Source organism: Pristiophorus japonicus, chromosome 32 (genome assembly GCF_044704955.1).
Source record: "Pristiophorus japonicus isolate sPriJap1 chromosome 32, sPriJap1.hap1, whole genome shotgun sequence".
Classification (NCBI taxonomy): Eukaryota; Metazoa; Chordata; class Chondrichthyes; family Pristiophoridae; genus Pristiophorus; species Pristiophorus japonicus.
In genome coordinates this window covers 2,366,504-2,436,505 of record NC_092008.1, presented here as the reverse complement: position 1 = coordinate 2,436,505, position 70,002 = coordinate 2,366,504, and the positions used below count along the sequence as shown (strand labels likewise).

At 57.2% G+C, this 70,002-nt stretch overlaps 2 protein-coding genes and 1 long non-coding RNA gene across 3 annotated transcripts in view; 2 read left to right on the top strand and 1 right to left on the bottom strand.

The window, feature by feature from the left end:
- The first annotated feature begins 18,448 nt into the window (after nucleotides 1-18,448).
- Nucleotides 18,449-30,376, top strand: LOC139240591 (RLA class II histocompatibility antigen, DP alpha-1 chain-like). Its single transcript, XM_070869137.1, has 6 exons — nucleotides 18,449-18,626; nucleotides 24,391-24,663; nucleotides 25,727-26,008; nucleotides 28,051-28,174; nucleotides 29,172-29,246; nucleotides 30,187-30,376. Exons 1-5 carry the CDS (start codon nucleotides 18,542-18,544, stop codon nucleotides 29,209-29,211), a joined length of 804 nt encoding a protein of 267 aa, XP_070725238.1. The 5' UTR covers nucleotides 18,449-18,541; the 3' UTR covers nucleotides 29,212-29,246; nucleotides 30,187-30,376.
- A 10,879-nt stretch (nucleotides 30,377-41,255) lies between these two features.
- LOC139240590 (uncharacterized) lies at nucleotides 41,256-47,273 on the bottom strand. The gene is made up of 5 exons (XR_011588727.1): nucleotides 47,187-47,273; nucleotides 44,508-44,537; nucleotides 44,309-44,407; nucleotides 42,273-42,302; nucleotides 41,256-41,379 (listed from the first exon to the last, which is right to left on the bottom strand). It is a non-coding gene; the product is annotated as an uncharacterized lncRNA (long non-coding RNA).
- A 10,031-nt stretch (nucleotides 47,274-57,304) lies between these two features.
- LOC139240589 (class II histocompatibility antigen, B-L beta chain-like) overlaps nucleotides 57,305-70,002 on the top strand; it is a 14,386-nt gene continuing 1,688 nt past the window's right edge. Inside the window, exons 1-4 of the mRNA XM_070869136.1 lie at nucleotides 57,305-57,427; nucleotides 58,474-58,743; nucleotides 61,141-61,422; nucleotides 64,651-64,762. Of these exons, the coding sequence (XP_070725237.1) occupies nucleotides 57,343-57,427; nucleotides 58,474-58,743; nucleotides 61,141-61,422; nucleotides 64,651-64,762 (749 nt within the window). The 5' untranslated portion in view covers nucleotides 57,305-57,342. The remainder of the gene's footprint in view (nucleotides 57,428-58,473; nucleotides 58,744-61,140; nucleotides 61,423-64,650; nucleotides 64,763-70,002) is intronic.

Genomic DNA, 70,002 nt, shown 5'->3' with positions numbered 1-70,002 from the left:
CCCCGCGCTGTCGGAGGGGCGGTACTGAGGGAGCGCCGCGCTGTCGGAGGGGCGGTACTGAGGGAGCGCCGCACTGTCGGAGGGGCGGTACTGAGGGAGCGCCGCACTGTCGGAGGGGCGGTACTGAGGGAGTGCTGCACTGTCGGAGGGGCGGTACTGAGGGAGCGCCGCACTGTCGGAGGGGCGGTACTGAGGGAGCGCCGCACTGTCGGAGGGGCGGTACTGAGGGAGCGCCACACTGTCGGAGGGGCGGTACTGAGGGAGCGCCGCACTGTCGGAGGGGCGGTACTGAGGGAGTGCCGCACTGTCGGAGAGGCAGTACTGAAGGAGCGCCGCACTGTCGGAGGGGCAGTACTGAGGGAGCGCCGCACTGTCGGAGGGGCGGTACTGAGGGAGCGCCACACTGCGCTGTCAGTTTTGGTCTCCTAATCTGAGGAAGGACGTTCTTGCTATTGAGGGAGTGCAGCGAAGGTTCACCAGACTGATTCCCGGGATGGCAGGACTGACATATGAAGAAAGACTGGATCGACTGGGCTTATATTCATTGGAGTTTAGAAGGATGAGAGGGGATCTCAATAAAACATATGAAATTCTGACGGGACTGGACAGGTTAGATGCAGGAAGAATGTTCCCGATGTTGGGGAAGTCCAGAACCAGGGGTCACAGTCTAAGGATAAGGGGTAAGCCATTTAGGACCGAGATGAGGAGAAACTTCTTTACCCAGAGAATTGTGAACCTGTGGAATTCTCTACCACAGAGAGTTGTTGGGGCCAGTTCGTTAGATATATTCAAAAGGGAGTTAGATGTGGCCCTTACGACTAAAGGGATCAAGGGGTATGGAGAGAAAGCAGGAATGGGGTACTGAGGGAATGATCAGCCATGATCATATTGAATGGTGGTGCAGGCTCGAAGGGCCGAATATCCTACTCCCGCACCTATTTTCTATGTCGGAGGGGCCGTACTGAGGGAGCCCCGCACTGTCGGAGGGGCGGTACTGAGGGAGCACCGCACTGTTGGAGGGGCGGTACTGAGGGAGCGCCGCACTGTCGGAGGGGCGGTACTGAGGGAGTGCCGCACTGTCGGAGGGGCTGTATTTCGGGATGAGACATTAAACCGAGGCCCCGTCTGCCCTCTCGGGTGGATGTAAAAGATCCCGGGGCCACTATTGGAAGAAGAGCGGGGGGAGTTCTCCCCGGTGTCCTGGGGCCAATACTTATCCCTCGACCAACAGACGATCCGGGTCATTTGTCACGTCTGTGTGTGTGGGATCTTGCTGTGCGCAGGTTGGCGTTCCCCACATTACAACAGTGAGCGCACTCCGATAGCACGCCATTGCCTGTGAGGCGCTTTGGGACGTCCGGTGGTCGTGCAAGGCGCTATCGTAATGCGGGTCTTTCTTTGACAAAGCCAGCTCCATCGCACGGGATATTCAGTTGTGCCCGTGTTCTCGCGCGTGGAAGGTTTCCCTTTGCATTGCACTCCAGTGTCAACGTGCGACAACTGAACTTTGCTGTTCCCGTCGCTGGAAATGTTCCGAGGCTAAAATTAACATCTTGGGAACTGTCCGAGTGGAATTTACTGCCCACGGTTGCGGTGTTTATAAACGACCTTACCCATTTTTGGCAGCGTGGTGTTGCTCGTGGTGGCGGCGTGTTTAATTTTATCGCAGAGCGCCTCGATACGGCGTGGTATCGACGCGAGGTAGCTTGGGTCCGAGTTACGCCTCGCCACTTCCCCCTGGGCGATCGGCCGGGTGGCGACAAACGTCTTGTTGGCGACGTCATAGTACAGGACAGTGGCGCCGTCGAAGGCGTCTTGCCAAGATATCTCGACCACCCGACGGTCGTGGTAAACGCACGCGCACTGCACGTGGAACAGGTGCATGTCTGCAAGAGAAAAATACCCAGAGGAATCATAGTAATATAGAAACATAGAAAGTAGGTGCAGGAGTAGGCCATTCGGCCCTTCGAGCCTGCACCACCATTCAATATGATCATGGCTGATCATTCCCTCAGTACCCCTTTCCTGCTTTCTCTCCATACCCCTTGATCCCTTCAGCCGTAAGGGCCACATCTAACTCCCTCTTGAATATATCCAACGAACTGGCCTCAACAACTCTCTGCGGTAGAGAATTCCACAGGTTCTCAATTCTCTGAGTGAAGAAGTTTCTCCTCATCTCGGTCCTAAATGACCTACCCCTTATCCTTAGACTGTGACCCCTGGTTCTGGACTTCCCCAACATCGGGAACATTCTTCCTGCATCTAACCTGTCCAATCCCGTCAGAATTTTATATGTTTCTATGAGGTCCCCTCTCATTCTTCTAAATCCCAGTGAATACAAGCCCAGTCGATCCAGTCTTTCTTCATATGTCAGTCCTGCCATCCCGGGAATCAGTCTGGTGAACCTTCGCTGCACTCCCTCAATAGCAAGAACGTCCTTCCTCAGATTAGGAGACCAAAACTGAACACAATATTCAAGGTGTGGTCTCACCAAGGCCCTGTACAACTGCAGTAAGACCTCCCTGCTCCTATACTCAAATCCTCCCGCTATGAAGGCCAACATGCCATTTGCCTTCTTCACCGCCTGCTGTACCTGCATGCCAACTTTCAATGACTGATGTACCCTGACACCCAAGTCTCGTTGCACCTCCCCTTTTCCTAATCTGTCACCGTTCAGATAATATTCTGCCTTCCTGTTTTTGCCACCAAACTGGATAACCTCACATTTATCTACATTATACTGCATGTGCCATGCATTTGCCCACTCACCTAACCTGTCCAAGTCACCCTGCAGCCTCTTAGCATCCTCCTCACAGCTCACACCGCCACCCAGCTTAGTGTCATCTGCAAACTTGGAGATATTACATTCAATTCCTTCATCTAAATCATTAATGTATATTGTAAATAGCTGGGGTCCCAGCACTGAGCCCTGCGGCACTCCACTAGTCACTGCCTGCCATTCTGAAAAGGACCCGTTTATCCCGACTCTCTGCTTCCTGTCTGCCAACCAGTTCTCTATCCACGTCAGTACATTACCCCCAATACCATGTGCTTTGATTTTGCACACCAATCTCTTGTGTGGGACCTTGTCAAAAGCCTTTTGAAAGTCCAAATACACCACATCCACTGGTTCTCCCTTGTCCACTCTACCAGTTACATCCTCAAAAAATTCCAGAAGATTTGTCAAGCATGATTTCCCTTTCACAAATCTATGCTGACTTGGACCGATCCTGTCACTGCTTTCCAAATGCGCTGCTATTGCATCTTTAATAATTGATTCCAACATTTTCCCCACTACTGATGTCAGGCTAACCGGTCTATAATTACCCGCTTTCTCTCTCCCTCCCTTTTTAAAAAGTGTTGTTACATTAGCTACCCTCCAGTCCATAGGGACTGATCCAGAGTCGATAGACTGTTGGAAAATGATCACCAATACATCCACTATTTCTAGGGCCACTTCCTTAAGTACTCTGGGATGCAGACTATCAGGCCCTGGGGATTTATCGGCCTTCAATTCCATCAATTTCCCGAACATCATTTCCTGATTAATAAGGATTTCCTTCAGTTCCTCCTTCTCACTAGACCCTCGGTCCCCTAGTATTTCCGGCAAGTTATTTGTGTCTTCCTTCGTGAAGACAGAACCAAAGTATTTGTTCAATTGTTCTGCCATTTCTTTGTTCCCCATTATAAATTCACCTGAATCTGACTGCAAGGGACCTACATTTGTCTTCACTAATCTTTTTCTCTTCACATTTCTGTAGAAGCTTTTGCAGTCACAGGAACGCAACTGCAAACAGACACACCAACGTTAGCGTCCTCGACCAGGCCCAACATCCCCAGCATCGAAGCACTGACCACACTCGACCAGCTCCGCTGGGCAGGGCCACATTGTCCTCATGCCCCCAGACACGAGACTCCCCAAAGGAAGCGCTCTACTCGGAACTCCTTCACGGGCAAGCGAGCCAAAGGTGGGCAGAGGAAACGTTACAAGGGACCACCCTCAAAACCTCCCTGATAAAGTGCAACATCCCCACCGACACCTGGGAGTCCCTGGGCCCAAAGACCAGTCCGCCCTAAGTGGAGGAAGTGCATCCGGGAGGGCGCTGAGCGCCTCGAGTCTCGTCGCCGAGAGCGTGCAGAAACCCAGCGCAGGCAGCGGAAGGAGCGTGCGGCAAACCAGTGCCACTAGAGTGGAAGCAAGTCCACTGCCTCTGATGGTGATGACGACGCCGATGACTACAAAAGAACACCCCAGTCCCAGCCGGCCGGATCACGGGGTTCAGGATCGCTGGAACTGAGCAGTCTGATTTCAACCCCTCGCGTGGACCTCCCGTGGCATTGCTCCGATCGAGTCAAGCTGACAGAACGGGAACGTGATGCGTCTTATTGATCGTACAATGTCGGGAAGACCGAAGCCAATCAATTGGGCTGTACTTTCGGCTCGTCGCCGCCTCTTGGTGCCGTAGAGTGCCGTAGAGCGCCATGCTGGGACCGCCCGTGAAAGCTGTAGCGGCTACAGTTGAGTTGAATAATATCGACTTCCCGGTAAGGGTGACTGTTTCTGTTACGTATGTAAACGGTGTAACTGTGTAAGATGTGCCACCAGAGGGCGCAACTGTTGGAGGACCAAGGGTCACTTGCACACCTCGCGCAAGGGAGTATAAAAAGTTGTCTGCCGTGTTACTTTGGTGCTCTGGAGTTTTATTCAAGAGACTACGGTCACATCAGTTTAACCTCACAGTACTCAGTCTTGTGGAGTTATTCGAAACACAACAGTTTTTTAATTACATTTTTTTTGCAGAGCATGTTGTGGTGGTGAGCGTTATTTATTGGGAACGTTTTTGCGGCTGGTCTTCAGGTTATTTTCTATCGCCCCTTCCACCCCAGGCCCCTCTCGGGGCGCTCCCAGGCCAACTGATTATCTTGGGATTGTCCCACACTCAAACCACCTAATGCCCGGAGAGAGGTGTACAACGTCACCACAAACTGCGTTGCCCCAGCCACCGAACCTCTCCCTGTCCCCCAACTCCTGTCCGAGGCTGAACCAGACAGTTCGCGAGCTCGCTGTCATATTTGACCCTGAAATGAGCTTCCGGCCACATCTCCCGCAGCAGAACTAAACCCGCCTGTTTCCCCCTCCGTAACATCGCCCGTCTCCGCCCCTGCCTCAGCTCATCCGCTGCTGAAGCCCTCATCCGTGCCCCCGTTACCTCCAGACTTGACTATTCCAATGTGCTGCGCTCCTGGCCGGCCTCCCACATTCTACCCGACGTAAACTAGAGGTGATCCAAAACTCGACTGCCCCCCGTGTCCTAACTCGCACCGAGTCCCGCTCACCCATCACCCCCTGTGCTCACTGACCCCGTGTCCTAACTCACACCGAGTCCCGCTCACCCATCACCCCCTGTGCTCACTGACCCTGTGTCCTAACTCGCACCCAGTCCCACTCACCCATCACCCCCTGTGCTTGCTGACCCGTGTCCTAACTCGCACCGAGTCCCGCTCACCCATCACCCCCTGTGCTCACTGCCCCGTGTCCTAACTCGCACCGAGTCCCACTCACCCATCACCCCCTGTGCTCACTGCCCCGTGTCCTAACTCGCACCGAGCCCCACTCACCCATCACCCGCTGTGCTCACTGCCCCGTGTCCTAACTCGCACCGAGTCCCGCTCACCCATCACCCACTGTGCTCACTGCCCCATGTCCTAACTCGCACCGAGTCCCGCTCACCCATCACCCCTTGTGCTCGCTGACCCGTGTCCTAACTCGCACCGAGTCCCGCTCACCCATCATCGCTGACCTACATTGGCTCCCGGTCCAGCAACGCCTCGATTTCAAAATTCTCATCCTTGTTTACAAATCCCTCCAGCCCCTACACCCCTCCCTATCTCTGTAACCTCCTCCAGCCTCTACACCCCTTCCTATCTCTGTAACCTCCTCCAGCCTCTACACCCCTCCCTATCTCTGTAACCTCCTCCAGCCCCTACACCCCTCCGTATCTCTGTAACCCCCTCCAGCCTCTACACCCCTCCCTATCTCTGTAACCCCCTCCAGCCTCTACACCCCTCCCTATCTCTGTAACCTCCTCCAGCCCCTACACCCCTCCCTATCTCTGTAACCTCCTCCAGCCCCTACACCCTCCCTATCTCTGTAATCTCCTTCATCCGCTACACCCTCCCTATCTCTGTAACCTCCTCCAGCCCCGACACCCCTCCCTATCTCTGTAACCTCCTCCAGCCCCTACACCCCTCCCTATCTCTGTAACCTCCTCCAGCCCTACACCCCTCCCTATCTCTGTAACCTCCTCCAGCCCCTACACCCCTCCCTATCTCTATAATCTCCTCCAGCCCCGACACCCCTCCCTATCTCTGTAACCTCCTCCAGCCCCTACACCCTCCCTATCTCTGTAACCTCCTCCAGCCCCTACACCCTCCCTATCTCTGTAATCTCCTCCATCCCCTACACCCTCCCTATCTCTGTAACCTCCTCCAGCCCCGACACCCCTCCCTATCTCTGTAACCTCCTCCAGCCCCTACTAATATGTCCTTACTATACAGTATAAATGCACACGAGGCCCATACTTGAGAGAAGGTCACTCTGTGACCAGTTATCTTTATTACCAAGACCTCAAGTGATGAAGGTGGGTGGAGCTTCCCCTTTTATACCGGAAAGTCCAGGTTAGGAGTGTCTCCCACAAGTTCGCCCCCTGTGGTCAGTGTTCTCAAGGTGTATAACTTAGGTCAGCTTCTTCATGGGTTACAATGATAGTTGAATACATGACATCACCTCCCCCCCAAAGTCTTATTGGGATCACAGGTTGAGTCTCTCTGGTGGTTTACGCTCTCTTGTAGAGCGCCTGAGTTGGGGCTCCGGTTGTTGGGCGCTGGCCTGAGTGTCTGCTGTTTGCGGTGCCTCAGGCCTGTCCGGACTGCCCACAGTGACTGGGCCCTCCTCCCTCTGGTTCCGGTGTTTGGTCACCTGTGGTGGAGTGAACTCTACACCGTGTTCTTCCTCTGCTTCTTCTGTGGGGTTGCTGAACCTCCTTTTAGTTTGATCCACATGTTTGCGGCAGATTTGTCCATTGATAAGTTTAACTACCAGAATCCTATTTCCCTCTTTGGCAACCACAGTGCCTGCAAGCCATTTGGGCCCTGCAGCGTAATTAAGGACAAAAACAGGGTCATTGACATCAATACATCGCGCCCTCGCATTCCTGTCATGATAGTCACATTGTGACTGATTCCTGCTCTCAACAATTTCTTTCATAGTAGGGTGTATAAGGGATAACCTGGTTTTGAGCGTCCTTTTCATTAGTAGCTCTGCGGGTGGAACCCCTGTGAGTGAGTGTGGTCGGGATCTATTGGCCAACAGGAGGCGTGATAAGCGACTTTGTAGAGAACCCCCTTGGATTCTGAGCATCCCCTGTTTGATTATCTGCACTGCTCGTGCTGCCTGGCCATTTGAGGCCGGCTTGAACGGTGCCGTTCTGACATGGTTAATTCCATTGCCTGCCATGAAGTCCTGGAATTCAGTGCTTGTGAAGCACGGGCCATTGTCGCTGACCAAGATGTCCGGTAGACCGTGGGCGGCGAACATTGCCCGTAGACTTTCTACCGTGGCAAAGGATGTACTTGAATTTAAAATGTCACACTCGATCCATTTGGAGTAGGCGTCTACTACAACCAAAAACATTTTTCCCATGAAAGGACCTGCGTAGTCCACATGGATGCGTGACCAAGGCTTGGTGGGCCATGGCCAGGGGCTAAGGGGGGCTTCCCTGGGCGCATTGCCCAGCTGGGCACACGTGTTGCACCTGCGAACACTAAGTTCCAGATCAGCGTCTATCCCTGGCCATCAAACGTGTGACCTGGCAATTGCCTTCATCATGACAATGCCCGGGTGCTCATTGTGGAGTTCTCTGATGAACACCTCTCTGCCCATCTGGGGCATGACTACTCGGTTTCCCCACAGTAGGCAATCGGCCTGAATCGCGAGTTCATCCTTGCGCCTATGAAACGGTTTAAACTCCTCAGGGCATGCCCCGTACGTGGCTGCCCAGTCCCCATTCAGGACACATTTCTTAACTAAAGACAATAGCGGGTCTCTATTTGTCCAGACGTTAATCTGACGGGCTGTCACAGGTGAGCCTTCGCTTTCGAAAGCTTCAACAGCTATGACCATCTCAGCAGCATGCTCGGTAGCCCCCTCAGTGGTGGCTAGTGGGAGCCTGCTGAGTGCATCGGCGCAGTTTTCAGTGCCCGGTCTGTGCCAAATTGTGTAAACATAGAAACATAGAAACATAGAAAATAGGTGCAGGAGCAGGCCATTCAGCCCTTCTAGCCTGCACCGCCATTCAATGAGTTCATGGCTGAACATGAAACTTCAGTACCCCCTTCCTGCTTTCTCGCCATAACCCTTGATCCCCCGAGTAGTAAGGACTTCATCTAACTCCCTTTTGAATATATTTAGTGAATTGGCCTCAACTACTTTCTGTGGTAGAGAATTCCACAGGTTCACCACTCTCTGGGTGAAGAAGTTTCTCCTCATCTCGGTCCTAAATGGCTTACCCCTTATCCTCAGACTGTGACCCCTGGTTCTGGACTTCCCCAACATTGGGAACATTCTTTCTGCATCTAACCTGTCTAAACCCGTCAGAATTTTATATGTTTCTATGAGGTCCCCTCTCATTCTTCTGAACTCCAGTGAATACAAGCCCAATTGATCCAATCTTTCTTGATAGGTCAGTCCCGCCATCCCGGGAATCAGTCTGGTGAACCTTCGCTGCACTCCCTCAATAGCAAGAATGTCCTTCCTCAAGTTAGGAGACCAAAACTGTACACAATACTCCAGGTGTGGCCTCACCAAGGCCCTGTACAACTGTAGCAACACCTCCCTGCCCCTGTATTCAAATCCCCTCGCTATGAAGGCCAACATGCCATTTGCTTTCTTAACCGCCTGCTGTACCTGCATGCCAACCTTCAATGACTGATGTACCATGACACCCAGGTCTCGTTGCACCTTCCCTTTTCCTAATCTGTCACCATTCAGATAATAGTCTGTCTCTCTGTTTTTACCACCAAAGTGGATAACCTCACATTTATCCACATTATACTTCATCTGCCATGCATTTGCCCACTCACCTAACCTATCCAAGTCACTCTGCAGCCTAATAGCATCCTCCTCGCAGCTCACACTGCCACCCAACTTAGTATCATCCGCAAATTTGGAGATACTGCATTTAATCCCCTCGTCTAAATCATTAATGTACAATGTAAACAGCTGGGGCCCCAGCACAGAACCTTGCGGCACTCCACTAGTCACTGCCTGCCATTCTGAAAAGTACCCGTTTACTCCTACTCTTTGCTTCCTGTCTGACAACCAGTTCTCAATCCACGTCAGCACACTACCCCCAATCCCATGTGCTTTAACTTTGCACATTAATCTCTTGTGTGGGACCTTGTCGAAAGCCTTCTGAAAGTCCAAATATACCACATCAACTGGTTCTCCTTTGTCCACTTTACTGGAAACATCCTCAAAAAATTCCAGAAGATTTGTCAAGCATGATTTCCCTTTCACAAATCCATGCTGACTTGGACCTATCATGTCACCATTTTCCAGATGCACTGCTATGACATCCTTAATAATTGATTCCATCATTTTACCCACTACTGAGGTCAGGCTGACCGGTCTATAATTCCCTGTTTTCTCTCTCCCTCCTTTTTTAAAAAGTGGGGTTACATTGGCTACCCTCCACTCCATAGGAACTGATCCAGAGTCAATGGAATGTTGGAAAATGACTGTCAATGCATCCGCTATTTCCAAGGCCACCTCCTTAAGTACTCTAGGATGCAGGCCATCAGGCCCTGGGGATTTATCTGCCTTCAATCCCATCAATTTCCCCAACACAATTTCCCGACTAATAAAGATTTCCCTCAGTTCCTCTTCCTTACTAGACCCTCTGACCCCTTTTATATCCGGAAGGTTGTTTGTATCCTCCTTAGTGAATACCGAACCAAAGTACTTGTTCAATTGATCCGCCATTTCTTTGTTCCCCGTTATGACTTCCCCTGATTCTGACTGCAGGGGACCTACGTTTGTCTTCACCAACCTTTTTCTCTTTACATACCTATAGAAACTTTTGCAATCCGCCTTAATGTTCCCTGCAAGCTTCTTCTCGTACTCCATTTTCCCTGTCCTAATCAAACCCTTTGTCCTCCTCTGCTGAGTTCTAAATTTCTCCCAGTCCCCAGGTTCGCTGCTATTTCTGGCCAATTTGTATGCCACTTCCTTGGCTTTAATACTATCCCTGATTTCCCTAGATAGCCACGGTTGAGCCACCTTCCCCTTTTTATTTTTACGCCAGACAGGAATGTACAATTGTTGTACTTCATCCATGCGGTCTCTAAATGTCTGCCATTGCCCATCCACAGTCAACCCCCTAAGTATCATTCGCCAATCTATCCTAGCCAATTCTCGCCTCATACCTTCAAAGTTACCCTTCTTTAAGTTCTGGACCATGGTCTCTGAATTTACTGTTTCATTCTCCATCCTAATGCAGAATTCCACCATATTATGGTCACTCTTCCCCAAGGGGCCTCGCACAATGAGATTGCTAATTAATCCTCTCTCATTACACAACACCCAGTCTAAGATGGCCTCCCCCCTAGTTGGTTCCTCAACATATTGGTCTAGAAAACCATCCCTTATGCACTCCAGGAAATCCTCCTCCACCGTATTGCTTCCAGTTTGGCTAGCCCAATCTATGTGCATATTAAAGTCACCCATTATAACTGCTACACCTTTATTGCATGCACCCCTAATTTCCTGTTTGATGCCCTCCCCAACATCCCTATTACTGTTTGGAGGTCTGTACACAACTCCTACTAACGTTTTTTGCCCTTTGGTGTTCTGCAGCTCTACCCATATAGATTCCACATCATCCAAGCTAATGTCTTTCCTAACTATTGCATTAATCTCCTCTTTAACCAGCAATGCTACCCCACCTCCTTTTCCTTTTATTCTATCCTTCCTGAATGTTGAATACCCCTGAATGTTGAGTTCCCAGCCCTGATCATCCTGGAGCCACGTCTCCGTAATCCCAATCACATCATATTTGTTAACATCTATTTGCACAATTAATTCATCCACCTTATTGTGGATACTCCTTGCATTAAGACACAAAGCCTTCAGGCTTGTTTTATTAACACCCTTTGTCCTTTTAGAATTTTGCTGTACAGTGGCCCTTTTTGTTCTTTGCCTTGGGTTTCTCTGCCCTACACTTTTCCTCATCTCCTTTCTGTCTTTTGCTTTTGGCTCCTTTTTGTTTCCCTCTGTCTCCCTGCATTGGTTCCCATCCCCCTGCCATATTAGTTTAAATCCTCCCCAACAGCACTAGCAAACACTCCCCCGAGGACATTGGTTCCAGTCCTGCCCAGGTGCAGACCGTCCGGTTTGTACTGGTCCCACCTCCCCCAGAACCGGTCCCAATGCCCCAGGAATTTGAAACCCTCCCTGCTGCACCACTGCTCAAGCCACGTATTCATCTGCGCTATCCTGCGATTCCTACTCTGACTATCACGTGGCACTGGTAGCAATCCCGAGATTACTACTTTTGAGGTCCTACTTTTTAATTTAGCTCCTAGCTCCTTAAATTCGTTTCGTAGGACCTCATCCCTTTTTTTGCCTATGTCGTTGGTACCAATGTGCACCACGACAACTGGCTGTTCTCCCTCCCATTTCAGAATGTCCTGCACCCGCTCCGAGACATCCTTGACCCTTGCACCAGGGAGGCAACATACCATCCTGGAGTCTCGGTTGCGGCCGCAGAAACGCCTATCTATTCCCCTCACAATTGAATCCCCTATCACTATCGCTCTCCCACTCTTTTTCTTGCCCTCCTGTGCAGCAGAGCCAGCCACAGTGCCATGAACTTGGCTGCTGCTGCCCTCCCCTGATGAGTCATTCCCCTCAACAGTACCCAAAGCGGTGTATCTGTTTTGCAGGGGGATGACCGCAGGGGACCCCTGCACTACCTTCCTTGCTCTACTCTTCCTGCTGGTCTTCCATTCCCTATCTGGCTGTGGACCCTTTCCCTGCGGTAAGACCAACTCACTACACGTGATACTCACGTCATTCTCAGCATCGTGGATGCTCCAGAGTGAATCCACCTTCAGCTCCAATTCCGTAACGCGGACCGTCAGGAGCTGGAGGCGGATACACTTCCCGCACACATAGTCGTCAGGGACACCGGAAGCGTCCCTGAGTTCCCACATGGTACAGGAGGAGCATAACACCCGACCGAGCTCTCCTGCCATGTCTTAACCCTTAGATACACTTAAACTGGTAATAACAATGTTAAAAGTTACTGACCAATATAAGAAGAAAAAGAAAAACTACTCACCAATCACCAGCCAATCACTTACCCCCTAGGCTGTGACGTCACCTTTGTTTTTTTGCCTTCTCCCTGTAGCTGCACCGGTACGCCTCTCACCGACCCCGGACTCGCGCTGCTCCGAGCTCCCGCCTCCTCGACTGACTGCTCGAACTGCTCGACTCCCGCTGGCCTTTATAGGCCTCTCGCCGACCCCGGACTCGCGCTGCTCCGAGCTCCCGCCTCCTCGACTGACTGCTCCGAGCTCCCACTGGCCTTTATAGGCCTCTCGCCGACCCCGGACTCGCGCTGCTCCGAGCTCCCGCCTCCTCGACTGACTGCTCCGAGCTCCCGCTGGCCTTTATAGGCCTCTCGCCGACCCCGGACTCGCGCTGCTCCGAGCTCCCGCCTCCTCGACTCATAGTCATAGGCGGCTAACGTAAGTGTCCACCTCTGTATGTGGGCCGATGCATTCGCATTTATGGTCTTGTTGTCGGCCAAAAGGGACGTTAGAGGTTTGTGATCTGTCTCCAACTCAAATTTCCTGCCAAACAGATACTGGTGCATTTTTTTTACTGCATATCCACATGCGAGCGCCTCCTTTTCTACCATCCCGTAGCCCCTTTCTGCCTGGGACAGACTTCTGGAGGCATAAGCTACCGGCTGTAACTGACCATTGGCATTCACATGCTGTAACACACACCCGACCCCATAGGACGACGTATCGCACGTTAACACAATTTTCTTACATGGGTCATATAACGTTAACAGATTGTTGGAACATAACAAATTACGTGCTCTATCAAAAGCCCTTTCCTGGCTGTCCCCCCAGACCCAATCGCGACCTTTGCGTAGGAGCACATGTAGCGGCTCTAGCAGCGTGCTCAATTTGGGAAGAAAGTTACCAAAATAGTTCAGGAGCCCCAGGAACGAACGCAGCTCCGTTGTGTTACGGGGTCTGGGTGGTCTCTGGATCGCTTCCGTTTTGGACGCAGTAGGTCTGATCCCGTCTGCTGCTACCCTCATCCCCAGGAATTCTACCTTGGGAGCTAGGAAGACGCACTTCGCCTTTTTCAGTCGCAGCCCAACCCGGTCCAGTCTGCGTAGCACCTCCTCCAGGTTGTGGAGGTGTTCTTCAGTATCGTAACCCGTAATGAGGATGTCGTCCTGAAAAACCACCGTCCTTGGAATCGACTTGAGGAGGCTTTCCATATTTCGCTGGAAGATCGCGGCGGCCGAGCGAATCCCGAACGGACATCTGTTGTACTCAAACAACCCCTTGTGTGTCGTGATGGTGGTCAGCTTCTTCGACTCACTCGCCAGCTCCTGGGTCATGTAAGCTGAGGTCAGGTCCAATTTTGAAAAAAGTTTGCCACCGGATAGCGTCGCAAAGAGGTCCTCCGCTCTCGGTAGCGGGTACTGGTCTTGGAGTGACACACTATTGATGGTGGCCTTGTAATCGCCACATATCCTGACCGACCCATCCGCCTTGAGCACCGGCACGATCGGGCTCGCCCAGTCACTGAATTCGACTGGCGAGATGATGCCTTCCCTCAGCAGGCGGTCCAATTCGCCTTCTATCTTTTCCCGCTTCACGTATGGCACCGCTCTGGCCTTGTGGCGTACTGGCCTGGCGTCCGGGTTTATGTGAATCACTACCTTGGTCCCCATGAAAGTGCCGATGCCGGGTTGAAATAATGAGTCAAATTTGTCCAGAACCTGTGAGCATGATACTCGCTCCACAGAAGAAATTGCATTGACATCGCCCCATTTCCAGTTCATGACAGCAAGCCAACTCCTCCCCAGTAGTGCGGGACCGTCCCCTGGGACAATCCAGAATGGCAACCTGTTCTCCGAATCTTTGTGGGTCAAGACTACCGTGGTGCTGCCTAGCACCGGAATGATCTCCTTTGTGCATGTCCGCAGCTGTGCGTCAATCGGCAATAATTTTGGCCTCCTGGCCTTGGACGGCCACAACTTGTCGAACTGTTTGATACTCATCAGGGACTTGCTGGCCCCCGTGTCTAGCTCCATTAATACTGGGATGCCATTGAGGAGCACTTTCATCATTATCGGTGGCGTCCTGGTGTATGAACTGTATACGTGCTCCACATGAACTCGCTGAACTTCAGCTTCCAGCGATTTCCCCCAGTGTCCATTTGGCCTCGTAGGGCTTACATTGGGCCCGTCCTCCTCGTACATCAACCTGGCTGCAGGCTTCCTGCACATATGCACCAAGTGACCGCTGACGTTGCAGTTTCTGCAGGTATATTGCTGATACCTGCAAGCTCTCGCTGGGTGTTTGCCTCCACACCTCCAGCATGAGCTAGAGGCCCCATTGTTGGAAACAAAGGTCCATTACCAGTCGATCGTCTCTGACTGTCTCTGTAACTGTCCTTAAGCGCACCATTGACAGGTGTTGATGGCCCCATTACAGGCCGCATTGTCCCTTGCAATGGCATGAATTGCCGTTCAGCTAGCCATTGTCTCTGTTGAATTCCCCCTTTGGGTTCGACTACATGCTGGGGCATGTCCGATTGCCCTTGTCTGCCTGGAGAGCTGTGTTCCGCGTTAACAATGTTGACTCCCTGGTCGTTTGCCGCATTTGAGCCAAGATTTTTGTCATACATCATTCTGGTCTCTTCCTCCCCCGAGATAAATGTCTGGGCTATCAGAGCCGCCGCTCCCAAGGTCAAATCTTTGGTCTCAATCAGTTTCCTGAAAACCCCAGCGTGCCCGATGCCCTCAATAAAAAAGTCTCGCAGCATCTCCGCTCTGCATGTATCTGGGAACTTACATAGGCTCGCCAGTCGCCGGAGGTCTGCCACGAAGTCTGGAACGCTTTGCCCTTCTCACTGCCGGTGAGTGTAAAACCGGTGTCTCACCATGTGCATGCTGCTCGCCGGTTTAAACTGTTCTCCGATCAACTTACTGAGCTCTTCGAACGTCTTGTCCGCCGGCTTCTCTGGCGCTAGAAGGTCCTTCATCAGGGAGTACGTCCTGGATCCACAAACCGTCAGGAGATGGGCCCTGCGTTTGTCGGCCGAATCCTGTCCCAACCATTCCTTAGTGACCAAACTTTGCTGTAGTTCTCAATAAAGTCGTCCCAATCATCACCAACACAGTACCTCTCTTCTGTGCTGCTAGTGGCCCTGCTCGCATGGTTTAAATCCCAGTTTCTCATCGCCAGTGATATGTCCTTACTATGCAGTATAAATGCACACGAGGCCCATACTTGAGAGAATCTCACTCTGTGACCAGTTACCTTTATTACCAAGACCTCAAGTGATGAAGGTGGGTGGAGCTTCCCCTTTTATACCTGAAAGTCCAGGTTAGGAGTGTCTCCCACAAGTTCACCACCTAGTGGTCAATGTTCTCAAGGTGTACAACTTAGGTCAGATTATACATGGGTTACACTGATCGTTCAATACATGACAACTACACCCCTCCCTATCTCTGTAACCTCCTGCAACACTTACACCCCTCCCGATCTCTGTAACCCCCTCCATCCCCTACACCCCTCCCTATCTCTGTAACCCCCTCCATCCCCTACACCCCTCCCTATCTCTGTAACCTCCTCCAGCCCCTACATGCCTCCCTATCTCTGTAACCCCATCCAGCCTCTACACCCCTCCCTATCTCTGTAACCTCCTCCAGCCCCTACACCCCTCCCTATCTCTGTAACCCCCTCCAGCCCCTACACCCCTCCCTATCTCTGTAACCCCCTCCAGCCCCCGGATCAGCAGTGGGACAGAAGGTTGATGCGAGCGAGGGTTAATGAAGCCACTTACCGCTCCAGCCCTCCACCGCGGCCACGACAGTCACCATCGCCACCAGGACGGTCCCTCGGGAGCAAGCCGGCATCTCGACGGGAGGCCGAAGGATTGGCGAGCCGTCTGGGCTGTCGGTGTGTCTCGTCCAAGCGAGGAATGGTTCTGAATCGCTCAGGTACAGACGCTCGGCTTACCAACCCGACTCCTCCCACACACAGCCGTCGGCTTGGAAACTCCCCCAGCACTCACATCGCCCAACCTCGCCAACACCAGACAAGGCTTCTTTCGTCAATTCATTCACTTCCTCTTCCTCGTGTCTTGCTCAAGACGTCCATTAAAGGGATGGTTTCCATTAAAGGGAGAGTATCGGCATCAAACGATGTGACTGGTGGGACACGCAGTGATCAGGTGTCGTTCTGGGGCCCGCTTGTTAGGGGGACATGGGCTACTCATCATCATAGGCAGGCCCTCAAACTGGCCACCAAGCTCATGGTCTACAGGGCTGTAGTGATACCCGCCCTCCTGTGTGGCTCAGAGACACGGACCATGTACAGTAGACACCTCAAGTCGCTGGAGAAATACCACCAACGCTGTCTCCGCAAGATCCTGCAAATCCCCCGGGAGGACAGACGCACCAACGTTAGTGTCCTCGACCAGGCCAACATCCCCGGCATCGAAGCACTGACCACACGCGACCAGCTCCGCTGGGCAGGGCCACATTGTCCGCATGTCCCCCCCGACACGAGACTCCCCAAAGCAAGCGCTCTACTCGGAACTCCTTCACGGGCAAACGAGCCAAAGGTGGGCAGAGGAAACGTTACAGGGGACCACCCTCAAAGCCTCCCTGATAAAGTGCAACATCCCCACCGACACCTGGGGGTCCCTGGGCCCAAAGACCAGTCCGCCCTAAGTGGAGGGAGTGCATCCGGGAGGGGCGCTGAGCACCTCGAGTCTCGTCGCCGAGAGCGTGCAGAAACCAAGCGCAGGCAGCGGAAGGAGCGTGCGGCAAACCAGTCCCACCCTCCCCTTCCCTCAACCACCGTCTGTCCCACCTGTGACAGGGACTGTGGTTCCCGTATTGGACTATTCAGCCACCTAAGGACTCATTGTTAGAGCGGAAGCAAGTCTTCCTCGATTCCGAGGGACTGCCTATAGAATCATAGAAACATGGAAATTAGGTGCAGGGCAGGCTATTCGGCCCTTTGAGCCTTCACCGCCATTCAATATGATCATGGCTGATCATGCAACTTCAGTACCCTACTCCTGCTTTCTCTCCATACCCCTTGATCCCTTTAGCTGTAAGGGCCACATCTAACTCCCTTTTGAGTATATCCAACGAACTGGCCTCAACAACTTTCTGTAGGAATTTGTTCTGGTAGAGAATTCCACAGGTTCACCACTCTCTGAGTGAGTGAAGCTATGATGATGCTGACAGTTAATTACTTCCAAATGTGGTCTAACCCAAGGTATATGGAGACAAGAACTGTGCACAGTGCTCCAAGTGTGGTCTAACCCAGGTATATGGAGACAAGAACTGTGCACAGTGCTCCAAGTGTGGTCTAACCCAGGTATATGGAGACAAGAACTGTGCACGGTGCTCCAAGTGTGGTCTAACCCAGGTATATGGAGACCAGACCTGTGCACGGTGCTCCAAGTGTGGTCTAACCCAGGTATATGGAGACCAGACCTGTGCACGGTGCTCCAAGTGTGGTCTAACCCAGGTATATGGAGACAAGAACTGTGCACGGTGCTCCAAGTGTGGTCTAACCCAGGTATATGGAGACAAGAACTGTGCACAGTGCTCCAAGTGTGGTCTAACCCAGGTATATGGAGACCAGACCTGTGCACGGTGCTCCAAGTGTGGTCTAACCCAGGTATATGGAGACAAGAACTGTGCATGGTGCTCCAAGTGTGGTCTAACCCAGGTATATGGAGACCAGACCTGTGCACGGTGCTCCAAGTGTGGTCTAACCCAGGTATATGGAGACCAGAACTGTGCACAGTGCTCCAAGTGTGGTCTGACCACACAGATGGACAGTGGTACAATTGTAGCAAGACTTGTTTACTGTTATACTTAAACCCTCTTGTACTAAAGAGTTAAATGTTGCATTTGACAGCCGACAGGCCAGGGGAAAATCACCTTCAACCCACCTCCCCGGGAAATTCCCCGGGACTTGTTTCCTGCATGACCGGTTTCGGCATCTTGATCCGGTGCCAAGTGTCGGATGAGTTAGGATCTCTGTGCCAAAAAAACCTGCAGCCAATGAGACGCGCGGAGGGCGAGACTGAATTCCTTCACTGGGAAGGGAGGCTTGAAAACTCATCGGCCGAGGTGCTGGGGCAGAGCGGTGATTGGGACGGGCTCTGCGTGCACTCTCTGAACCTTCCTGCAGCAGCATGACCTCGTTGGCCAACGTGGGAGCGCGTGTCTTCCTACTCATCGCGCTGTCTCTGGCCACGGCAACACGGGCAACAGATCTCGGTGAGTGCGCTGTGTGTGTGTGTGTGTGAATGAATGCCGACGTTTGTCTGCTCCTCTCTCCAAGGGTTAAGTCACGTGGGGAGATTGCAAAAAAACAGGGACGTGCCCCCCCCGGGAATTTAGAAGTTTAACGGGCGAACTGTTCGACGTTTTCAGGATATCAGGGGGAACAGAGGATGGGTAGAGAGAGACAATCTCCGCAGGTTGGGGGGCCTCGGACTAGGGGGCAGCTTCTAAATATTAGAGCCAGACCTTTCAGGAGTGTAATTAGGAAACACGTCTCCACACACAGAGGGTGGTAGGCGTTTGGAACTCGCTTTCACAATCAGCAGTCGATGCTGGGGGTCAATTGTTAATTTTAACCCTGCGATTAAAGGGTTATGGGCCAAAGGCGGGTAGATGGAGTGAGGTCGCAGATCAGCCCTGAGCTCATCGAATGGTGCAACAGGCTCGAGGGGCTGAATGGCCTCCTCCTGTCCCTAATGTAACAGGCTCGAGGGGCTGAATGGCCTCCTCCTGTTCCTAATGTAACAGGCTCGAGGGGCTGAACGGCCTCCTCCTGTTCCTAATGTAACAGACTCGAGGGGCTGAACGGCCTCCTCCTGTCCCTAATGTAACAGGCTCGAGGGGCTGAACGGCCTCCTCCTGTTCCTAATGTAACAGACTCGAGGGGCTGAACGGCCTCCTCCTGTCCCTAATGTAACAGGCTCGAGGGGCTGAACGGCCTCCTCCTGTCCCTAATGTAACAGGCTCGAGGGGCTGAACGGCCTCCTCCTGTCCCTAATGTAACAGGCTCGAGGGGCTGAACGGCCTCCTCCTGTTCCTAATGTAACAGGCTCGAGGGGCTGAATGGCCTCCTCCTGTCCCTAATGTAACAGGCTCGAGGGGCTGAACGGCCTCCTCCTGTTCCTATGTTCTCGCTGTGCATCGTGGGTCACAGGATTGGTCTTGTAGCCGTCTCCTATCTCTGAGCCGACCCTGCCCCCTGGCCGTGGGTTTGGGGGGGCGCCGTGCGGCTCTAAGCCATCGCTGGGCGCTGAGGGCGAACTATCTCTGTAACCCCCTCCAGCCCCTACACCCCTCCCTATCTCTGTAACCCCCTCCAGCCCCTACACCCCTCCCTATCTCTGTAACCCCCTCCAGCCCCTACCCCCTCCCTATCTCTGTAACCTCCTCCAGCCCCTACACCCCTCCCTATCTCTGTAACCCCCTCCAGCCCCTACACCCCTCCCGATCTCTGTAACCTCCTCCAGCCCCTACATCCCTCCCTATCTCTGTAACCCCCTCCAGCCCCTACACCCCTCCCTATCTCTGTAACCCCCTCCAGCCCCACATCCCCCCGAGATCTCTGCACTCCTCTAATTCTGACCTCCTGACCATCCCTGATTATAATCGCTCCACCATCGGTGGCCGTGCCTTCTGTTGCCTGGGCCCCGAGCTCTGGAACTCCCTCCCTAAACCTCTCCGCCTCTCTCTCCTCCTTTAAGACGCTCCTTAAAACCCACCTCTGTGACCCAGCTTTTGGTCACCTGTCCCTAATTTCTACTTGTGTGGCTCGGTGTCTAACCTTTATCGCATCATCACCATCATGGGCAGTCCCTCGGGATCGAGGACGACTTGCTTCCACTCTTAGCATGAGTCCTTGGGTGACTGAACAGCCCAATACGCGAGCCACAGTCCCTGTCACAGGTGGGACAGACAGTGGTTGAGGGAAGGGGAGGGTGGGACTGGTTTGCCGCATGCTCCTTCCGCTGCCTGCGCTTGGTTTCTGCACGCTCTCGGCGACGAGACTCGAGGTGCTCAGCGCCCCTCCCGGATGCACTTCCCCCACTTAGGGCGGACTGGTCTTTGGGCCCAGGGACTCCCAGGTGTCGGTGGGGGATGTTGCACTTTATTAGGGAGGCTTTGAGGGTGGTCCCTTGTAACGTTTCCTCTGCCCACCTTTGGCTCGTTTGCCCGTGAAGGAGTTCCGAGTAGAGCGTTTGCTTTGGGAGTCTCGTGTCGGGGGGACATGCGGACAATGTGGGCCCTGCCCAGCGGAGCTGGTCGAGTGTGGTCAGTGCTTCGATGCTGGGGATGTTGGGCCTGGTCGAGGACGCTAACGTTGGTGCGTCTGTCCTCCCGGGGGATTTGCAGGATCTTGCGCAGACAGCGTTTGTCGCAAAACGCTCCTGTGACGCGCACGGCGAACGTTGACGGCGCTATATCAATGCACATTGTTGCTCGTTTGGGGCTTGAATTTCAGGTCACCTGGCAACGCAGAACTGCCCACCAGTAGGTTTGCACCGCCTTGGGCCTTGTCCTTTAACCGAGGGAAGTAGCCTGAGATACCGTCAGCAATGTGCGCCATGTTCTTCTGTACCCCACTCTCGCGCCCGAAGAGTAGAGTGGTCGGCGCCTGATTTAGCGCCCACTTCCGTCGCGGGGCGTTCCCGAGGCGGTGGGGGCAGGAAGTCGTTATCAGCCAACGATACTTGTCGGCGACTTTGAAAGTTATCGCCCGATTCCCGCGCGACGAAGTTCGCGTGCTCCTGCGCCCTACTGAGTTTTGTCACCTTATCGCTGTGTCTGTTTCGTGCGGCACTGCGCGTGGACCGGAGGGACTCACCCTCCGTGGCCTGGGACCCCCGTGACTGTGACCGGACAGGGCACCAAATTGCCCACCGCCCGAGAGTAGTCACGCCCCCCCCCCCCCCCCCCCCCCCCCGTGAGCGCACCCGGCCCAACCAGTCCGCCTCACACAACTGCGACACCCCCTTACACTGAAACATTCTAACGCTCCATCCCAACCGGAGCCACGTGATCTCCTGGGAGAGGCAAAAACCAGATAAAAACCCAGGCCAATTTCAGGGAGAGAAAAATCTGGGAAAATTCCTCTCCGACCCATCCAGGCGATCGACACTAGACCAGCAGATCACCCTGGCCGTATTCTATTCCCTGCAGTACTGACCATTATATCTGCGTCGGCCAACAAAAGGTCACCCAGTCTAATCCCAATGACCAGCTCTAGGTCCGTAACCCTGCAGGTTACGGCACTTTAAGTGCCCATCCAACCATCTCTTAAAAGTGGTGAGGGTTTCTGCATCCACCACTCTTCCAGGCAGCGAGTTCCAGATCCCCACAACCTTCTGCGTAAAGAAGCCCCCTCCCTCAAATCCCCTCTAAACCTTCCACCAACCACCTTAAAACTATGCCGCCTCGTAATAGCCCCCTCCATCAATGGAAATAGGTCCTTACTATCCACTATGTCCAGGCCCCTCAATATTTTGCACACCTCAATGAGGTCTCCTCTCAACCTCCTCTGTTCCAATGAGAACAAACCCAGCCTATCCAATCTGTCCTCATAACTAAGATTCTCCATTCCAGGCAGCATCCTAGTAAATCTCCTCTGCACCCTCTCTAGTGCAGTCACGTCCTTCCTATCATTTGAGTACAGGAGCAAGAACGTCTTACTCCAGTTATACAGGGCCTTGGTGAGACCGCACCTGGAGATTCTTGAAGGACGTTCTTGCTATTGAGGGAGTGCAGCGAAGGTTCACCAGACTGATTCCTGGGATGGGCAGGACTGTCGTATGAGGAGAGATTGGGTCGACTGGGCCTGTATTCACCGGAGTTTAGAAGAATGAGAGGGGATCTCATTGAAAGGTATAAAATTCTGATGGGGTTGGACAGACTGGATGCGGGGAGGATGTTTTCCCCGGGGCTGGGAAGTCTAGAACAAGGGGTCACAGTCTCAGGATACGGGGTAGGAAATTTAGGAGCGAGATGAGGAGAAATGTTTTCACTCCGAGGTGGTGAACCTGTGGAATTCTCTCCCACAGAAGGCTGTGGAGGCCAAGTCACTGAATATATTTAAGAGGGAGATAGATAGATTTCTAGACACAAAAGGCATCAAGGGGTATGGGGAGAAAGCGGGAATATGGTGTTGAGATAGAGGATCAGCCATGATCGTATTGAATGGTGCAGGCTCGAGGGGCCGAATGGCCTACTCCTGATCCTATTTTCAACGTTTCTATGTTTAACTGGCTGTGGTGATGAGGTTGCATGGCTACTAATTTGCACACGGAGTCGACCGTGCAAAAGTTAACTCCTTATCCTGAATGTCTTGTTTTCCAAAAATGTGCATTCCGTAGAGTTCTTTGTACTCCTGGTGTTCTTGCAGACTTGTAGTCTCTGGGGTATCACTGTCTTTGTCTGTATGCCTAACCAAGTGACGTTCTTGAACACAGAGATCGCTTTCAATGGCTGGTGCCTGTTCACCTCCCAGGTAGCCCCACAGTTTTTCTTAACTTTAAAACAGTTGGCATGTGGCCTCCGCCTGTGCCTTGTTCCAAGAAAAATAGCTGTATCTGACCGTGTCCCAGTGATATGCGCGGCAGAGTTGCCCGCCGGGAATTTGAGTGCGGGTTTCTGGTCCTGATCATTTGCACACAGAGAATCTGACGCTTAAACATAACAGTGACAAGTTGCAAATCAAGTTCTGGCGTTTAGAAGAAGGAGAGGCGATTGCATTTAAACATCTCCGATTCTGAGGGGGATCGACAGGGTAGATGCAGGGAGGATGTTACCCCCGGCTGGAGAGTCTAGAACCAGGGGTCACACAGTCTCAGGATAAGGGGTCGGCCATTTAGGACTGAGATGAAGAGGAATTTCTTCACTCGGAGGGTGGTGAATCTTTGGAATTCTCTGCACCAGAGGGCAGTGGAGGCTCAGTCGTTGAGTATATTCAAGGCTGGGATCGGTAGTTTTTTGGACTCGAGGGGAATCGAGGGATCGGGCGGGAAAGTGGAGTTGAGGTCGAAGATTTTTGAGCAATAAGGGAGTGGAGGGTTACATAGAAACATAGAAAATAGGTGCAGGAGTAGGCCATTCGGCCCTTCGAGCCTGCACCACCATTCAATATGATCATGGCTGATCATGCAACTTCAGTACCCCATTCCTGCTTTCTCTCCATACCCCTTCATCCCTTTAGCCGTAAGGGCCACATCTAACTCCCTTTTGAATATATCTAACGAACTGGCCTCAACAACTCTCTGTGGTAGAGAATTCCACAGGTTCACAACTCTCTGGGTGAAGAAGTTTCTCCTCATCTCGGTCCTAAATGACTTACCCCTTATCCTTAGACTGTGACCCCTGGTTCTGGACTTCCCCAACATCGGGAACATTCTTCCTGCATCTAACCTGTCCAATCCCGTCAGAATTTTATATGTTTCTATGAGATCCCCTCTCATTCTTCTAAATTCCAGTGAATATAAGCCCAGTCGATCCAGTCTTTCTTCATATGTCAGTCCTGCCATCCCGGGAATCAGTCTGGTGAACCTTCGCTGCACTTCCTCAATAGCAAGAACGTCCTTCCTCAGATTAGGAGACCAAAACTGAACACAATATTCCAGGTGTGGCCTCACCAAGGCCCTGTACAACTGCAGTAAGACCTCCCTGCTCCTGTACTCAAATCCTCTCGCTATGAAGGCCCACATGCCATTTGCCGCCTTCACCGCCAACCTTCAATGACTGATGTACCATGACACCCAGGTCTCGTTGCACCTCCCCTTTTCCTAATCTGTCACCCATTCAGATAATATTCTGCCTTCGTGTTTTTGCCCCCAAAGTTATGGGGAGGGGGCGGGGAAGTGGAGCTGAGTCCATGATCGGATCAGCCACGATCGTATTAAATGGCGGAGCAGGCTCGAGGGGCCGAATGGCCGACTCCTGTTCCTAATGCTTATACTCTTTGTGACTTGTCTGCCGTTTTGCCCATGTCTAGATTTTGAAAAAATTGCAGCAAGGTTGTACTACAGCTACTCTCCTGACTCAGAAACCAGTGTAGACATTTTCAACGTCAATTCCACCCCCTTCATGATCTACGATTTCGGAGCGCGAACCTTCGTCATCAACGGGAAAGAGACGGACGGGAGTGAGGAGCTGGGTCCGGAGGAAGTGACTTATTACCAAGAGAGGGCTCGAGGATTCCAATCACGGCTGCAGAGCATCACCAAGGAAATGATAACCCTGACACACGCTGCTAAAGTCCCCAGCAGTAAGTTGCAGACTGGTGCCGTTCAATGCAGCTGGCCATAAGGTATTCCCTCAGTCCCGCCTCTCCGACAGTACGGCGCTCCCTCAGTACCTCCCCTCCGACAGTGCGGCGCTCCCTCAGTACCTCCCCTCCGACAGTGCGGGGCTCCCTCAGTACTGCCTCTCCAACAGTGCGGGGCTCCCTCAGTACTGCCTCTCCGACAGTGCGGGGCTCCCTCAGTACTGCCTCTCCGACAGTGCGGGGCTCCCTCAGTACCTCCCCTCCGACAGTGCGGTGCTCCCTCAGTACCTCCCCTCCGACAGCGCAGTGCGGCACTCCCTCAGTACTGCCTCTCCGACAGTGCGGCACTCCCTCAGTACTGCCCCTCCCACAGTGCGGCGCTCCCTCAGTACCTCCCCTCCGACAGCGCAGTACGGCACTCCCTCAGTACTGCCCCTCCGACAGTGCGGCGCTCCCTCAGTACCGCCCCTCCGACAGTGCGGCGCTCCCTCAGTACCGCCCCTCCGACAGCGCAGTACGGCACTCCCTCAGTACCGCCCCTCCGACAGTGCGACGCTCCCTCAGTACCACCCCTCTGACAGTGCGGCGCTCCCTCAGTACCGCCCCTCCGACAGTGCGGCGCTCCCTCAGTACCGCCCCTCCGACACTCTGGCACTCCCTCAGTACCGCCCCTCCGACACTGTGGCACTCCCTCAGTGCCACCCCTCCGACACTGTGGCACTCCCTCAGTACCGCTCCTCCGACACTGTGGCACTCCCTCAGTACTGCCCCTCCGACACTGTGGCACTCCCTCAGTACTGCCCCTCCGACACTGTGGCACTCCCTCAGTGCCGCCCCTCCGACACTGTGGCACTCCCTCAGTACCGCCCCTCCGACACTGTGGCACTCCCTCAGTGCCGCCCCTCCGACACTGTGGCACTCCCTCAGTACCGCCCCTCCGACAGCGCAGTGCAAATGCACTTCTCTCCCCGCGCTCCCCCAGTTCCTGTTCTGGTTCCTGGGGCCCCCCCTCCGACAACAAGGGAACCTTTGGAGACCGGTAACGCTATCATTTCCGTTGCAGAGAAGCCAGAAGCCGAAATCTACACGGAGAAAGACTACGCACCGGGCCGGCCAAACATTCTGTATTGTTACGCCGAGAAATTCTACCCGTACGAGATTGAAATGAAGTTCCTGGTCAATGGGAGGGGATTTGCCGGGCAGGTCCATTCACTCCCGGTCCTGGTGGAGGACGATTGGACCTTCAATGTCTTTGCCTACATCCGGATTGAGCCACAGGACGGGGACACTTACAGTTGCCAGATTGATCACCCCAGCCTCGACAAACCGCTGACAGTTGTGCTGGGTAGGTCAAGTAGGGACACACGGGCAATGGTGGATGGGTAAAGGTCAGCTGGTCCATCCAGGATGTCCCACACAATTGTGTATCACTCAGTACTGCCCCTCCGACAGTGCGGCGTTCCCTCAGTACTGCCCCTCCGACAGTGCAGCGCTCCCTCAGTATCGCCCCTCCGACAGTGCGGCGCTCCCTCAGTACTGCCCCTCCGACAGTGCGGCGCTCCCTCAGTATCGCCCCTCCGACAGTGCGGCGTTCCCTCAGTACTGCCCCTCCGACAGCTCAGTGCGGTGCTCCCTCAGTACCGCCCCTCCGACAGTGCGGCGTTCCCTCAGTACTGCCCCTCCGACAGCTCAGTGCGGTGCTCCCTCAGTACCGCCCCTCCGACAGTGCGGCGCTCCCTCAGTACTGCCCCTCCGACAGTGCGGCGCTCCCTCAGTACTGCCCCTCCGACAGTGCGGCACTCCCTCAGTACTGCCCCTCCGACAGCTCAGTGCGGTGCTCCCTCAGTACTGCACTGGGAGTGTCAGCCTGGATTTATGTGCTCGAGTCTCTGGAGTGGGACTCGAACCCACAACCTTCTGGCTCTGAGGCGAGGGTGCTGCCCACTGAGCCACGACGGACACAAACGCTGGGCAAGGAGAGGGGCAGCCTGAGGTATCTCCACGGTTGAATATCCTTCCAGCTTTCCTCCATACGCCAGCTCGTTGGAGCTTTCCGGCGATCGTTGTGTGCTCCAGGTGCGCTGAAACCCTTTCGCAGTGCAGTCACTGCCCTTAGAGACACAAACATGAAGAACAGCCATTGGTGGTGAGCTAATGGGTCACTGAGTACCTGATCGAGAAACAGGGGCAGGAGTCGGCCATTCGGCCCCTCGAGCCTGCACCACCATTCAATAAGATCCTGGCTGATCATTCCCTCAGTACCCCATTCCTGCTTTCTCTCCATACCCTTTAATCCCTTTAGCCGTAAGGGCCACATCTAACTCCCTTTTGAATATATCTAACAAACTGGCCTCAACAACTCTCTGTGGTAGAGAATTCCACAGGTTCACAATTCTCTGAGTGAAGAAGTTTCTCCTCATCTCGGTCCTAAATGGCTTACCCCTTATCCTTAGACTGTGACCCCTGGTTCTGGACTTCCCCAACATCGGGAACATTCTTCCTGCATCTAACCTGTCCAGTCCCGTCAGAATTTTATATGTTTCTATGAGATCCCCTCTCATCCTTCTAAACTCCAGTGAATATAAGCCCAGTCGATCCAGTCTTTCTTCATATGTCAGTCCTGCCATCCCGGGAATCTTCGCTGCACTCCCTCAATAGCAAGAATGTCCTTCCTCAAGTTAGGAGATCAAAACTGAACACAATATTCCAGGTGGGGCCTCACCAAGGCCCTGTACAACTGCAGTAAGACCTCCCTGCTCCTATACTCAAATCCTCTCGCTATGAAGGCCAACATATCATTTGCCTTCTTCACTGCCTGCTGTACCTGCATGCCAACTTTCAATGACTGATGTACCATGACACCCAGGTCTCGTTGCACCTCCCCTTTTCCTAATCTGCCGCCATTCAGATAATATTCTGCCTTCGTGCTTTTGCCCCCAAAGTGGATTACCTCACATTTATCCACATTATACTGCATCTGCCATGCATTTGCCCACTCACCTAACCTGTCCAAGTCACCCTGCAGCCTCTTAGCATCCTCCTCACAGCTCACACCGCCACCCAGCTTAGTGTCATCTGCAAACTTGGAGATATTACATTCAATTCCTTCGTCTAAATCATTAATGTATATTGTAAATAGCTGGGGTCCCAGCACTGAACCTTGTGGTACCCCACTAGTCAAATGGGCCACCCCTTAGTCTGAGACTGTGCCCCCTAGTTCTAGATTCCCCCACGAGGGGGAAACATCCTCTCTGCATCTACCCTGTCCAGCCCCCCTCAGAATCTGATACGTTTCGATAAGATCACCTCTCATTCTCCTAAACTCCAATGAGTACAGGCCCAACCTGCTCAACCTTTCCTCATAAGAATTTGTCGATTTTTACACAGGTCAGTCGGCAAGAAATCGGAGCAGGATGCCGGACTCTGGGACCATTGTTTGCACTGTGGGAGTTATCCTGGGAGCTCTGGGCTTGGCGATTACCCTGTTCCTGATCGCTAAAATATGCAAACGGTGAGATCCACGCAGCCTTATCCTTTTCTGTTTCTGCACCGTGTAATATTGAGCTACCCCCTCGTTGACCACTGCTCCACCCAGTGGTCTAGAGTGGTATCATCATCGGCAGTCCCTCGGAATCGAGGGAGACTTGCTTCCATTCTGAAAGTGGGTTCTTCGGTGGCTGAACAGTCCAATACAGGAATTACAGACCCTGTCACAGGTGGGACTGATAGTGGTTCGAGGAATCTGCCACCCAGCTCATGGTCTACAGGGCTGTAGTGATGCCCGCCCTCCTGTATGGCTCAGAGACATGGATCATGTACAGTAGACACCTCAAGTCGATGGAGAAATATCACCAACGCTGTCTCCGCAAGATCCTGCAAATCCCCCGGGAGGACAGATGCACCAACGTTAGCGTCCTCGACCAGGCCCAACATCCCCCAGCATCGAAGCACTGACCACACTCGACCAGCTCCGCTGGGCAGGGCCACATTGTCCACATGCCCCCGACACGAGACTCCCAAAGCAAGCGCTCTACTCGGAACTCCTTCACGGGCAAACGAGCCAAAGGTGGGCAGAGGAAACGTTACAGGGACCACCCTCAAAGCCTCCCTGATAAAGTGCAACATCCCCACCGACACCTGGGAGTCCCTGGCCCAAAGACCAGTCCGCCCTAAGTGGAGGGAGTGCATCCGGGAGGGCGCTGAGCACCTCGAGTCTCGTCGCCGAGAGCGTGCAGAAACCAAGCGCAGGCAGCGGAAGGAGCGTGCGGCAAACCAGTCCCACCCTCCCCTTCCCTCAACCACTGTCTGTCCCACCTGTGACAGGGACTGTGGCTCCCGTATTGGACTGTTCAGCCACGTGAGGCCTCATGTTAAGAGTGGAAGCAAGTCTTCCTCGATCCCGAGGGACTGCCGATGATGATGAGTGAAGGTGTGGGTAGGGAGACTCAACGTTCGGGCGTTTCGAAGGCGACGGGCAGCGACTGATACCTCCGTTAATTCCCTTCCAGGCCGGCTAAGCTTTGCGCTGGACGGGTCGGCAAGCAGTGAGCTCGAGGGAGAGGATGGAGACGTGACGGAGAAAGGTCAGTGTGATTAACCCCATTGCAAGTTCCACCCGGTGTCACCGTCACGGTGACCAGACACGGCATTGGTTCACGATCCAGTGTCCGGGAACTTTAACCCCGTCCCAAACATTCTCCAACGGTTCCATCTGACAGCAACCGAGCACACATTGAAACATCGCGGATTAACCCCGTCATCCGCAACAGAAATCCAGTGTCGAATGGACACAGGCCCACAGGAAAACACAGGCCCAGAACTCAACACCAATTGGCACTGTGTTTAATGGGAGTGTTTGATGGGACAGTGTATAGGGAGCTTTACTCTGTATCTAACCCCCTGTCCCTGCCCTGGGAGTGTTTGATGGGACAGTGTCGAGGGAGCTTTACTCTGTATCTAACCCCCTGTACCTGCCCTGGGAGTGTTTGACGGGACAGTGTAGAGGGAGCTTTACTCTGTATCTAACCCCCTGTACCTGCCCTGGGAGTGTTTGATGGGACAGTGTAGAGGGAGCTTTACTCTGTATCTAACCCCCTGTACCTGCCCTGGGAGTGTTTGATGGGACAGTGTCGAGGGAGCTTTACTCTGTATCTAACCCCCTGTACCTGCCCTGGGAGTGTTTGATGGGACAGGGTAGAGGGAGCTTTACTCTGTATCTAACCCCCTGTACCTGCCCTGGGAGTGTTTGATGGGACAGTGTAGAGGGAGCTTTACTCTGTATCTAATCCCCTGTACCTGCCCTGGGAGTGTTTGATGGGACAGTGTAGAGGGAGCTTTACTCTGTATCTAACCCCCTGTACCTGCCCTGGGAGTGTTTGATGGGACAGTGTAGAGGGAGCTTTACTCTGTATCTAACCCCGGATGCTGACACCGAGTGTAGGACAAATACCGAACATGTTTAAACGACCTGGACCGGATTCACGTTGCAATATGGTAAATACTTGCCGTCTGCTTTGTCTCCAGATTCGGCGTAAGTTCGATCAGAGACCATCCATTCTTCACCGACAGGAGGATCATGGGACGTTGTGTCAAACAGAAACATTAATTGGAGATTCATCGTTTGCTTGTGGGGTGATTTTAGCCGGTAACCGATATTGTTCACAGGGGCTGGGGTAATCTTCTGTCTATACTCTTGATCAGTAAACACAATGGCAACCAGCTTGTCAATTCTTCATCCATGATTCTTGCCGCGGGGAAATCTAATTGATAACTGGTGCTGAACAGCAACTTCAAATTGTATTAATATAGCGCCATTAACGTAACGAAATGTCGCAAGGGGCTTCACAGGAGTATTCGAGAGGGGCTGAACGGCCTCCTGTTCCTAATGTAACAGGCTCGAGGGGCTGAACGGCCTCCTCCTGTTCCTAATGTAACAGGCTCGAGGGGCTGAACGGCCTCCTCCTGTTCCTAATGTAACAGGCTCGAGGGGCTGAACGGCCTCCTCCTGTCCCTAATGTAACAGGCTCGAGGGGCTGAACGGCCTCCTCCTGTTCCTAATGTAACAGGCTCGAGGGGCTGAACGGCCTCCTCCTGTCCCTAATGTAACAGGCTCGAGGGGCTGAACGGCCCCCTCCTGTCTCTAATGTAACAGGCTCGAGGGGCTGAACGGCCTCCTCCTGTCCCTAATGTAACAGGCTCGAGGGGCTGAACGGCCTCCTCCTGTTCCTAATGTAACAGGCTCGAGGGGCTGAACGGCCTCCTCCTGTTCCTAATGTAACAGGCTCGAGGGGCTGAACGGCCTCCTCCTATCCCTAATGTAACAGGCTCGAGGGGCTGAACAGTCTCCTGTTCCTAATGTAACAGACTCGAGGGGCTGAACGGCCTCCTCCTGTTCCTAATGTAACAGGCTCGAGGGGCTGAACGGCCTCCTCCTGTTCCTAATGTAACAGGCTCGAGGGGCTGAACGGCCTCCTCCTATCCCTAATGTAACAGGCTCGAGGGGCTGAACAGTCTCCTGTTCCTAATGTAACAGGCTCGAGGGGCTGAACGGCCTCCTCCTATCCCTAATGTAACAGGCTCGAGGGGCTGAACAGTCTCCTGTCCCTAATGTAACAGGCTCGAGGGGCTGAACGGCCTCCTCCTGTCCCTAATGTAACAGGCTCGAGGGGCTGAACGGCCTCCTCCTGTTCCTAATGTAACAGGCTCGAGGGGCTGAACGGCCTCCTCCTGTCCCTAATGTAACAGGCTCGAGGGGCTGAACGGCCTCCTCCTGTTGCTACAAGAAGCTGACGCTGTCCCCATTGAGACCACTTCCCCCGCAGGTAGTTCCTGAGCCTAGCCGGGGACAGTGCGGGTTAAACCAGGCTGCCCTGTCAAACAGCTCGTGATCTGTACCACAGAGACCAGCGAGGTATACAACTAAGAACTGTGAATCCCCTCGAGGGTTCATGACAGGGAGAACTGCCCCTGCTCTCCTTCGACATCTATCCACCAGAGACCATCACACATCCGCCTCTCCCTCAGTACTGCCCCTCCGACAGTGCGGCGCTCCCTCAGTACCGCCCCTCCGACAGTGCGGGGCTCCCTCAGTACCGCCCCTCCGACAGTGCGGCACTCCCTCAGTACTGTCCCTCCGATAGTGCGGGGCTCCCTCAGTACCGCCCCTCCGACAGTGCGGCGCTCCCTCAGTACCGCCCCTCCGACAGTGCGGCACTCCCTCAGTACCGTCCCTCCGACAGTGCGGGACTCCCTCAGTACCGCCCCTCCGACAGTGCGGCACTCCCTCAGTACTGCCCCTCCGACAGTGCGGCACTCCCTCAGTACCACCCCTCCGACAGTGCGGCGCTCCCTCAGTACCACCCCTCCGACAGTGCGGCACTCCCTCAGTACTGCCCCTCCGACAGTGCGGCACTCCCTCAGTACCGTCCCTCCGACAGTGCGGCACTCCCTCAGTACCGCCCCTCCGACAGTGCGGCACTCCCTCAGTACCGTCCCTCCGACAGTGCGGGACTCCCTCAGTACTGCCCCTCCGACAGTGCGGGGCTCCCTCAGTACTGCCCCTCCGACAGTGCGGGGCTCCCTCAGCACTGCCCCTCCGACAGTGCGGCACTCCCTCAGTACTGCCCCTCCGACAGTGCGGGGCTCCCTCAGTACTGCCCCTCCGACAGTGCGGCACTCCCTCAGTACCGCCCCTCCGACAGTGCGGCACTCCCTCAGTACCGCTCCTCCGACAGTGCGGGACTCCCTCAGTACTGCCCCTCCGACAGTGCGGGGCTCCCTCAGTACCGCTCCTCCGACAGTACGGCACTCCCTCAGTACCGCCCCTCCGACAGTGCAGCGCTGCCTCAGTACTGCCCCTCCGACAGTGCGGCACTCCCTCAGTACCGCTCCTCCGACAGTGCGGGACTCCCTCAGTACTGCCCCTCCGACAGTGCGGGGCTCCCTCAGTACCGCTCCTCCGACAGTACGGCACTCCCTCAGTACCGCCCCTCCGACAGTGCAGCGCTGCCTCAGTACTGCCCCTCCGACGGTGCGGCACTCCCTCAGTACTGCCCCTCCGACAGTGTGGCACTCCCTCAGTACTGCCCCTCCGACACTGTGGGGCTCCCTCAGTACCGCCCCTCCGACAGTGCGGGGCTCCCTCAGTACTGCCCCTCCGACAGTACGGCTCTCCCTCAGTACCGCCCCTCCGACAGTGCGGTGCTCCCTCAGTACTGCCCCTCCGGTACTCCCTCAGTACCGCCCCTCCGACAGTGCGGCGCTCCCTCAGTACTGCCCCTCCGACAGTGCGGCGCTCCCTCAGTACTGCCCCTCCGACAGTGCGTCGCTCCCTCAGTACTGCCCCTCCGACAGTGCGGGGCTCCCTCAGTACTGCCCCTCCGACAGTGCGGGGCTCCCTCAGTACTGCCCCTCCGACAGTGCGGCACTCCCTCAGTACCGCCCCTCCAACAGTGCGGCGCTCCCTCAGTACCGCCCCTCCGACAGTGCGGTGCTCCCTCAGTACTGCCCCTCCGACAGTGCGGAGCTCCCTCAGTACCGCCCCTCCGACAGTGCGGTGCTCCCTCAGTACCGCCCCTCCGACAGTGCGGGGCTCTCTCAGTACCGCCCCTCCGACAGTGCGGGACTCCCTCAGTACTGCCCCTCCGACAGTGCGGCACTTCCTCAGCACTGCCCCTCCGACAGTGCGGCACTCCCTCAGTACTGCCCCTCCGACAGTGCGGGGCTCCCTCAGTACTGCCCCTCCGACAGTGCGGCACTCCCTCAGTACCGCCCCTCCGACAGTGCAGCACTCCCTCAGTACCGCTCCTCCGACAGTGCGGGACTCCCTCAGTACTGCCCCTCCGACAGTGCGGGGCTCCCTCAGTACCGCTCCTCCGACAGTACGGCACTCCCTCAGTACCGCCCCTCCGACAGTGTGGCACTCCCTCAGTACTGCCCCTCCAACACTGTGGGCCTCCCTCAGTACCGCTCGTACGACAGTGCGGCGCTCCCTCAGTGCTGCCCCTCCGACAGTACGGCTCTCCCTCAGTACTGCCCCTCCGACAGTGCGGTGCTCCCTCAGTACTGCCCCTCCGGTACTCCCTCAGTACCGCCCCTCCGACAGTGCGGCGCTCCCTCAGTACTGCCCCTCCGGTACTCCCTCAGTACCGCCCCTCCGACAGTGCGGCTCTCCCTCAGTACTGCCCCTCCGACAGTGCGTCGCTCCCTCAGTACTGCCCCTCCGACAGTGCGGGGCTCCCTCAGTACTGCCCCTCCGACAGTGCGGGGCTCCCTCAGTACTGCCCCTCCGACAGTACGGCGCTCCCTCAGTACTGCCCCTCCGACAGTGCGGTGCTCCCTCAGTACTGCCCCTCCGGTACTCCCTCAGTACCGCCCCTCCGACAGTGCGGCGCTCCCTCAGTACTGCCCCTCCGACAGTGCGGCGCTCCCTCAGTACCGCCCCTCCGACAGTGCGGCACTCCCTCAGTACTGCCCCTCCGACAGTGCGGCACTCCCTCAGTACCGTCCCTCCGACAGTGCGGCACTCCCTCAGTACCGCCCCTCCGACAGTGCGGCACTCCCTCAGTACCGTCCCTCCGACAGTGCGGGACTCCCTCAGTACTGCCCCTCCGACAGTGCGGGGCTCCCTCAGTACTGCCCCTCCGACAGTGCGGGGCTCCCTCAGCACTGCCCCTCCGACAGTGCGGCACTCCCTCAGTACTGCCCCTCCGACAGTGCGGGGCTCCCTCAGTACTGCCCCTCCGACAGTGCGGCACTCCCTCAGTACCGCCCCTCCGACAGTGCGGCACTCCCTCAGTACCGCTCCTCCGACAGTGCGGGACTCCCTCAGTACTGCCCCTCCGACAGTGCGGGGCTCCCTCAGTACCGCTCCTCCGACAGTACGGCACTCCCTCAGTACCGCCCCTCCGACAGTGCAGCGCTGCCTCAGTACTGCCCCTCCGACAGTGCGGCACTCCCTCAGTACCGCTCCTCCGACAGTGCGGGACTCCCTCAGTACTGCCCCTCCGACAGTGCGGGGCTCCCTCAGTACCGCTCCTCCGACAGTACGGCACTCCCTCAGTACCGCCCCTCCGACAGTGCAGCGCTGCCTCAGTACTGCCCCTCCGACAGTGCGGCACTCCCTCAGTACTGCCCCTCCGACAGTGTGGCACTCCCTCAGTACTGCCCCTCCGATACTGTGGGGCTCCCTCAGTACCGCCCCTCCGACAGTGCGGGGCTCCCTCAGTACTGCCCCTCCGACAGTACGGCTCTCCCTCAGTACCGCCCCTCCGACAGTGCGGTGCTCCCTCAGTACTGCCCCTCCGGTACTCCCTCAGTACCGCCCCTCCGACAGTGCGGCGCTCCCTCAGTACTGCCCCTCCGACAGTGCGGCGCTCCCTCAGTACTGCCCCTCCGACAGTGCGTCGCTCCCTCAGTACTGCCCCTCCGACAGTGCGGGGCTCCCTCAGTACTGCCCCTCCGACAGTGCGGGGCTCCCTCAGTACTGCCCCTCCGACAGTGCGGCACTCCCTCAGTACCGCCCCTCCAACAGTGCGGCGCTCCCTCAGTACCGCCCCTCCGACAGTGCGGTGCTCCCTCAGTACTGCCCCTCCGACAGTGCGGAGCTCCCTCAGTACCGCCCCTCCGACAGTGCGGTGCTCCCTCAGTACCGCCCCTCCGACAGTGCGGGGCTCTCTCAGTACCGCCCCTCCGACAGTGCGGGACTCCCTCAGTACTGCCCCTCCGACAGTGCGGCACTTCCTCAGCACTGCCCCTCCGACAGTGCGGCACTCCCTCAGTACTGCCCCTCCGACAGTGCGGGGCTCCCTCAGTACTGCCCCTCCGACAGTGCGGCACTCCCTCAGTACCGCCCCTCCGACAGTGCAGCACTCCCTCAGTACCGCTCCTCCGACAGTGCGGGACTCCCTCAGTACTGCCCCTCCGACAGTGCGGGGCTCCCTCAGTACCGCTCCTCCGACAGTACGGCACTCCCTCAGTACCGCCCCTCCGACAGTGTGGCACTCCCTCAGTACTGCCCCTCCAACACTGTGGGCCTCCCTCAGTACCGCTCGTACGACAGTGCGGCGCTCCCTCAGTACTGCCCCTCCGACAGTACGGCTCTCCCTCAGTACCGACCCTCCGACAGTGCGGTGCTCCCTCAGTACTGCCCCTCCGGTACTCCCTCAGTACCGCCCCTCCGACAGTGCGGCGCTCCCTCAGTACTGCCCCTCCGGTACTCCCTCAGTACCGCCCCTCCGACAGTGCGGCTCTCCCTCAGTACTGCCCCTCCGACAGTGCGTCGCTCCCTCAGTACTGCCCCTCCGACAGTGCGGGGCTCCCTCAGTACTGCCCCTCCGACAGTGCGGGGCTCCCTCAGTACTGCCCCTCCGCCAGTACGGCGCTCCCTCAGTACTGCCCCTCCGACAGTGCGGTGCTCCCTCAGTACTGCCCCTCCGGTACTCCCTCAGTACCGCCCCTCCGACAGTGCGGCGCTCCCTCAGTACTGCCCCTCCGACAGTGCGGCGCTCCCTCAGTACTGCCCCTCCGACAGTGCGTCGCTCCCTCAGTACTGCCCCTCCGACAGTGCGGGGCTCCCTCAGTACTGCCCCTCCGACAGTGCGGGGCTCCCTCAGTACTGCCCCTCCGACAGTGCGGCGCTCCCTCAGTACCGCCCCTCCGACAGTGCGGAGCTCCCTCAGTACTGCCCCTCCGACAGTGCGGAGCTCCCTCAGTACCACCCCTCCGACAGTGCGGTGCTCCCTCAGTACCGCCCCTCCGACAGTGCGGGGCTCTCTCAGTACCGCCCCTCCGACAGTGCGGCGCTCCCTCAGTACCGCCCCTCCGACAGTGCGGAACTCCCTCAGTACCGCCCCTCCGACAGTGCGGCACTCCCTCAGTACCGCCCCTCCGACAGTGCGGGACTCCCTCAGTACTGCCCCTCCGACAGTGCGGGACTCCCTCAGTACTACCCTCCGACAGTGCGGCACTTCCTCAGCACTGCCCCTCCGACAGTGCGGGACTCCCTCAGTACTGCCCCTCCGACAGTGCGGGGCTCCCTCAGTACCGCTCCTCCGACAGTACGGCACTCCCTCAGTACCGCCCCTCCGACAGTGCGGCGCTGCCTCAGTACTGCCCCTCCGACAGTGCGGCACTCCCTCAGTACTGCCCCTCCGACAGTGTGGCACTCCCTCAGTACTGCCCCTCCGACACTGTGGGGCTCCCTCAGTACCGCTCGTACGACAGTGCGGCGCTCCCTCAGTACTGCCCCTCCGACAGTACGGCTCTCCCTCAGTACCGCCCCTCCGACAGTGCGGCACTCCCTCAGTACTGCCCCTCCGACAGTGCGGCACTCCCTCAGTACTGCCCCTCCGACAGTGCGGCGCTCCCTCAGTACCGCCCCTCCGACAGTGCGGCGCTCCCTCAGTACTGCCCCTCCGACAGTGCGGAGCTCCCTCAGTACCGCCCCTCCGACAGTGCGGTGCTCCCTCAGTACTGCCCCTCCGACAGTGCGGAGCTCCCTCAGTACCGCCCCTCCGACAGTGCGATGCTCCCTCAGTACTGCCCCTCCGACAGTGCGGTGCTCCCTCAGTACTGCCCCTTCGACAGTGCGGAGCTCCCTCAGTATTGCCCCTCCGACAGTGCGGAGCTCCCTCAGTACCGCCCCTCCGACAGTGCGGAGCTCCCTCAGTACCGCCCCTCTGACAGTGCGGCCCCTCTGAGGCAGAACATTTTGTGGGGTGGAAATCCCCCCCAGAGACTTGAGCACAAAATTATACGCTGACACTTCAGTGCAATATTCCAACTCGCACCGAGTCCCGCTCACCCATCACCCGCTGTGCCCCGTGTCCTAACTCACACCCAGTCCCGCTCACCCATCACCCCCTGTGCTCACTGACCCCGTGTTCTAACTCACATCCAGTCCCACTCACCCATCACACCCTGTGCTCGCTGACCCCCTGTCCTAACTCGCACCCAGTCCCGCTCACCCATCACCCCCTGTGCCCCGTGTCCTAACTCACACCCAGTCCCGCTCACCCATCACCCCCTGTGCTCACTGACCCCGTGTTCTAACTCACACCCAGTCTCAATCACCCATCACACCCTGTGCTCGCTGACCCCGTGTCCTAACTCGCACCGAGTCCCACTCACCCATCACCCCCTGTGCTCACTGCCCCGTGTCCTAACTCGCACCGAGTCCCACTCACCCATCACCCCCTGTGCTCACTGCCCCGTGTCCTAACTCGCACCCAGTCCCGCTCACCCATCACCCCCTGTGCTCACTGACCCCGTGTCTTAACTCACACCCAGTCCCGCTCACCCATCACCCACTGTGCTCACTGACCCCGTGTCCTAACTCGCACCGAGTCCCGCTCACCCATCACCCCCTGTGCTCACTGACCCCGTGTCCTAACTCGCACCCAGTCCCGCTCACCCATCACCCCCTGTGCTCACTGACCCCGTGTCCTAACTCGCACCCAGTCCCACTCACCCATCACCCCCTGTGCTCACTGACCCCGTGTCCTAACTCGCACCGAGTCCCACTCACCCATCACCCTCTGTGCTCGCTGACCTACATTGGCTCCCAGTTAAACAACGCCTCGATTTCAAAATTCTCATCCTCCTCTTCAAATGCCTCCATGGCCTTCATCTCTCTCTATCTCTGTAACCCCTTCCAGTCCCTACACACCTCCCTAGCTCTGTAACCTCCTCCAGCCCCTGCACCCCTCCCTATCTCTGTAACCTCCTCCAGCCCCTACACCCGTCCCTAGCTCTGTAACCTCCTCCAGCCCCTACACTCCTCCCTATCTCTGTTACCTCCTCCACCCCCTACACCCCTCCCTATCTCTGCAACCCCCTCCAGCCCCTACACCCCTCCCTGTCTCTGTAACCCCCTCCAGCCCCTACACCCCTCCCTATCTCTATAACCCCCTCCAGCCCCTACGCCCCTCCCTATCTCTGTTACCTCTTCCAGCCCCTACACCCCTCCCTATCTCTGTTACCTCCTCCAGCCCCTACACCCCTCCCTATCTCTGTAACCTCCTCCAGCCCTACACCCCTCCCTATCTCTGTTACCTCCTCCAGCCCCTACACTCCTCCCTATCTCTGTAACCCCCTCCAGCCCCTACACCCCTCCCTATCTCTGTTACCTCTTCCAGCCCCTACACTCCTCCGTATCTCTGTAACCGCCTCCAGTCCCCTACACCCCTCCCTATCTCTGTAACCCCCTCCAGCCCCTACACCCCTCCCTATCTCTGTAACCCCCACCCCCCCCCCCCCCGAGATCTCTGCACCCCTCTAATTCTGCCCTCCTGACCATCCCTGATTATAATCGCTCCACCATCGGAGGCCATGCCTTCTGTTGCCTGGGCCCCAAGCTCTGGAACTCCCTCCCTAAACCTCTCCGCCTCTCTCTCCTCCTTCAAGACGCTCCTTAAAACCTCCCTCTGTGACCCAGCTTTTGGTCACCTGTCCCTAATATCTCCTTATGTAGCTCGGGGTCAAATTGTGTTTGATAATCGCTCCTGTGTAGCACCTGGGGACGTTTCACTACGTCAAAGGCGCTATATAAATGAAGGTTGTGTTTATCTTTTGTTGTGCGTTCTTCCTCTTTGAGAGCGGGTGGGGTTTGTCCGGTGGTTTCCCTGAATCGAGGACACACTAAAAGAACGTGGGTCTGGTGAGAGGTTCAGGGCTCACCACAGGGCAGTGAACAAAGGCATTCTCCATCCAACACTGCCATCTAGCAAAACGCAAGGTAACGTTAGTGCTCACAGTCCCGCAAGTAAAGACAGATGTGCATTTATATAGCACCTGTCACCCACCTCAGGGCGTCCCAAAGCGCCTCACAGACAATGAAGTACAATCGGAGTGCGCTCCCTGTTGTAATGTGGGAAACGCCAATTGGCGCACAGCAAGCTCCCACACACAGCGATGTGATAATGACCCGGATCGTCTGTTTTAGTGATGTTGGTCGAGGGATAAATATTGGCCCCAGGACACCGGGGAGAACTCCCCCTGCTCTTCTTCCAATAGTGGCCCCGGGATCTTTTACATCCACCCGAGAGGGCAGACGGGGCCTCGGTTTAATGTCTCATCCCGAAATACAGCCCCTCCGACAGTGCGGCGCTCCCTCAGTACCGCCCCTCCGACAGTGTGGCACTCCCTCAGTACCACCCCTCCGACAGTGCGGCGCTCCCTCAGTACCGCCCCTCCGACAGTGTGGCACTCCCTCCGTACCGCCCCTCCGACAGTGCGGCGCTCCCTCAGTAACGCCCCTCCGACAGTGTGGCACTCCCTCAGTACCGGCTCTCCGACAGTGCGGCGCTCCCTCAGTACCGCCCCTCCGACAGTGCGGCGCTCCCTCAGTACCGCCCCTCCGACAGTGTGGCACTCACTCAGTACCGCCCCTCCGACAGTGCGCCACTCCCTCAGTACCGCCCCTCCGACAGTGCGGCGCTCCCTCAGTACCGCCCCTCCGACAGTAAAACCTCTTTACGCAGCGAGTGGGTAGGATCGGGAACGCGCTGCCTGTGAGGGCGCTGGAGACAGACTCAATCGCGGCTTTCAATAGGGAGTTGGATAAATACCCGAAGGAATCGGATTAGCGAGGCTCCGGGGAGAGGGCGGGGCAGTGGGACCGGGCGCGTGTGGGGCACGGGCTAGAGGGGCCGAATGGCCTCCTGCGCTGTGACCATCAATGACTCGATGATTGTAATTTCTCGGTTGAAGTATTTCGGCGGAATGCCTGAGATTGTGAACACCAGTGTGTCAGCTTTAATTTGAAACAGTTTAAGAGCAGATACAGCAGTTTACATTGTGGAAAACAGTGCGAGAGGAGAGAGTCGCTCCGTCGCTGTCCCCGCGATCCCGCCGACGCAAATTACCGGCTGCAACAAATAACCCTGACCCCCCCCCCCCCGGTGCTTTACTGACCGCGCGCTGGGGAGACGCCGAAGGTGCCCCTCCATTAATCTGCCGGCATTTCGCAGCGCGAAGGGGGTCGCGATTGGGGTCGTGGTCAACGGCTGCTACCATCATCGGTCAGAGGCGTGCCGCGCTCCGGCTGAAATTCAGTCGGCTCTTTGGCCGAGGCGCCGAGAGGGAACACTGCGCCAGCTAATGCCGCGGTGACTCCATCCAGCACGCCACGCCTCCGTCGCGAAGTTTTCCTGTTGCGACTACCGTACGGGCAGGGAAACGCGGCAGTTAAAGAGCGGGTGTCGGGCGCAATCGCCCAGAGAGGAAGGTAAGTATCTCTCTTTATTGGTTTCCGCCTTGTTTTCGTTAGATTTAAGAGCGGTGGGGGGCAGAAGTTTGTGTGTCGGAGAAGTTTCAGTTACTACTTTTTACTTCCCGGTTTGCAGCCAGGGTGGCGGTAGGCTGCCGTCGGGAGATTCGGTCGGGCCTCCCGCGCCCCCGCCCGAGTGGGTGGTGAGCACCGACACCGTTCGCGCTGCTCCCTCGTGTTTGGACAGTCGGAGCCAGGCGGTAAAATCGGCGTTGGAGCGCTGACGGTGTCTCGGAAACGGCGGGATCCAATTCCGACCGCCAATGGGCGCGATTCATCCCAAACCCCACCCCCAGCGGGAAAACACACAAACAGATCACGGAGCAAGTGAACCTCGAGGGCACTCGTCGGAAACAAAAAAACCCAGAAAATTGAGGCGGACACACGCGGAAATAAAGTCTTCAGACTCGGCCGGGAACGTTCATCATCGTCGGCGTGGTCCGTGCGATCTACGGCGGGAAGGAGAAGGAGATTAAAGGAGGAGGTACTCCCTCAGTAGCGCCCCTCTGACAGTGCGGCACTCCCTCAGTACCACCCCTCCGACAGTGCGGCACTCCCTCAGTACCGCCCCTCCGACAGTGCGGCACTCCCTCAGTACCGCCCCTCCGACAGTGCGGCACTCCCTCAGTACCGCCCCTCCGACAGTGCGGCGCTCCCTCAGTACCGCCCCTCCGATAGAGCGGCGCTCCCTCAGTACCGCCCCTCCGACAGTGCGGCACTCCCTCAGTACCGCCCCTCCGACAGTGCGGCGCTCCCTCAGTACCGCCCCTCCGATAGAGCGGCGCTCCCTCAGTACCGCCCCTCCGACAGTGCGGCACTCCCTCAGTACTGCCCCTCCGACAGTGCGGCACTCCCTCAGTACCGCCCCTCCGATAGAGCGGCGCTCCCTCAGTACCGCCCCTCCGACAGTGCGGCACTCCCTCAGTACCGCCCCTTCGACAGTGCGGGGCTCCCTCAGTACCGCCCCTCTGACAGTGCGGCACTCTCTCAGTACCGCCCCTCCGACAGTGCGGCACTCCCTCAGTACCGCCCCTCCGACAGTGCGGCACTCCCTCAGTACCGCCCCTCCGACAGTGCGGCACTCCCTCAGTACCGCCCCTCCGACAGTGCGGCGCTCCCTCAGTACCGCCCCTCCGACAGTGCGGCGCTCCCTCAGTACCACCTCCCAGGGGGTGCAGGGGGTTTATCGAACCCCCGCTCGTTGTCCAGAACCGTTCTGGGATTGTCGGTCTGCCCCGGAGATTTCCGGGACCCTCGTGGACAGCCCACACTCCCGTTCCCCCCCCTCCTCGCTTACAGACATCACCGTGGTAACCGTGGCCATACGTGACGGAACCATTACCTCAGGCGGTGGATTTCGTTAACCCCTCGGCTGAAAGGGAAGAGAATAAATTGTCAGTTCATCCGCCTCGAAGCTCAGGCCTTGGATTGTCGTCCAACGAGCTGGACAGATACAACGGTTATTTCCTTATTCACCCCCTCCCCCGCAACCTCTCCCCACCCCCCCCCTAACCCCAGACCCTCGTCCGATCGATCGAGGTTTATTGAGATAATGAAAGGACTTGCATTTAGATAGCGCCTTTCACGTCCACCGGACGTCTCAAAGTGCCTCACAGCCAATGAAGTACCCTTTGAAGTGCGCTCACTGATGTCATCGCGGCAGCCAACTTGTGCACAGCAAGATCCCACACTCAGAGACGTGATAAAGACCCAGATCGTCTGTTGGTCGAGGGATAAATATTGGCCCCAGGACACCGGGGAGAACTCCCCCTGCTCTTCTTCCAATAGTGGCCCCGGGATCTTTTACATCCACCCGAGAGGGCAGACGGGGCCTCGGTTTAATGTCTCATCCGAAATACAGCCCCTCCGACAGTGCGGCACTCCCTCAGTACCGCCCCTCCGACAGTGCGGCACTCCCTCAGTACCGCCCCTCCGACAGTGCGGCGCTCCCTCAGTACTGCCCCTCCGACAGTGCGGTGCTCCCTCAGTACCGCCACTCCGACAGGCTCGAGGGGCTGAATGGCCTCCTCCTGTCCCTAATGTAACAGGCTCGAGGGGCTGAACGGCCTCCTCCTGTCCCTAATGTAACAGGCTCGAGGGGCTGAACGGCCTCCTCCTGTTCCTAATGTAACAGGCTCGAGGGGCTGAACGGCCTCCTACTGTCCCTAATGTAACAAACTCGAGGGGCTGAAAAGCCTCCTCCTGTCCCTAATGTAACAGGCTCGAGGGGCTGAACGGCCTCCTCCTGTCCCGAATGCAACAGGCTCGAGGGGCTGAACGGCCTCCTCCTGTCCCGAATGCAACAGGCTCGAGGGGCTGAACGGCCTCCTCCTGTCCCTAATGTAACAGGCTCGAGGGGCTGAACGGCCTCCTCCTGTTCCTAATGTAACAGGCTCGAGGGGCTGAACGGCCTCCTCCTGTCCCTAGTGTAACAGGCTCGAGGGGCTGAACGGCCCCCTCCTGTCCCTAATGTAACAGGCTCGAGGGGCTGAACGGCCTCCTCCTGTCCCTAATGTAACAGGCTCGAGGGGCTGAACGGCCTCCTCCTGTCCCTAATGTAACAGGCTCGAGGGGCTGAACGGCCTCCTCCTGTCCCTAATGTAACAGGCTCGAGGGGCTGAACGGCCGCCTCCTGTCCCTAATGTAACAGGCTCGAGGGGCTGAACGGCCTCCTCCTGTTCCTAATGTAACAGGCTCGAGGGGCTGAACGGCCTCCTCCTGTCCCTAATGTAACAGGCTCGAGGGGCTGAACGGCCTCCTCCTGTCCCTAATGTAACAGGCTCGAGGGGCTGAACGGCCTCCTCCTGTCCCTAATGTAACAGGCTCGAGGGGCTGAACGGCCTCCTCCTGTTCCTAATGTAACAGGCTCGAGGGGCTGAACGGCCTCCTCCTGTCCCTAATGTAACAGACTCGAGGGGCTGAACGGCCTCCTCCTGTCCCTAATGTAACAGACTCGAGGGGCTGAACGGCCTCCTCCTGTCCCTAATGTAACAGACTCGAGGGGCTGAACGGCCTCCTCCTGTCCCTAATGTAACAGGCTCGAGGGGCTGAACGGCCTCCTCCTGTCCCTAATGTAACAGACTCGAGGGGCTGAACGGCCTCCTCCTGTCCCTAATGTAACAGACTCGAGGGGCTGAACGGCCTCCTCCTGTCCCTAATGTAACAGACTCGAGGGGCTGAACGGCCTCCTCCTGTCCCTAATGTAACAGGCTCGAGGGGCTGAACGGCCTCCTCCTGTTCCTAATGTAACAGGCTCGAGGGGCTGAACGGCCCCCTCCTGTCCCTAATGTAACAGGCTCGAGGGACCGAGTGACCCCCCTCCTGCCCCGAATTGTGCCGCTGTTGATCAGTGACACGGTTTACGAATACCTCCCTTACCCGAGGAGCCGCTGGAGTTGGAGGTGTTGGATTCACTGCTCCGCACACTGGCCTGGCAGGGATTCGATCCACATGGTCCCGTACGCCTCGTGAACTTGGCTGCAACGAGAAGGATCGGCAAACTGTTAACCCTCTCCACCCCAAAATATACCCCCCCTGGCCCCAAAATGATTCAGAGTTAAAGGACTGTGCATCTCACCCGTCGACTGGATCTTGGAGCGTTTGCAACCTGGAATGAGAAAGGTACGGTGAGCAGTTTGTCATCAATCCCAGGGACGGGCGTCTTTCAAATGTACCCTCCCCCTCCCTCTTTTATTTCACCGGCTTTTAATCTCCTCCTCTGCTCCATCGCCTCCTCGCTCTCCCTCGCTCTCTCTGTCCCTCTCGCTCTCTCTGTCTCTCTCACTCTCTCTCTCTCTCTCTTGCTCTCGTTCTGTCTCTCTCTCTCTTGCTCTCGCTCTCTCTCTCCCCCTCTCTCTCTCTCTCTCTCTCTCTCTCACTCTCCCTCCGCGAACAAGGATTATCATTTAAACTGGTGAAGTCTTTGAAAGAAGAATGAAGCATTTATATAGCGCCTAACACCCTCTCAGGACGTCCCAAACCGCCTCACAGCCAATGAGGTACTATCGGAGTGCGCTCGCTGTTGCAATGTGGGAAACGCCAATTTGCGCACAGCAAGCTCCCACACACAGTGATGTGATAATGACCCAGATCGTCTGTTTTAGTGATGTTGGTCGAGGGATAAATATTGGCCCCAGGACACCGGGGAGAACTCCCCCTGCTCTTCTTCCAATAGTGGCCCCGGGATCTTTTACATCCACCCGAGAGGGCAGACGGGACTCGGTTTAATGTCTCATCCGAAATACGGCACCTCCGACAGTGCGGCGCTCCCTCAGTACTGCCCCTCCGACAGTGCGGCACTCCCTCAGTACTGCCCCTCCGACAGTGCGGCACTCCCTCAGTACCGCCCCTCCGACAGTGCGACGCTCCCTCAGTACCGCCCCTCCGATACTGCGGCAATCCCTCAGCACCGCCCCTCCGACAGTACGGCGCTCCCTCAGTACTGCCCCTCCGACAGTGCTGCACTCCCTCAGTACTGCCCCTTCGACAGTGCGGCGCTCCCTCAGTACCGCACCTCCGACAGTGCGGCACTCCCTCAGTTCTGCCCCTCCGACAGTGCGGCGCTCCCTCAGTAACGCCCCTCCGACAGTGCGGCACTCCCTCAGTACCGTCCCTCCGACAGTGCGGCACTCCCTCAGTACTGCCCCTCCGACAGTGCGGCACTCCCTCAGTACCGCCCCTTCGACAGTGCAGCGCTCCTCAGTACTGCCCCTCCGACAGTGCGGCGCTCCCTCAGTAACGCCCCTCCGACAGTGCGGCACTCCCTCAGTACTGCCCCTCCGACAGTGCGGCACTCCCTCAGTACCGTCCCTCCGACAGTGCGGCACTCCCTCAGTACCGCCCCTTCGACAGTGCAGCGCTCCTCAGTACTGCCCCTCCGACACTGCGGCACTCCCTCAGTACCGCCCCTTCGACAGTGCGGCACTCCCTCAGTACTGCCTCTCCAACACTGCAGCGCTCCTCAGTACTGCCCCTCCGACACTGCGGCACTCCCTCAGTACTGCACTGGGAGGGTCAGCCTGGATTCTGTACTCGAGTTCCTGGAGTGGGACTTGACCCCACGACCTTCTGACGCTGAGGCGAGGGAGCTGCCCACTGAGCCAGACTGACACACCTTTACTCCGTCATACCTCAAACTTTAATTTCAAAGCGTATCTGTTTAAAGATCCCGTTTATTTTGACTATCTCCTTTCGTTAACCCATCCCTTGTCCTGTGGGGTGTGGTAGCACAGTGGTTATGTACACTCAACCTGCTCCGCTGGGCAGGGCCACATTGTCCGCATGTCCCCCAGACACGAGACTCCCAAAGCAAGCGCTCTACTCGGAACTCCTTCACGGGCAAACGAGCCAAAGGTGGGCAGAGGAAACGTTACAGGGACCACCCTCAAAGCCTCCCTGATAAAGTGCAACATCCCCAACGACACCTGGGAGTCCCTGGGCCCAAAGACCAGTCCCGCCCTCAGTGGAGGGAAGTGCATCCGGGAGGGCGCTGAGCACCTCGAGTCTCGTCGCCGAGAGCGTGCAGAAACCAAGCGCAGGCAGCGGAAGGACCGTGCGGCAAACCAGTCCCACCCTCCCCTTCCCTCAACCACTGTCTGTCCCACCTGTGACAGGGACTGTGGCTCCCGTATTGGACTGTTCAGCCACCTAAGGACTCGTGTTAGGAGTGGAAACAAGTCTTCCTCGATCCCGAGGGACTGCCGATGATGACGGTGGGTATATTACTGGGCCAGGAATCCTGAGCCCTGGACTAACGATCCAGGGACACCAGTTCAGGGCGGCTGGGGAATTTGAACTCAATTGAACAGCTCTGACGGTAACGGAACTTGCCGTTAAAACCCATCGGGTTCAGTGATGTGTCCTTCAGGGAAGGAAATCTACCGCCCTTACCCGGTCTGGCCGCTATGCGAGTCCAGGCCCACAGCAATGTGTGCGTGACTTGTAACTGCCCTCTGATCTGGCCCAGCGAGCCCCTCAGTTGTATAAGGGTCAGCGCCACCTTCTCGCGGGCGATTAGCGGACGGGCAATAAATGCCGGCCTTGCCAGTGACGCCCACAGCCCCGGGAACCAACAGTAAAAGAACATTCCCCCTCGACATACTGAAAGCCCCATTTTTACACGCACCAGAAACACAGGCAGTGAGTGGAAACACATTTGTGCTCTCCCCTAAAGTCAGCACGAAAGGCGCCATCGCATCAGACCCCCAATTAAACCCGCGACATTAACGATCGTTGGTAACGGGCGCAAGGTGCTTACGGTTGATGGCGCAGTGATACACGATCGTGGTCACCACAGCAGCGCTCAGTCCCAGTATCCCCAGCACAGCTCCGATGGTGATCAAAGTTTCATTCTCAGCATTCCTGTTCCGATCTGAAGAGAGCACAGTTACTGGGCCAGCTGTTCACCGCAAGAACAGTATCGCTGAAGTTCCCCGCTGATGGGAACCCGAACCGGGTGGTGTCCGAGAATAGGATCAGTAGGCCATTCGGCCCCTCGAGCCTGCACCGCCATTCAATGTATAACTGGAGCAAGACTTCCCTGCTTTTATACTCCATCCCCTTTGCAATAAAGGCCAAGATACCATTGGCCCTTCCTGATCACTTGCTGTACCTGCATACTATCCTTTTGTGTTCCATGTACAAGTAACCCCCAGGTCCCGCTGTACTGCGGCACTTTGCAATCTTTCTCCATTTAAATAATAACTTGCTCTTTGATTTTTTTTTCTGCCAAAGTGAACGACCTCACACTTTCCCACATTATGCTCCATCTGCCAAATGTTTTGCCCACTCACTGAGCCTGTCTGTGTCCTTTTGCAGATTTTTTGTGTCCTCCTCACACATTGCTTTTCCTCCCATCTTTGTATCGTCAGCAAACTTGGCCACGTTACACTCAGTCCCTTCTTCCAAGTCGTTAATATAGATTGTAAATAGTTGGGGACCCAGCACTGATCCCTGTGGCACCCCACTAGTTACTGGTTGCCAACCAGAGAATGACCCATTTATCCCGACTCTCTGTTTTCTGTTCGTTAGCCAATCCTCTATCCATGCTAATATATTACCCTCAACCCCGTGAACTTTTATCTTGTGCTGTAACCTTTTATGTGGCACCTTGTCAAATGACTTCTGGAAATCCAAATACACCACATCCACTGGTTCCCCTTTATCCACCCTGTTCATTACATCCTCTGTGATGATTATTTCTTCAATAAGGAGGGAGAAAGTGTAATGGACTTCTGATGTAATAACTACTACTGATGCAGTGACAATAACAGGTCATGTGTCAAGGTCATGTGATACAGTTCTGCTCGGGGCCATTTACAGCGTGTGTTGTGTGTTTGGGGTGTTAGAGATATCACGGTTGGGTCTTACGGCGACCTCTGTGTCTGAGCTTCCCCGAGTTGCTGAACTTACCGAGTTGCACCACGAGTTTGCCGTTGATGGCCGCGTGTTCCACTTGACAGGAGGTCGAACGGTGAACACCTCCGGCCAAGGGCAGGACACTCCAGGCCTGAAAGGTCCCATCCCTTTGAGGTACCACCTGAGTCCTGGCTGCTCCCTGGACAACACCTCCCCCGTCTCTGACCCAGCTCAGGTCAATCTCACGGGGAAAGAAGTCCGTCGCCAAGCACACCAAATAATCCCGCCCGCCTTCCGTCCGAACAAAGGTGTTGATGGACGTGGGAGCTGTGAAAACAGACAGCAGGTTATACCGTGGGCCGTGTAGAGGGAGCTTTACTCTGTATCTAACCCCCTGTACCTGTCCTGGGAGTGTTTGATGGGGACAGTGTAGATGGAGCTCCCTCAGTACCGCCTCTCCGACAGTGCGGCGCTCCCTCAGTACCGCCCCTCCGACAGTGCGGCGCTCCCTCAGTACCGCCCCTCCGACAGTGGGGCACTCCCTCAGTACCGCCCCTCCGACAGTGCGGCACTCCCTCAGTACTGCCCCTCCGACAGTGCGGCACTCCCTCAGTACCGCCCCTCCGACAGTGCTGTGCTCCCTCAGTACCGCCCCTCCGACAGCGCAGTGCGGCGCTCCCTCAGTACCGCCCCTCCGACAGTGCGGGGCTCCCTCAGTACCGCCCCTCCGACAGCGCAGTGCGGCGCTCCCTCAATACCGCCCCTCCGACAGCGCAGTGCGGCGCTCCCTCGGTACTGCCCCTCCGACAGTGCGGCACTCCGTCAGTACTGCCCCTCCGACAGGGTGGCACTCCCTCAGTACCGGCCCTCCGACAGTGCGGCACTCCCTCAGTACCGGCCCTCCGACAGTGCGGGGCTCCCTCAGTACTGCCCCTCCGACAGTGCGGCACTCCCTCAGTACCGGCCCTCCGACAGTGCGGGGCTCCCTCAGTACTGCCCCTCCGACAGTGCGGCACTCCCTCAGTACCGGCCCTCCGACAGTGCGGGGCTCCCTCAGTACCGCCCCTCCGACAGCGCAGTGCGGCGCTCCCTCAGTACCGCCCCTCCGACAGTGCGGGGCTCCCTCAGTACCGCCCCTCCGACAGCGCAGTGCGGCGCTCCCTCAGTACCGCCCCTCCGACAGCGCAGTGCGGCGCTCCCTCGGTACCGCCCCTCCGACAGTGCGGCACTCCCTCAGTACCGGCCCTCCGACAGTGCGGCACTCCCTCAGTACCGGCCCTCCGACAGTGCGGGGCTCCCTCAGTACTGCCCCTCCGACAGTGCGGCACTCCCTCAGTACCGCCCCTCCGACAGCGCAGTGCGGCGCTCCCTCAGTACCGCCCCTCCGACAGCGCAGTGCGGCACTCCCTCAGTACCGGCCCTCCGACAGTGCGACACTCATGTCTATAAAGTGGGGTCTTTAACCCACCACCTTGTGGCTCAGATGCGAAGCTGCTGCCCACTGAGCCAGGGCTGAGCGTTTGGGCGATTTCGCGAGTGTAAGTGGCTATGTTTAGAAAATGACCTTACCAATATTTGCCAGCGAGGTGTTGCTCGATATTGCTGCTTGCTTTGTTTTCTCACAGAGGTGCTGAATAAAGTGAGGGACAGACTCGAGGTAATCCACGTCCGAGTTCCTCCTACTTACCTCGGGCTGTGCAACAGGCTGACTGGCCACCAGTCGTTTATTCACTGGATCCCAGCGGAGCAGTTCTCTGCCGTCGAAAGCATCTTGCCAAAACACATTGGCCAGTTTATTGGCTCGATACAGGCATCCACAGTGCGTCTGATACAGGTGCAGATCTGAAAATCAAAGATACATACGGACATCAGAAATAGGAGCAGGAGAGGGCCGTTCAGCCCCTCGAGCCTGTTACATTAGGAACAGGAGGGGGCCGTTCAGCCCCTCGAGCCTGTTACATTAGGGACAGGAGGAGGCCGTTCAGCCCCTCGAGCCTGTTACATTAGGGACAGGAGGAGGCCGTTCAGCCCCTCGAGCCTGTTACATTAGGGACAGGAGGAGGCCGTTCAGCCCCTCGAGCCTGTTACATTAGGGACAGGAGGAGGCCGCTCAGCCCCTCGAGCCTGTTACATTAGGGACAGGAGGAGGCCGTTCAGCCCCTCGAGCCTGTTACATTAGGGACAGGAGGAGGCCGTTCAGCCCCTCGAGCCTGTTACATTAGGGACAGGAGGGGGCCGTTCAGCCCCTCGAGCCTGTTACATTAGGAACAGGAGGAGGCCGTTCAGCCCCTCGAGCCTGTTACATTAGGAACAGGAGGAGGCCGTTCAGCCCCTCGAGCCTGTTACATTAGGGACAGGAGGAGGCCGTTCAGCCCCTCGAGCCTGTTACATTAGGGACAGGAGGAGGCCGTTCAGCCCCTCGAGCCTGTTACATTAGGGACAGGAGGAGGCCATTCAGCCCCTCGAGCCTGTTACATTAGGGACAGGAGGAGGCCATTCAGCCCCTCGAGCCTGTTACATTAGGGACAGGAGGAGGCCATTCAGCCCCTCGAGCCTGTTACATTAGGGACAGGAGGGGGCCGTTCAGCCCCTCGTGTCCGCGCCGGCCGACAAAGAGCCACACGGCCCTCGGTCAGCAGCCTGAATGTTACATACAAACCCATGAACAATGACAGAAAGGCAAAGAGCACCCAGCCATTGGCTCCCGGGTAAGCAACGCCTCGATTTCAAAATTCTCATACATATTTACAAATCCCTCCAGCCCCTACACCCCTCCCTATCTCTGTAACCTCCTCCAGCCCCTACACCCCTCCCTATCTCTGTAACCTCCTCCAGCCCCTACATCCCTCCCTATCTCTGTAACCTCCTCCGGCCCCTACATCCCTCCCTATCTCTGTAACCCTCTCCAGCCCCTACACCCCTCCCTATCTCTGTAACCTCCTCCGACCCCTACAGCCCTCCCTATCTCTGTAACTTCCTCCAGCCCCTACACCCCTCCCTTTCTCTGTAACCTCCTCCAGCCCCTATACCCCTCCCTATCTCTGTAACCTCCTCCAGCCCCTACACCTCTATCCTACCTCTGTAACCCCCTCTAGCCCCTACACCCCTCCCTATCTCTGTAACTCCCTCCAGCCCCTACACCCCTCCCTATCTCTGTAACCCCCTCTAGCCCCTACTCCACTCCCTATCTCTGTAACCCCCTCTAGCCCTACACCCCTCCCTATCTATGTAACCCCCTCCAGCCCCTAGATCCCTCCCTTTCTCTGTAACCTCCTCCAGCCCCTACACCCCTCCCTATCTCTGTAACCTCCTCCAGCCCCTACACCCCTCCCTATCTCTGTAACCTCCTCCAGCCCCTACACCCCTCCCTATCTCTGTAACCTCCTCCGGCCCCTACATCCCTCCCTATCTCTGTAACCTCCTCCGGCCCCTACAGCCCTCCCTATCTCTGTAACTTCCTCCAGCCCCTACACCCCTCCCTATCTCTGTAACCTCCTCCAGCCCCTACACCCCTCCCTTTCTCTGTAACCTCCTCCAGCCCCTACACCTCTATCCTACCTCTGTAACCCCCTCTAGCCCCTACACCCCTACCTATCTCTGTAACCCCCTCCAGCCCCTACACCCCTCCCTATCTCTGTAACCCCCTCTAGCCCCTACTCCACTCCCTATCTCTGTAACCCCCTCTAGCCCTACACCCCTCCCTATCTATGTAACCCCCTCCAGCCCCTAGATCCCTCCCTTTCTCTGTTACCTCCTCCAGCCCCTACACCCCTCCCTATCTCTGTGACCTCCTCCAGCTCTACACCCCTCTCTATCTCTGTAACCCCCTCCAGCCCTTACACCCCTCCCTCTCTCTGTAACCTCCTCCAGCCCCTACACCCCTCCCTATCTCTGTAACCTCCTCCAGCCCCACAACCCCCCGAGATGTCTGCGCCTCTCTAATTCTGCCCTCCTGTGCATCCCTGATTATAATCGCTCCACCATCGGTGGCCGTGCCTTCTGTTGTCTGGGCACCAAGCTCTGAAACTCCCTCCCTAAACCTCCCCACCTCTCTCTCCTGCTCCTTTAAGACGCAGCTTAAAACCTCCCTCCGTGACCCAGCTTTTGGTCGCCTGCCCTGAATTTCTCCTTGTGTGGCTCGGTGTCAAATTTCCTGTCTGATAATCGCTCCTGTGGATCGCCTTGGCACGTTTCACTACGATAAAGGTGCTATATAAATGCATTGTTGTTGTCGCCGAATCACACAATGCTCACAGCACAGTCGGAGGCCATTTGGCCCCTCTCGCCCGGACCCACTCTCGCCCGGACCCACTCCCCCGCCCTTTCCCCGGAGCCCTGCTTATTATCCAATTCCCGTTTGAAAGCCGCGATTGAGTCTGCCCTCCGTCGCCCTCTCAGGCAGCGCGACCCTAACCCCACTCGCTGCGGAAAACAAGTTGTTCCTGGTGTGGCCTTTCTGCTGATCGCCTTAAATCTGCGTCCCTCTGGTTCTCCACCCTTCCACCAACGGGAACAGTCTCCCTCGATCTTACTCTCTTCCACCCCCCTCGTGGTTTTGGCCGTAATCTTTTCGCTCCAGGGAGGCAATTGAGTGAACCCAACACTAACTACATTTGATAAAGAAACACTCGTTTGCAAAGGCTGTTTTTTGGGCTCTGTTTGTGCCTGGTTTACGGTTCAATAAACGTCTCCCTTGGACTGTTGGAGGTGAGCCAGCATCTCCTGGCTCGTAAGCAAGCTTCAAATGTTGGCTACCGTCTTCTGCTGCTTGCAAACGGCCGCCGCCATTCTTACCAATCCAGTCGCAGAATCGCCTGTAATGGCTTCGCGTCTCGTGCCACACAAGTGCCAGGCCATCGGCAACAAGCGAGAGTCTAACCACCGCCCCCTTGACATTCACCGGCATTCCCATCGCCCAATCCCCCCGCCATCCACATCCTGGGGGTCACCATTGACCAGAAACTTCACTGGACCAGACACATAAATACTGTGGCCACAAGAGCGGGTCAGAGGCTGGGTATTCTGCGGCCAGTGTCTCACCTCCTGAACTCCCCAAAGCCTCTCCACCATCGACAACCCACAGGTCAGGAGTGTGATGGAACACTCCCCACTTGCCTGGGTGGTGCAGCTCCAACAACACTCGAGACGCTCGACACCATCCAGGACAAAGCAGCCCCGCTCGATGGGCCACGCTCCCCACCACCTCCAACACTCACTCCCTCCACCACCTCCAACACTCACTCCCTCCACCACCTCCAACACTCCCTCCCTCCACCACCTCCAACACTCACTCCCTCCACCACCTCCAACACTCCCTCCCTCCACCACCTCCAACACTCACTCCCTTCACCACCTCCAACACTCACTCCCTCCACCACCTCCAACACTCACTCCCTCCACCACCTCCAACACTCACTCCCTCCACCACCTCCAACACTCACTCCCTCCACCACCGGCGCACCGTGGCTGCAGTGTGCACCGTCCACAAGATGCACCGCGGCAACTCGCCAAGGCTTCTTCGGCAGCACCTCCCGAACCCGCGACCTCTACCCGCCTAGAAGGTCAAGGGCAGCAGGTCCATGGGAACACCACCCCCTCCACGTTCCCCTCCCAGTCACACACACACCGTCCCTCGACTTGGAAATATATCGGCCGTTCCTCCATCGTCGCTGGGTCCCAATCCTGGAACTCCCTCCCTAACAGCACTGTGGGAGCACCTTCACCACACGGACTGCAGCGGTTCAAGAAGGGGGCTCACCACCACCTTCTCAAGGGGCGATTAGGGGACGGGCAATAAATGCCGGCCTTGGCCAGCGACGCCCACATCCCGTGAAGGAATGTTTAAAAAACCGACACTGGCAGGTTTTCAGTCGGTAATCCCCGCGATACGATGGGGCTGCCCCTCGCTGGATCGGCAGTGGGACAGAAGGTTGATGCGAGCGAGGGTTAATGAAGCCACTTACCGCTCCAGCCCTCCACCGCGACCACGACAGTCACCATCGCCACCAGGGCGGTCCATCGGGAGCAAGCCGGCATCTCGACGGGCGGCCGAAGGATCGGCCAGCCGTCTGGGCTGTTGGTGTGTCTCGTCCAAGCGAGGAATGGTTCTGAATCGCTCAGGTACAGACGCTCGGCATACCAACCCGACTCCTCCCACACACAGCCGTCGGCTGGGAAACTCCCCCAGCACTCACATCGCCCAACCTCGCCAACACCAGACAAGGCTTCTTTCATCAATTCATTCACTTCCTCTTCCTCGTGTCTTGCTCAAGACGTCCATTAAAGGGATGGTTTCCATTAAAGGGAGAGTTATCGGTGCCAAGAGATGTGACTGGTGAGACGCCCCTTGATGAGTTGCGGCATTAATCACACGGGATATACGGCCCAGAAACCGGACATTTGGGCCCAACCGGTCCGTGCCGGTGTTTATGCCCCACTCGAGCCTCCTCCCGTCTTTCCTCATCTAAATCTATCGGCATGACCCTCGATTCCCTTCTCCCTCATATACTTGTCCAGCCTCCCCTTAAATGCATCGATACTATTCACCCTCCGACAGTGCGGCGCTCCCTCAGTACCGCCCCTCCGACAGTGCGGCGCTCCCTCAGTACCGCCCCTCCCACAGTGCGGCGCTCCCTCAGTACCGCCCCTCCGACAGTGCGGGGCTCCCTCAGTACCGCCCCTCCCACAGTGCGGCGCTCCCTCAGTACTGCCCCTCCGACAGCGCAGTGCGGCGCTCCCTCAGTACCGCCCCTCTGACAGTGCGGCGCTCCCTCAGTACCGCCCCTCCGACAGTGCGGGGCTCCCTCAGTACCGCCCCTCCGACAGTGCGGGGCTCCCTCGGTACCGCCCCTCCGACAGTGCAGCGCTCCCTCAGTACCGCCCCTCCGACAGTGCGGGGCTCCCTCAGTACCGCCCCTCCGACAGTGCGGCGCTCACTCAGTACCGCCCCTCCGACAGTGCGGCGCTCTCTCAGTACCGCCCCTCCGACAGCGCAGTGCGGCGCTCCCTCAGTACCGCCCCTCCGACAGCGCAGTGCGGCGCTCCCTCAGTACCGCCCCTCCGACAGTGCGGCGCTCCCTCAGTACCGCCCCTCCGACAGTGCAGCGCTCCCTCAGTACCGCCCCTCCGACAGTGCGGGGCTCCCTCGGTACCGCCCCTCCGACAGTGCAGCGCTCCCTCAGTACCGCCCCTCCGACAGTGCGGGGCTCCCTCAGTACCGCCCCTCCGACAGTGCGGCGCTCACTCAGTACCGCCCCTCCGACAGTGCGGCGCTCTCTCAGTACCGCCCCTCCGACAGCGCAGTGCGGCGCTCCCTCAGTACCGCCCCTCCGACAGTGCGGTGCGGCGCTCCCTCAGTACCGCCCCTCCGACAGTGCGGCGCTCCCTCAGTACCGCCCCTCCCACAGTGCGGGGCTCCCTCAGTACCGCCCCTCCGACAGTGCGGCGCTCCCTCAGTACCGCCCCTCCCACAGTGCGGGGCTCCCTCAGTACCGCCCCTCCCACAGTGCGGCGCTCCCTCAGTACCGCCCCTCCGACAGTGCAGTGCGGCGCTCCCTCAGTACCGCCCCTCCGACAGCGCGGTGCGGCGCTCCCTCAGTACCGCCCCTCCGACAGTGCAGTGCGGCGCTCCCTCAGTACCGCCCCTCCGACAGCGCGGTGCGGCGCTCCCTCAGTACCGCTGACAGAGGAAGTCCTCGAGTACGTGAGTAAGCAGGGGTTTACGATCGTGGACTGAGTATGACATGCAGCTGGTATGAAACCTTCCCATGGAGAATGGGTGCGTGTCGGAACTCACAGAGGGGGACGAGCGGGAACGGGGGGAGGGGGGTAGAATAAAACGGTTGGGTTCATGTGGGAAGTTAAAGTGTTCAGAGCACAAGAAACAGGAGCAGGAGTCGGCCATTCGGCCCCTCGAGCCTGCTCCGCCATTTAATACGACCATGGTTGATCTGATCATGGACTCAGCTCCACTTCCCTGCCCGCCCCCTTATCCCCTTATCGGTTAAGAAACTGTCTATCTCTGTCGTAAATATATTCAATGTCCCGGCTTCCACAGCTCTCTGAGGCAGCGAATTCCACAGATTTACAACCCTCTGAGAGAAGAAATTTTTCCTCATCTCAGTTTTAAATGGGCGGCCCCTTATTCTAAGACCATGCCCCCTAGTTCTAGTCTCCCCCATCAGTGGAAACATCCTCTCTGCATCCACCTTGTCAAGCCCCCTCATAATCTTATACGTTTCGATAAGGCCACCTCTCATTCTAAAGGCCCTATCTCCTCAATCTCTCCACATTGGACAATCCCAATCCCCCCATCCCAGGAATCAGTCTGGTGAACCTTCGTTGCTCTCCCTCAATGGCGAGTATATCTTTCCTTAGGTAAGGAGATCAGAACTGTGCACGGTGCTCCAAGTGTGGTCTAACCCAGGTATATAGAGACCAGAATTGTGCACAGTGCTCCAAGTGTGGGCTAACCCAGGTATACGGAGACCAGAACTGTGCACAGTGCTCCAAGTGTGGTCTAACCCAGGTATATAGAGACCAGAATTGTGCACAGTGCTCCAAGTGTGGGCTAACCCAGGTATATGGAGACCAGAACTGTGCACAGTGCTCCAAGTGTGGTCTAACCCAGGTATATGGAGACCAGAACTGTGCACAGTGCTCCAAGTGTGGTCTGACCACACAGATGGACAGTGGTACAATTGTAGCAAGACTTCCTTACTGTTATACTCAAACCCTCTTGTACTAAAGTGTTAAATGTTGAAATTGGCGGCCGACAGGCCGGGGGAAAATCACCTTCAACCCACCTCTCCAGGAAATTCCCCGGGACTTGTTTCCTGTAAGACCGGTTTCGGCATCTTGATCCGGAGCCAAGTGTCGGATGAGTTAGGATCTCTGTGCAAAAAACCTGCAGCCAATGAGACGCGCGGAGGGCGCGACTGAATTCCTTCACTGGGAAGGGAGCTCCGTGAGGCTTGAAAACTCATCGGCCAAGGTGCTGGGGCAGAGCGGTGATCGGATGGGTTCTACGTGCACACTCTGAACCTTCCTGCAGGAGCATGACCTCGTTGACCAACGTGGGAGCGCGTGTCTTCCTACTCACTGCGCTGTCTCTAACCATGGCAGCAAAGGCAAGAGGTATCGGTGAGTCACCTCAATCTTACAGTCCCTCCGAGTCGAGGAAGACTTGGATCCACTCCTAAAGTGAGTCCTTCGGTGGCTGAACAGCCCAATACGGGAGCCACAGTCCCTGTCACAGGTGGGACAGACAGTGGTTGAGGGACGGGGAGGGTGGGACTGGTTTGCCGCACGCTCCTTCCGCTGCCTGCGCTTGCTTTCTGCACGCTCTCGGCGACGGGACTCGAGGTGCTCAGCGCCCTCCCGGGTGCACTCCCTCCACTTAGGGCGGACTGGTCTTTGGGCCCGGGGACTCCCAGGTGTCGGTGGGGATGTTGCACTTTATCAGGGAGGCTTTGAGGGTGGTCCCTTGTAACGTTTCCTCTGCCCACCTTTGGCCCGTTTGCCCGTGAAGGAGTTCCGAGTAGAGCGCTTGCTTTGGGGAGTCTCGTGTCGGGGGGGCATGAGGACAATGTGGGCCCTGCCCAGCGGAGCTGGTCGAGTGTGGTCAGTGCTTCGATGCTGGGGATGTTGGGCCTGGTCGAGGACGCTAACGTTGGTGCGTCTGTCCTCCCAGGGGATTTGCAGGATGTTGCGGAGACAGCGTTGGTGGTATTTCTCCCGCGACTTGAGGTGTCTACTGTACACGGTCCGTGTCTCTGAGCCATACAGGAGGGCGGGTATCACTACAGCCCTGTAGACCATGAGCTTGGTGCTGGATTTGAGGGCCTGGTCTTCGAACACTCTCTTCCTCAGGCGGCCGAAGGCTGCACTGGTGCACTGGAGGCGGTGTTGGACCTCGTTGTCATAGTCTGCCCTTGTTGAGAGGCTCCCGGGGTATGGGAATGGGTCCAAGGGGCAAGGGTTAACCAGGACGACTGGAGACCAGCTCTGCTGCACGGGCCTAGTGCGTCCACATATCGCACACAGTGTGGGCTGGGCCCGTGCTACCCCTGGGCCCTTGGCTCCTCTGGGCCCCGTCCCCTCATTCGCCGCACCTCCGCCATGTGATGTAGCCTCCAGTGTCTAATCTCTGTGCGCTCTCTCTACTATTTCCACCCCTGCCCTCCCAGAGTATGAGATCATCGCTGTCAGACTCCATTACAGCCACACCCCGGATTCGGAGCACACCGCGGACGTCTTCAGCATCAACTCCGCCCCCATCCTGGCCTACGATTACGGCGCGCGGAGCTTTGTCATCAACGGGATTGTGACAGACGGGAGGAAGGAGCTGGGGCAGGAAGGCGTGACCTTTTTCCAGGAGTCGACCCGTCGGTTCCAGACCCAGCTGCGCAGTTTCACCCGCGACATCCTCAATCGCACGGCCTCGACCATTCTGACAAGTACGTCGCTGCATTCCCGCCATTATGCACATGTCGATGATTTGCGCGGGGCAACCAAATGTCACATTTCCAAGTTTGCTGAGCACACAAAGCGAGGTGGGGTTGCGAGTTGTGAGGAGGTGGTTGCAAAGGCGATTTAGGCCAGTTGAGCGAGTGGGCAAGCACGTGGCAGATGCAGTTTAAGGCGGACAAATGTGAAGTTACCCACTGTGGTCGGAAAAACATAAGGACCACAAGTGTTATTTAAATGGCGATATCTCGGGAAGTGTCGATGTACAGAGGGGCCTGGGTGTCCTTGTATACCAGTCACTGAAAGCAGACACGCAGGTGCAGCGAGCAGTGAGGGAGGCCGATGGTATGTTGGCCTCCATTGCGAGAGGGTTTGCGTGCAGGAGCAAGGGTGTCTTACTCCAGTTATACAGGGCCCTTGGTGAGACCGCACCTGGAGTATTGTGAGCAGTTTTGGTCTCCTTACCTAAGGAAGGATATACCGGCCAGAGAGGGAGTGCAGCGAAGGTTCACCAGACTGATTCCTGGGATGGGCAGGACTGTCGTATGAGGAGAGATTGGGTCGACTGGGCCTGTATTCACTGGAGTTTAGAAGAATGAGAGGGGATCTCATCGGAAGGTATAAAATTCTGATGGGGTTGGACAGACTGGATGCGGGGAGGATGTTTCCCCCGGGGCTGGGAAGTCTAGAACAAGGGGGTCACAGTCTCAGGATACGGGGTAGGAAATTTAGGAGCGAGATGAGGAGAAATGTTTTCACTCCGAGGGTGGTGAACCTGTGGAATTCTCTCCCACAGAAGGCTGTGGAGGCCAAGTTACTGAATATATTTAAGAGGGAGATAGATAAGATTTCTAGACACAAAAGTAATCAAGGGGTATGGGGAAAAAGCGGGAATATGGTGTTGGGATAGAGGATCAGCCATGATCATATTGAATGGTGCAGGCTCGAGGGGCCGAATGGCCTACTCCTGCTCCTATTTTCTATGTTTCTAAGAGTGAAGATGTCTTACTCCAGTTACACAGGGCCCTGCTGAGACCGCACCTGGAGTATTGTGAGCAGTTTGGGCCTCCTTACCTAAGGAAGGATATACTGGCCATAGAGGGAGTGCAGCGAAGGTTCACCAGACTGATTCCTGGGAGGGTAGGACTGTCGTATGAGGAGAGATTGAGCAGACTGGGCCTGTATTCACTGGAGTTTAGAAGAATGAGAGGGGATCTCATTGAAACACACACAATTCTTACAGGGCTCGACAGGGTAGATGCAGGGAGGGTGTTTTCTCTCGTGGGGGAATCTACATAAGAATATAAGAAACAGAAACTCAGAAACATAGAAAATAGGTGCAGGAGCAGGCCATTCGGCCCCTCGAGCCTGCACCACCATTCAATAAGATCATGGCTGATCATTCCCTCAGTACCCCATTCCTGCTTCCTCTCCATACCCCTTGATCCCTTTAGCCGTAAGGGCCACATCTAACTCCCTTTTGAATATATCTAACGAACTGGCCTCAACAACTTTCTGTGGTAGAGAATTCCACAGGTTCACAACTCTCTGAGTGAAGAAGTTTCTCCTCATCTCGGTCCTAAATGGCCTACCCCTTATCCTTAGACTGTGACCCCTGGTTCTGGACTTCCCCAACATCGGGAACATTCTTCCTGCATCTAACCTGTCCAATAGGAGCAGGAGTCGGCCATTCGGCCCCTCGAGCCCGCTCCGCCATTCAATCCGATCTTGGGCTCAGCTCCACTTCCCCGCCCGCCCCCTTCACTCCCTTATCGCTCAAAAATCTGTCCATCACCCCCTTAAATATATTCAATGACCCAGCCCCCCACAGCTCTCTGGGGCAGAGAATTCCACAGATTCACCAGAAGAACTTCCTCCTCATCTCCGTCTTAAACTACTCCCCCTCGTCCTAGATTCCTCCACGATGGGAAACTAGGGGGCGTAGCCTCAGAATAAGGGGTCGGCCATTTAGGACGGAAATGAGGAGGAATTTCTTCTGGTGAATCTGTGGAATTCTCTGCCCCAGAGAGCTGTGGGGGGCTGGGTCATTGAATATATTTAAGGGGGAGATAGACAGATACTTGAGCGATAAGGGAGTGAAGGGGCGGGCGGGGAAGTGGAGCTGAGCCCATGATCGGATCAAGCCGCGATCTTATTGAATGGCGGAGCAGGCTCGAAGGGAAGAATGGCCGACTCCTGCTCCTGTTTCTGATGTTCTTATGGGATGATCTGAGGTGGTGAAAGGCCTTGTCGAAATGCAAGTCTTTCTTCCTTATAAATGCCCTTCTCTCCCCGCGCTCCCCCAGTTCCTGTTCTGGTTCCTGGGGCCCCGCCTCCTACAACAAGGGAACGTTTGGAGACCGGTAACGCTATCATTTCCGTTGCAGAGAAGCCAAAAGCCGAAATCTACACGGAGAAAGACTACGCACCGGGCCGGCCAAACATTCTGTATTGTTACGCCGAGAAATTCTTCCCCTACGAGATTGAAATGACGTTCCTGGTCAATGGGAGGGAATTTGCCGGGCAGGTCCATTCACTCCCGGTCCTGGTGGAGGACGATTGGACCTTCAACATCTTTGCCTACATCCAGATCGAGCCACAGGACGGGGATACTTACAGCTGCCAGATTGATCACCCCAGCCTCGACAAGCCGCTGACAGTTGTGCTGGGTAGGTCAAGTAGGGACAGGGAGAATCGGAGAATCGGAGAGCTTCGCGGCGCGGGAAGGAGGCCATTGCGGCCCATCGTGTCCGCCTCGCGCCGGCCGACCAAGAGCCATCCCGGCCTAATCCCACTTTCCCGCTCTGGGTCCGTAGCCCTGTGGGTTACGGCACTTCGAGCGCACGTCCAAATGTGGTGAGGGTTTCTGCCTCTACCCCCCTTTCAGGCAGCGAGTTCCCCCCCCAGACCCCCAGCACCCTCTGGGTGAAGACTTTTCCCCTCAAATCCCCTCTAGACCTCCCCCCCAATTACTTTCAATCTCTGCCCCCTGGTTGTTGATCCCTCTGCCAAGGGGAACAGGTCTGTCCTATCCACTCTATCCAGGCCCCTCACACCTCAATTAAATCTCCCCTCAGCCTCCTCTGTTCCAAAGAAAACAACGCCAGCCTCTCCAATCTTTCCTCATCGCTGAAATTCTCCAGTCCCGACAACATCCTGGTAAATCTCCTCTGTACCCTCTCCAGTGCAACATCCTGGTAAATCTCCTCTGTACCCTCTCTAGTGCAACATCCTGGTAAATCTCCTCTGTACCCTCTCTAGTGCAACATCCTGGTAAATCTCCTCTGTACCCTCTCCAGTGCAACATCCTGGTAAATCTCCTCTGTACCCTCTCCAGTGCATCATCCTGGTAAAATACCCTCTGTACCCTCTCTAGTGCAACATCCTGGTAAATCTCCTCTGTACCCTCTCTAGTGCAACATCCTGGTAAATCTCCTCTGTACCCTCTCTAGTGCAACATCCTGGTAAATCTCCTCTGTACCCTCTCTAGTGCAACATCCTGGTTAATCTCCTCTGTACCCTCTCCAGTGCAACATCCTGGTAAATCTCCTCTGTACCCTCTCCAGTGCAACATCCTGGTAAATCTCCTCTGTACCCTCTCTAGTGCAACATCCTGGTAAATCTCCTCTGTACCCTCTCCAGTGCAACATCCTGGTAAATCTCCTCTGTACCCTCTCCAGTGTGATCACACCCTTCCTGTAATGTGGTGACCAGAACTGCACGCAGTACTCCAGCTGTGGCCTAACTAGTGTTTTATAAGGATAACCTCCCTGCTCTTGTATTCCATGGTCATTATCATCATCGGCAGTCCCTTGGAATCGAGGAAGACTTGCTTCCACTCGAACAATGAGTCACTCTTAGCATGAGTCCTCAGGTGGCTGAACAGTCCAATACGGGAGCCACAGTCCCTGTCACAGGTGGGACAGACAGTGGTTGAGGGAAGGGGAGGGTGGGACTGGTTTGCCGCACGCTCCTTCCGCTGCCTGCGCTTGGTTTCTGTACGCTCTCGGCGACGAGACTCGAGGTGCTCAGCGCCCCTCCCGGATGCACTTCCCCCACTTAGGGCGGGACTGGTCTTTGGGCCCAGGGACTCCCAGGTGTCGGTGGGGATGTTGCACTTTATCAGGGAGGCTTTGAGGGTGGTCCCTTGTAACGTTTCCTCTGCCCCACCTTTGGCTCGCTTGCCGTGAAGGAGTCCCGAGTAGAGTAAAGGGCACCCGGCCCACCCAGCCCCTGTCCCACACAGTCGCGATACTCCCGCCTATCACAACACACACACACACACACACTCCCCATCCCACCCCCAAACCCTGCGATCTCCTGGGGCAGGGGCACAAAACCAGAGAAACAAAAAAAAACCTCCAGGGCCAACTTGGGGGGGGAAAAAAAATCTGTGAAATTCCTCTGCGACCCATCTCGGCGATGGGAACTAGTCCCGGAGTTCCCTCTGGCCCTGAATTCCGTGCCGTACCCGCCCCTCTGCAAGAGGCGATCTCTGCCCCAGTCAGAAATAGATCCAGGTCTCGCTCGAAGGAATTGAGCAAGTCTGCATCCACCGCGTGAGACGGCAGCTTGTTCCCGGGTGGGCGACGATTCTCTGGGAATAGGCCACCTCCTCACACCGAACCTGGAACTAATCCCATACAACTTACATGTGTGCCCCCTGTTCCTGTCCAACCTGTTTAATTGAAATAACCGTTCAGCCGGAACACCATCTGATCCCCTTCATTATCTTATAAACCCCAATCAGGTTGCCCTCAGTCTAGGCTGCTCGAAGGCCCAGGGTCCCAACTTGTTCAGCCTCTCCTGATAACGAAGTGCTTTAGACTTGGAATTAGTCCAGTGGCCCTAAGTCTACTCCAGTAACGACGTGTTAAGTTCCTGTCGACTGCACTTGGAAAATACACAGGATCAGAACGTCTCACACTCCTGTGTGTGTGTGTGTGTGAGAGAGCGTCACAAGCTCACTGCCTGAAAGGGTGGGAGAGAATTGGGAGAATAAACCTAGGCTGACACTCTGTGTGGTGTTGAGGGAGCGCCGCACTGCGCTGTCGGAGGGGGCGGTACTGAGGGAGCGCCGCACTGCGCTGTCGGAGGGGCGGTACTGAGGGAGTGCCGCACTGCGCTGTCGGAGGGGGCGGTACTGAGGGAGTGCCGCACTGTCGGAGGGGCGGTACTGAGGGAGCGCCGCACTGCGCTGTCGGAGGGGCAGTACTGAGGGAATGCCGCACTGTCGGAGGGGCGGTACTGAGGGAATGCCGCACTGTCGGAGGGGCGGTACTGAGGGAGCCCCGCACTGTCGGAGGGGCGGTACTGAGGGAGTGCCGCACTGTCGGAGGGGCGGTACTGAGGGAGCCCCGCACTGCGCTGTCGGAGGGGCAGTACTGAGGGAATGCCGCACTGTCGGAGGGGCGGTACTGAGGGAGTGCCGCACTGTCGGAGGGGCTGTATTTCGGATGAGACATTAAACCGAGGCCCCCGTCTGCCCTCTCGGGCGGATGTAAAAGATCCCGGGGCCACTATTGGAAGAAGAGCAGGGGGGAGTTCTCCCCGGTGTCCTGGGGCCAATATTTATCCCTCGACCAACATCACTAAAACAGACGATCCGGGTCATTATCACATCGCTGTGTGAGGGAGCTTGCTGTGCGCCAATGGGCGTTTCCCACAATACAACAGTGACTACACTTAAACAAATAGTGCTTCATTGGCTGTGAGGCGCTTTAGGACGTCCGATGGTCGTGAAAGTCGCTATATAAATGCAAATCTTTGTTCCCTTCGCTAACCCTTCCACCTATGGCTTTAAATAACGTTGCCTCAGTACTACGCGCATTTGTCGAACCGTAAAGGTCTTTGAATAGCGGACAAGGAATTAATTTTCCGTCCTGATTCTCACACAGGTGGGCCTCCCGTGATTCCCAATTCCGGGATCATTGTCTGCGCTGTGGGAGTTATCCTGGGAGCTCTGGGATTGGCGATCGCCCTGTTCCTGATCGTTAAAATGTCCAGTCGGTGAGTACCTCCCCAATATTCTGTTCCCCTGGTCGATGTCTGCCCTTGTTGATAAGAGGCTCCCGAAGTATTGGGAAGTGGTCCTTGGTGTTCAGAGCCGTGCCGTGGATCTTGATGACTGTGGGGGGCAGTGCTGTGTGGGGGTGGGGGGGGCAGTGCTGTGTGGGGGGGGGGGCAGTGCTGTGTGGGGGGGGGGCAGTGCTGTGTGCGGGGTGCAGTGCTGTGTGGGGGAGAGGCAGTGCTGTGTGGGGGGGAGGGGGGCAGTGCTGTGTGGGGGGAGGGGGGGGCAGTGCTGTGTGGTGGGGGAGGGGGGCAGTGCTGTGTGGGGGGGCAGTGCTGTGTGGGGGAGGGGGGGCAGTGCTGTGTGGGGGAGGGGGCAGTGCTGTGTGGGGGAGGGGTGCAGTGCTGTGTGGGGGAGGGGGCAGTGCTGTGTGGGGGAGGGGTGCAGTGCTGTGTGGGGGGGGCAGTGCTGTGTGTGGGGGGGGGCAGTGCTGTGTGGGGGGGGGGCAGTGCTGTGTGGGGGGGGCAGTGCTGTGTGGGGGGGGGCAGTGCTGTGTGGGGGGGGGCAGTGCTGTGTGGGGGGGGCAGTGCTGTGTGGGGGGGGCAGTGCTGTGTGGGGGGGGCAGTGCTGTGTGGGGGGAGGGGGGCAGTGCTGTGTGCGGGGTGCAGTGCTGTGTGGGGGGGGGCAGTGCTGTGTGGGGGGGGCAGTGCTGTGTGGGGGGGGGCAGTGCTGTGTGGGGGGGGGGCAGTGCTGTGTGGGGGGAGGGGGGCAGTGCTGTGTGCGGGGTGCAGTGCTGTGTGGGGGGGGCAGTGCTGTGTGGGGGGGGCAGTGCTGTGTGGGGGGGGGGCAGTGCTGTGTGGGGGGAGGGGGGCAGTGCTGTGTGGGGGGAGGGGGGCAGTGCTGTGTGGGGGAGGGGAGCAGTGCTGTGTGGGGGGGGCAGTGCTGTGTGTGGGGGGGGCAGTGCTGTGTGGGGGGGGGCAGTGCTGTGTGGGGGGGGGCAGTGCTGTGGGGGGGTGGGCAGTGCTGTGTGGGGGGGGCAGTGCTGTGTGGGGGGGGGGGCAGTGCTGTGGGGGGGGGCAGTGCTGTGTGGGGGGGGCAGTGCTGTGTGGGGGGGGGGCAGTGCTGTGTGGGGGGGGCAGTGCTGTGTGGGGGGGGGCAGTGCTGTGTGGGGGGGGGGCAGTGCTGTGTGGGGGGGGCAGTGCTGTGTGTGGGGGGGGCAGTGCTGTGTGGGGGGGGGCAGTGCTGTGTGGGGGGGGGGCAGTGCTGTGTGGGGGGGGGCAGTGCTGTGTGGGGGGGGCAGTGCTGTGTGGGGGGGGGCAGTGCTGTGGGGGGGGTGGGCAGTGCTGTGTGGGGGGGGGCAGTGCTGTGTGGGGGGGGGCAGTGCTGTGGGGGGGGGCAGTGCTGTGTGGGGGGGGGCAGTGCTGTGTGGGGGGGGCAGTGCTGTGTAGGGGGGGCAGTGCTGTATGGGGGGGGGCAGTGCTGTGTGGGGGGGGCAGTGCTGTGTGTGGGGGGGGCAGTGCTGTGTGGTGGGGGAGGGGGGCAGTGCTGTGTGGGGGGAGCAGTGCTGTGTAGGGGGGGCAGTGCTGTATGGGGGGGGGCAGTGCTGTGTGGGGGGGGAGGGGGGCAGTGCTGTGTGTGGGGGAGGGGAGCAGTGCTGTGTGGGGGGGAGGGGAGCAGTGCTGTGTGGGGGGGAGGGGAGCAGTGCTGTGTGGGGGGGGGCAGTGCTGTGTGGTGGGGGAGGGGGGCAGTGCTGTGTGGGGGGGGGCAGTGCTGTGTGGGGGGGGCAGTGCTGTGTGTGGGGGGGGGGCAGTGCTGTGTGGGGGGGGGGCAGTGCTGTGTGGGGGGGGGGCAGTGCTGTGTGGGGGGGAGGGGGACAGTGCTGTGTGGGGGGGGGGCAGTGCTGTGTGGGGGGGGCAGTGCTGTGTGGGGGGGGGGCAGTGCTGTGTGGGGGGGGGCAGTCCTTTGTGGGGGAGGGGAGCAGTGCTGTGTGGGGGAGGGGGCAGTGCTGTGTGGGGGGGGGCAGTGCTGTGTGGGGGGGGCAGTGCTGTGTGTGGGGGAGGGGGGCAGTGCTGTGTGGGGGGGGGGCAGTGCTGTGTGGGGGGGGGGCAGTGCTGTGTGGGGGGGGGCAGTGCTGTGTGTGGGGGAGGGGGGCAGTGCTGTGTGGGGGGGGCAGTGCTGTGTGGGGGGGGCAGTGCTGTGTGGGGGGAGGGGCAGTGCTGTGTGTGGGGGGGGCAGTGCTGTGTGTGGGGGGGGGCAGTGCTGTGTGGGGAGGGGCAGTGCTGTGTGTGGGGGAGGGGGGCAGTGCTGTGTGGGGGGGGCAGTGCTGTGTGGGGGGGGGGCAGTGCTGTGTGGGGGGGGCAGTGCTGTGTGGGGGGGGGCAGTGCTGTGTGGGGGGGGCAGTGCTGTGTGGGGGGGGGGGCAGTGCTGTGTGGGGGGGGCAGTGCTGTGTAGGGGGGGAGCAGTGCTGTGTGGGGGGGGCAGTGCTGTGTGGGGGAGGGGGGCAGTGCTGTGTGTGGGGGGGGGCAGTGCTGTGTGGGGGGGAGGGGGGCAGTGCTGTGTGGGGGGGGGGCAGTGCTGTGTGTGGGGGAGGGGGCAGTGCTGTGTGTGGGGGGGGGGCAGTGCTGTGTGGGGGCGGGGAGCAATGCTGTGTGGGGAGGGGCAGTGCTGTGTGTGGGGAGGGGGGCAGTGCTGTGTGGGGGGGGGCAGTGCTGTGTGGGGGGGGGGCAGTGCTGTGTGTGGGGGGGGCAGTGCTGTGTGTGGGGGGGGGGCAGTGCTGTGTGTGGGGGGGGGCAGTGCTGTGTGGGGGGGGGCAGTGCTGTGTGGGGGGGGCAGTGCTGTGTGTGGGGGAGGGGGGCAGTGCTGTGTGGGGGGGGGCAGTGCTGTGTGTGGGGGGGGGCAGTGCTGTGTGGGGGGGGGGCAGTGCTGTGTGGGGGGGGGCAGTGCTGTGTGGGGGGGGGGGGCAGTGCTGTGTGTGGGGGGGGGCAGTGCTGTGTGGGGGGGGGCAGTGCTGTGTGTGGGGGGGGGGCAGTGCTGTGTGGGGGAGGGGGGCAGTGCTATGTGGGGGGGGCAGTGCTGCGTGGGGGAGGGGGGCAGTGCTATGTGGGGGGGGCAGTGCTGCGTGGGGGAGGGGGGCAGTGCTATGTGGGGGGGGGCAGTGCTGTGTGTGGGGGAGGGGAGCAGTGCTGTGTGGGGGGGGCAGTGCTGTGTGGGGGGGGGGGCAGTGCTGTGTGGTGGGGGAGGGGGGCAGTGCTGTGTGGGGGGGGGCAGTGCTGTGTGGGGGGGGGGGCAGTGCTGTGTGGGGGGGGGGGCAGCGCTGTGTGGGAGGGGGGCAGTGCTGTGTGGGGGGGCAGTGCTGTGTGGTGGGGGGGCAGTGCTGTGTGGTGAGGGGGCAGTGCTGTGTGGGGGGGGCAGTGCTGTGTGGTGAGGGGGCAGTGCTGTGTGGGGGGGGCAGTGCTGTGTGGGGGGGGGCAGTGCTGTGTGGGGGGGGGCAGTGCTGTGTGGGGGGGGGGCAGTGCTGTGTGTGGGGGAGGGGGACAGTGCTGTGTGGGGGGGGCAGTGCTGTGTGGTGGGGGGGGCAGTGCTGTGTGTGGGGGAGGGGGGCAGTGCTGTGTGGGGGGGGCAGTGCTGTGTGGGGGGGCAGTGCTGTGTGGGGGGGGCAGTGCTGTGTGGGGGGGGGCAGTGCTGTGTTGGGGAGGGGGGGCAGTGCTGTGTGGGGGGGGGGGGCAGGCTGGTGGAAGACCTTTGCCTTACATAAGAACATAAGAACAGAAGAAATAGGAGCAGGAGTCGGCCATTCGGCCCCTCGAGCCTGCTCCGCCATTTAATACGACCGTGGCTGATCCGATCATGGACTCAGCTCCACTTCCCTGCCCGCCCCCTTATCCCCTTATCGGTTAAGAAACTGTATCTCTGTCTTAAATTTATCCAATGTCCCGGCTTCCACAGCTCTCTGAGGCAGCGAATTCCACAGATTTGCAACCCTCTGAGAGAAGAAATTCCTCCTCATCTCAGTTTTAAATGGGCGGCCCCTTATTCTAAGACCATGCCCCCTAGTTCTAGTCTCCCCCATCAGTGGAAACATCCTCTCTGCATCCACCTTGTCGAGCCCCCTCATAATCTTATACGTTTCGATAAGATCACCTCTCATTCTTCTGAACTCCAATGAGTAGAGGCCCAACCTGCTCAACCTTTCCTCATAAGTCAACCCCCTCATCCCCGGAATCAACCGAGTGAACCTTCTCTGAACTGCCTCCAAAGCAAGTATATCCTCTCGTAAATACGGAAACCAAAACTGCACGCAGTACTCCAGGTGTGGCCTCACCAATACCCTGTATAACTGTAGCAAGACTTCCCTGCTTTTATACTCCATCCCCTTTACAATAAAGGCCAAGATACCATTGGCCTTCCTGATCACTTGCTGTACCTGCATACTATCCTTTTGTGTTTCATGCACAAGTACCCCCAGCTCCCGCTGTACTGCGGCACTTTTCAATCTCTCTCCATTTAAATAATAACTTGCTCTTTGATTTTTTTTCTGCCGAAGTGGATAACCTCACACTTTCCAACATTATACTCCATCTGACAAATTTTTGCCCACTCACTGAGCCTGTCTGTGTCCTTTTGCAGATTTTGTGTCCTCCTCACACGTTGCTTTTCTTCCCCTTTGTTGAATATACTGGCCTAGGATCTCATTCTCAGAATCGGAATCATCGACGTAATGTAATGAAAACCTGGAGTACTGCGTGCAGTTTTGGTAATACTCGAGGTTAGGAAACAAAAGATGTGTCTACATAGGGTGTGAATGGCGTGGTAATTACCAGCTGCCGTGATAGACAAAGAGGAAATAAACATAAGCTCTGGGGGAGGGGGTTGGGGGAGCCAAAGCTGGGCAGAGGTTACGCCCTGAAACTGTTGAACTCTTGAGTCCCGAAGGTTGCAAAGAACCTCAGTGAGAGATGAGGTGCTGTTCCTCGAGCTTGCGATGAGCTCCGTTGGAACAGTGTCGGAGACCGAGGAGGGAGAGGTCAGAGTGGGAATGGGGGCGGGGAATTAAAGGGACAGGCCGACCGGACGCTCGGGGTCACGTTCCGCAGGTCTCTGGTCTTTCCCGCCCTTACTGTCGATTCTATTCAGGAAGCCTTTTATTTTTTTCCCCGTTAAGCCTGCGGTCGCAGGCCCCGCCGTTACTCCTCGATCCACGTCGTGCAACTCACCATCATCATCATGGGCAGTCCCTCGG

Bases quoted from the DNA above. Each gene is read 5' to 3' on its own strand.
- LOC139240591 (XM_070869137.1), top strand. From the start codon at position 18,542: ATGACCTCGTTGGCCAACGTGGGAGCGCGTGTCTTCCTACTCATCGCG. The intron at 26,009-28,050 runs GTAGGTCAAGTA...ATTTTTACACAG, and splicing joins ACCGCTGACAGTTGTGCTGG to GTCAGTCGGCAAGAAATCGG. The intron at 28,175-29,171 runs GTGAGATCCACG...ATTCCCTTCCAG, and splicing joins ATCGCTAAAATATGCAAACG to GCCGGCTAAGCTTTGCGCTG.